This window comes from Rutidosis leptorrhynchoides, chromosome 11, assembly GCF_046630445.1.
Source record: "Rutidosis leptorrhynchoides isolate AG116_Rl617_1_P2 chromosome 11, CSIRO_AGI_Rlap_v1, whole genome shotgun sequence".
Taxonomy (NCBI): Eukaryota; Viridiplantae; Streptophyta; class Magnoliopsida; order Asterales; family Asteraceae; genus Rutidosis; species Rutidosis leptorrhynchoides.
This window is the reverse complement of record NC_092343.1, coordinates 113752691-113824779: the sequence shown is the minus strand read 5'-3', so window position 1 is coordinate 113824779 and position 72089 is coordinate 113752691. Positions and strand designations below refer to the sequence as shown.

Here is a 72089-nt window from a genome sequence, read left to right as displayed (position 1 = left end):
AAAGCCCTTTAAAAATGATTAAATACATTACTTATACGATATATGTATAAACATTATAAATCATCAGTATTTATGTCAAATAACGTTACGTAGGTTATTGTTTTGAAAACTTAAGTTAGTAGCTTCAAAATATACTTATGACTTTTTGTTATTAATACAAAATGAGATATTAAAACATCCTTAGATCATGTTAAATATGTATGTATAATTATCATATATTGTATAGTTCGTGATATCATCGGTCAAACTAGACGGTCAAACGTTGTGTAAAACTCTTTTCAAAAACATAAGTCTCAACAATTTGGATTGCTTATCATGTTGGTAAGGTTTAATTTATGTAAATATTAATCTCATAAGTATAGAACGATCGTAAAAGTGCGGGTCGTTACAGTACCTACCCGTTAAATAAATTTCGTCCCGAAATTTTAAAATTGTACCTATTTTGCGTCATCGAGAAACAAGTGTGGATACTTTTGTTTCATCTGATCCTCTCATTCCCAAGTAAACTCAGGACCTCTTCGAGCATTCCAACGAACCTTAACGATTGGTATGTTGCTCTGCTTGAGCTGTTTAACTTCACGATCCATGATTTCGATTGGTTCTTCGATGAATTGTAGTTTCTCATCGACATGGATTTCTTCAAGAGGAATGGTGAGGTCTTCCTTTGCAAGACACTTCTTAAGGTTTGAGACGTGAAAGGTATTATGTACTCCGGCGAGTTGTTGCGGTAACTCGAGTCGATAAGCTACCGGTCCAATGCGTTCGATGATCTTGAACGGGCCTACATACCTTGGGTTTAGTTTACCCCTTTTTCCAAAACGTATTACACCTTTCCAAGGTGACACCTTTAGCATAACCATGTCACCGATCTGAAACTCTAATGGTTTCCTTCGGACATCGGCGTAGCTCTTTTGGCGACTACGGGCTGTTTTCAATCTCTCCTTGATTTGTACTATCTTCTCAGTCGTTTCGTGTATGATCTCGGGACCAGTTAAATGTCGATCTCCTACTTCATTCCAACAGATAGGAGATCTACACTTCCTTCCATACAATGCTTCGAATGGTGCAGCTTTAATGCTCGCATGATAACTATTATTATACGAGAATTCTGCTAACGGTAAATACTTATCCCATCCGTTTCCAAAATCGATCACACATGCCCTGAGCATGTCTTCAAGAGTCTGAATCGTTCTTTCACTCTGCCCGTCGGTTTGCGGATGATACGCGGTACTCATATCCAAACGAGTTCCTAGGGCCTCCTGTAGTGATTGCCAGAACTTTGATGTAAATCTACTATCACGATCAGATATAATGGAAATAGGTATTCCATGCCTTGAAACAATTTCCTTTATATACAATCGTAATAGTTTCTCCATTCTATCCGTTTCCTTCATAGGCAAGAAATGTGCAGACTTGGTGAGACGATCAACAATCACCCAAATGGTGTCGTATCCCCAGGCAGTCTTTGGTAACTTCGTGATGAAATCCATGGTAATACCGTCCCATTTCCATTCCGGAATTTCTGGTTGTTGAAGTAACCCTGACGGCTTCTGGTGTTCTGCTTTGACTTTGGAACAAGTTAAACATTCCCCAACATATGTTGCAACGTCTGTCTTCAAATTAGGCCACCAATAATGCGTCTTAAGATCTTGGTACATCTTTCCAACTCCAGGATGTATCGAATATCTTGTCTTATGTGCCTCGTTCAATATCAACTTCCTTAATCCACCCAACTTCGGTACCCAAATACGATTTGCAAAATATCGAATTCCATCTTCCCGCATAACGAGTTGCTTCTCATACTTCTTCATTATTTCATTTCCTATATTTTCTTTAGTAAGTGCTTCTCGTTGAACTTCTTTGATTTGTGAGTTGAGATTCATGCGAATTTTTATGATCATCGCTCGTACTCGAATTGGTTCTCGTTCCTTTCTGCTTAAAGCATCGGCCACCACGTTCGCCTTCCCGGGATGATAACGAATTTCACAATCATAGTCGTTTATTAACTCGACCCACCTACGTTGTCTCATGTTCAGCTGTTTCTGATCAAAAATATGTTGAAGGCTTTTATGATCAGTAAACACAGTGCATTTAACCCCATACAAGTAGTGTCTCCATATCTTTAATGCAAACACGACTGCTCCCAGTTCTAGATCATGCGTCGTATAATTCCGCTCGTGAATCTTCAATTGTCGGGATGCGTATGCAATAACTTTCTTTCGTTGCATAAGAACGCAACCAAAACCTTGTCGCGAAGCGTCACAATATATTTCAAAATCATCGTTCCCTTCTGGTAACGATAAAATAGGCGCCGTAGTTAACTTCTTCTTTAGTAATTGAAATGCACTCTCTTGCTCAGAAGTCCATTCATATTTCTTCCCTTTTTGCGTTAACGCTGTCAACGGCTTAGCTATTCGGGAAAAATCTTGAATAAACCTTCTATAATAACCGGCTAAACCCAAAAATTGACGTATCTGCGTTGGTGTCTTAGGAGTCTCCCATTTTTCAATGACTTCAGTTTTTGCTGGATCAACCTGAATTCCTTTGCTACTAACAACGTGGCCAAGAAATTGAACTTCTTTCAACCAAAAAGCACACTTAGAAAATTTAGCATATAGTTGTTCTTTTCTCAACAACTCTAATATCAACCTTAAATGCTCTTCATGCTCTTGCTCACTCTTGGAATAGATAAGAATATCATCAATGAAAACGATAACAAACTTATCTAAATACGGACTACAAACTCGATTCATGAGGTCCATGAATACAGCTGGCGCATTCGTCAATCCAAACGGCATAACCAAAAATTCGTAATGACCATAACGTGTCCGAAAAGCAGTTTTCGGTATATCTTCTTCTTTGACACGTAATTGATGATAGCCCGACCTTAAGTCAATTTTTGAGTACACACATGATCCTTGGAGTTGATCAAATAAGTCGTCAATTCTCGGTAGTGGATACCGATTCTTGATAGTTAACTTATTTAATTCACGATAATCTATACACATCCTAAAAGATCCATCTTTCTTTTTAACAAATAGAATCAGAGCTCCCCACGGTGAAGTACTTGGTCGTATGAATCCATGATCCAGTAATTCTTTTAACTGACTCTGAAGTTCTTTTAACTCGGACGGTGCAAGTCTATATGGAGCACGAGCCACTGGTGCAGCTCCTGGTACTAAATCTATTTGAAATTCTACAGATCTAAATGGAGGTAATCCCGGCAACTTTTTCGGAAAGACTTCAGGAAAATCTCTTGCCACAGGCACGTCATTGATGCTCTTCACTTTTTCCTTTGTTTCGACTTTATTAACATGTGCTAAGATAGCATAGCACCCTTTCTTCAAGCACTTTTGAGCTTTCAAATAACTAATGAGTTTTAGCTTTGAGTTACCCTTCTCTCCATAAATCATTACTGGCGTTTTATCCTTACGAGGAATGCGAATTGCCTTCTTGGCGCACACAACTTCAGCTCCTATTTTGGACATCCAGTCCATGCCGACTATTACATCAAAACTTCCTAATTCTACGGGTATCAAGTCAATTTTAAATGTTTCTCCGGCTAAATTTATTTTACAATCACGGCAAATTTTATCGGCTTTAATTAGTTTACCATTAGCTAACTCAATCATGTACTTAGCATCTAGAGGTAATGATGAACAATTCAATTTAGCGTAAAAGCCTCTACTCACGTAACTTCTATCGGCACCAGTATCAAATATAATAGATGCGGATAAGTTATTAATGGTAAACGTACCCGTAACAAGCTCCGGGTCTTCACACGCCTCTCTAGCATTAATAACAAATGCTCTTCCACGTGCAGATCCATTATTCTTCTCTGGATTCGGACACTGGCTCTTATAGTGACCTTGTTTTCCACACCCATAACAAGTAATGGTAGCCAAAGCAGTTCTATTTGCATTGGTGGCAGGAGTCTTGGTACCATTTGTATTTGTAACGAGAGCCCTACAATCTTCAGCAAGATGACCCTTTCGATTACATTTGTTGCATACCACATTACAGTAGCCAGAGTGATGTTTGTGGCATCGGTTGCATAAAGGATTTTGTCCTTTGTAACCAAAGCTTGAACCACTACCCGCACCTTGCGTGATTTCTTGTTTCTTAAAAGATTGTTGTTGGTTACCTCGATCATAATTTCCATTCCACTTTCTTTTGTTACCTGATACCTTTACATCAGTATTGGATACTTTCTTATCCATGATGACCTGATCCATTAGCTCGTTTGCCATGGTTATAGCTTCATGAATTGTCTTAGGTTTCGATGCTGTAACGTTTGCCTTGACCTTTTTGGGCAAACCATCTTTGTACATTTCAATCTTCCGTTCTTCGGTTGGAACCAATTCAGGACATAGCAAAACTAATTCCATGAATCGCTGATTGTAGTTGGTGATTTCAGTACCAATAACCTTCAGACTTCGTAACTCATCTTCCAACTTCCTAACCTCGTTCCTTGGACAATATTCGTTGATTAACATTGTTTTGAATTCTTCCCACGGAGTATCATAAGCTACATCTCCTCCTACAGCCTTCACATAATTTTTCCACCACGTGAGTGCACTATCTTGTAAAGTGCACGATGCATACTTGGTCATGTCCTTTTCAACACAACCACTGATTTTAAACACAGTCTCCATCTTTTCTATCCACCGGGTTAAACCGATTGGTCCTTCTGTTCCACTGAATGATGAGGGCTTGCAAGCTTGAAAAGTTTTGTAAGTGCACCCCACACGAGGATTTGGGTTAACTGCAGCACCTCTTGCAGCCTCGACCCATAACATTCTGTCATTCACTCGTTGATTGATGAGTTCCTGGATTTCTTGTTCCGTCATTCGGTTCAATCGCGCCATATTCTTCTATAAGAATGAAAAGAAAATAATTATTCACATGGAATATTATAGATGTAGTGTATATTTACAGTACATTATAGCTTATTAATAATATGAACCAGGTATTATTATAAAAGCCTTTTCTTCTTATTAGCGTTTTATAATTATATCTAGGGTAGTACCTACCCGTTAATGTCCATACTTAATAGCTTAGTACAGAATCAATTACTACCATCTAAATAATACTTAACCATGGAAAATTATTGCATTTCACACTTCACTATTTTACATATGCTTATCTTATATCGAACATTAAGCAAACCACACTAATAATATTATACAAAACATTATATGATCCCATGGTTTAATACGGCAGCGCATCGTTTGGTCTATTTTCTAGGACGTTTAGTTCCAATGAATGGCCTAACGCTTATCCTAGCTGTCTGCCTATATTTTGGCTGTGGGGCTGAAGAACTGGATGCCGGGATAGCACGAATAGGAATAGCGGGAATAGGGGTGGTAGTGTCTAGTGGAGTTGGTGCCACATCATCCTTACTAAACTCGGGATTTGAATTTTCTAATTCATTAGCCTTTCGTTTCTTTCCTAGTTCGAACTCGTCTTTTGTAATTTCCTGTATTTCTTCCTCGGGTTCACTTTCCTCCTCGGGTTCACTTTCCTCCTCGGGTTCACTTTCCTCCTCGGGTTCACTTTCCGGGTTCTCTATAGTCGGTTCATCCGGAATTTGTGAGTCTTCCCCAAAGATATTATTTTCGTCATCGGATAGGTTAATGACTGGAACACCATCTGAAGATTCTGGTTCGGAGTCGCTGAATGTGATAACAAGTTTTGAGCCCGACATCTATCATACAACAACTAACCCATTAGTACTACATAATATTTACATATAAATTTTAACCAACAATGATAAGCAATGGTTTTTAAATCAGACCCGGTCAAAGTCCAGACTTACTAATGTATCCTAACGACTTATCGGTTAGACACACTAATGCAAACCTGGTTCGCTAAGACCACCGCTCTGATACCACATGTCATAACCCGTCCTTAACCCTAAGAACGAGTTAAATAACGTATGATTTCATTGCGAGGTATTGACCTCTATATGAGACATTTTTAAAAGAAAACTGCATATATTTTACATTACAAACCACAAATCTTATTTTTGATACAAGCTTTAGACGATAGAAAGATGATTATCGTTTAGCGATAATCTTCGACTTACAAACTTTACAAATAATGATAACAACACGATTTCTAGTATATTTTACAACACAAATCCTCGGGTATGCAGTTTTATTTTTGACACAAATATGCGTACGCAAGATCCTGCTCAAATTCAACATAATGCAGCGGAAACTTCTAATTATCACCTGAGAATAAACATGTTTAAAACGTCAACATAAAGTTGGTGAGATATAGGTTTAGTGCCGGCAGCAATATATATATAGACCACAAGATTTCATATATAAACAGTTTAATAAAAATATTCTAAGTGGTTGAGCACTTGGTAACCATACTTAACATTTAATCACGTCGCATATTCCCTTTATTATGAAATCTTACTACACCGTACCAAGTGTAGTCACGAAACGAAGTACTGTGCAACCGTTGAATACTGGTCGTCCAGTCCGGTTGGGGTTGTCAGGCCCGATAGATCTATCAACAGGATTCGCGTTTACAATACCGCTGTAAATAACAGTTACCAAGCTACAGGGAAGTATGCCAGTGGTACAACTCAACGTAGAATATATTTTTCAGTTACTTGTGTCCATATCGTAAAACATAAAATACATGTATTCTCATCCCGAAATATTTAGAGTTTAAAAGTGGGACTATATACTCACTTTCGTCTTGAAGATATGTAATTTTGACTTGGTCTCCGATTGATATCACGAACCTATCCATATATAGTTTATCAATATATTTCTATTTTAAACAATCGTCACATATATATATACTTTTTATACTTTTAATAGTTTTAATAATTTCTTAGTCCGTAGTTAGCAGTCCGATGTTAGTAATTCAATTTTAATGGTTCATTTTTAGGTGTTTAATAAACCCCCAATGAAATAAATAAAAACCCCCATCGTATATGTATTGGTCGAGATTAATCTTGACCCATGGTACCGGTGTTGTCAAATGACGTGTTGCGTACATAAAGTACCGGTGTTGTCAAATGACGTGTTGCGTACAATCATGGGATCTTATGATTAATCTTCTCGTGTTGTTTACGGGTGATCCTGAACCATATAAAATTGAATTATAAGTACATATATATAAAATATCATGTTAACTTAAAAAGATGTGATTTATTTAATTTTTTCCCAATTATTTTCGTGGCTAAACTAGTCTTGGATATCCGATTTTGTTTCGGTCATAGTTTCTTCGTTACAACTCCGTTTTCGTTGATTCAACTTGCCATCTCCTTGGATCGAGTCCCTTTTTAAGACTATGAATTGTAAATACCTTAGTTTGTATTCAAAATCACACGGCATAGGTCAAACTTTAGTGAAACTTATGAAGTTAATCATTTTCCATCATGTAAACAACCTCAAATGATTATTTTTCTAAAAATACTTATACTTTGAGTTAAATCATGAAATTTTTATGTGTTATCATATTCATAGTAAAAATCATTTTTCCAGAAAATAAACCTCCAATTCAAAGTTTAAGATGGTTTTTAATTATCCAACCCAAAACAGCCCCCGGTTGCACTCCGACGTCGTAAATTCAGTTTTTAAGGTGTTCTTTGAAAAACTAAGTTATACCTTGTTAAGTTAGCATATAATTAAGATATGTTACAGGTCTTGAAGTATTTTAAAAGTTAAGTTTGAAGGATCTATTTAGTTTGCGAACAAGTTTGAAATCATTCAAACTATGTTCTAGTTTATAAACTCTTATATATATAGCTTTAAATATATGAATTGAAAAAGAGTTGAAGTAGAGTTTTTACCTCAAGTTTAAAATGTAAAGTTGCTGGAAAGAAGTAGTAAAATAAAAGTTGAGAGAGTTCTTGCAAGTGTGTGTGAAAATTGGAAGTAAAATTTGGAAAATGAATGTGTAAAAATGAGTTAGAAATGGTGCTTATTTATAGGCTTGAAAATTTGGTTTTTAGTGAAAATATCTAAGATAAGTTAAAATTTATTATGTCATGAATGACATATTATTCCAATAATTGAAGATTTCTATTGGTATATACCAATAGTAAATACTTCTAGAAGCTGTGTATAGTACCCTAGATATACGTATAGGATTATTGAGGAAACGGAACGAGAATTCAAATATAACTATCTTTTGTAAATATACTTATATTGTTTTATGTATAAAAGCCCTTTAAAAATGATTAAATACATTACTTATACGATATATGTATAAACATTATAAATCATCAGTATTTATGTCAAATAACGTTACGTAGGTTATTGTTTTGAAAACTTAAGTTAGTAGCTTCAAAATATACTTATGACTTTTTGTTATTAATACAAAATGAGATATTAAAACATCCTTAGATCATGTTAAATATGTATGTATAATTATCATATATTGTATAGTTCGTGATATCATCGGTCAAACTAGACGGTCAAACGTTGTGTAAAACTCTTTTCAAAAACATAAGTCTCAACAATTTGGATTGCTTATCATGTTGGTAAGGTTTAATTTATGTAAATATTAATCTCATAAGTATAGAACGATCGTAAAAGTGCGGGTCGTTACATAAAGTAAAAGGAAAAGTAAAGTAAAGGTATAATTAAAGTATAGTAAAAGTATAAAAACTATGTATGTATAATACGCGTATAAATATATATAATATTAATTTAAATCGTTATATATATTTAATGAAATAAAATATAAATATCGTTATATTTATTATACTGGTTAAGTAATGAGTTGTCAAAAGTGATTCTAGATATTTATAAAAGTTATATACGTTTTAATAATAAAGTTCTTTTTAATCTGAAAACGTCTTTGTACGTTTGAAAATAGATTAATAGAATATTATGGAAACCAATTCTCCACTAACTTTTGTCTAACTTTCGTAAATGACACATTTTGTTTTTATTTATAAATAGCTTTACAAATTATTCTGAATATCGTTAAGAGGAATAGATTTTCTCAAATCATAGTGGACCTCTCAACAGAGACTTGTAATCATAATTCAATGTTTCTGATAATTCAATCATTTAATATATATATATATTTTTTTTAATTTTGTGGAAAATCATATTGAAACAAATACGTTCGTGTAAAGTATTATACGTTTAATACTTTATTAATATTCTCAAGTTATAATATATATATACATAACATATCTATTTATATATAACGGTTCGTGAATCGTCGGAATTTGGTCGAGGTTATAATGAATGTATGAACACAGTTTAAAATTCTTGAGATTTAACTTAACAAACTTTGCTTATCGTGTCGGAATAATATAAAGATTAAAGTTTAAATTTGTCGGAAATTTTCGGGTCGTCACAGTACCTACCCGTTAAAGAAATTTCGTCCCCAAAATTTGATAGAGGTCGTCATGACTAACAATGAGAATGTTATTATAACGATTATAGATTTTTATCATGTTCAAGAAGAATGGATAAAATATTTCGATTACTCGAAGCGTGTGAGTGAAGTTATCGTAAATGAATGAAATAAGATAATAGTGATTCGTTGTATCTTTTAACATCATCACGATTGATCTCCGAAAAGAAAATCTTTGTAATCTATATTGGATTTGATTATTCGGCGATTAAGGAAATTATGATCCTCTTCGAATTAATGCGATAATCTATTTTGATTTCTCTGTCGGATATTTCACTATAAATCCACCTCATTTGTTTTCTTACAACTCACACCTTCTCAACTCATATTTTAAAGTATTTGTCAATATGCTTCATCCAGTGCTGATTCTTGATATACTCCTCACTTTCATATCTGTCGCTCTTCTTTTTCATCTGCCTCCGGAAGAATCTATTTACTTCTACTATACTCTTGGTTTTATAGTGTTTTTAGTTCTCCCGTGTCTTTATATTGCTATATGCATTGATATATACGGTTTGTGATTTCTGGGTTGTTGTTGGGTTTTATATCTTCCCTTATATTTCAAAGTCCTTGCTTCTTCTATAATCATTGTCATCCACAGTTAATGCTCTCTTCTATTTGCTATGATTTATACTCCCATTTCTAGTTCGGAGCTTTGTCCTTTCGTTTCTTCTTCTTGCGATTAAGCACCGCTTGTAATGGTCCAGAATTCGTAGATATAAATTTCGGAATGAACATTGTTAATGTTCTAGGAAGGAAATTGTAATAACACGATCTTGACTTGTCAAATTACCAGAATACCTCGGAAAAGGCCGAATCATCAAGAAATATTTTCTTGATATTTAGAGATCAAAGAGAATACAAGAGTCGTGTAACATAGCACATGATGACGTTATGATCTGTGAATCATCATGTTCCATTTAGAAACTCAGCATGAATTACTGTAATATAATCACGTTGATCAAGTGTCATTATATTATACTAACTCATGCTTCAGCTCCCAACACTTCTTCAAGCATATTCCTATTTTAAACTCGAATGTTTCAGAATTTAGAAACTAAAATAGTTTCTTTTATGATATAATACAGATAGCGCGAAGAGGTAAATGATTTCAGATAAGAATAATTATAAAAATATCTTCAGAAGTATGGATGATATTTATAATGAAAGATACGATGATATCTTAGAATGTCTAATATCAGAGGATGATGAAGGATAATATCCGCAGGGATTTAGAGTCAGGAGCAAGGTATTCGTTAATGACTTCAGCAAATACTGAATCATTTGGATTCTTTGAAGGCAGGTTCAGCCTTTGTGATTTGTCCACAGCCTCCTTCATATTTTGCTCAATCCGTTTTTCAGTTCCAAAGCTTTTCTTTTTCTGAGCTTTGCCAATATACTATCCTTTATCATCCAACTTTTTACTGTTAAGGTCGTTTACAGTTTTTGCTGCTTCATCAGCATTTTTCAAAATTTCGAGAACTGGTTCGCAGTTTAGGGTGTTTTTCAGAAATTTCTCATTCAAAGAATGTAAGTCTTGGAGGTAGACGTTGTGTGTATATGTAATTGTTGATGTAGACATGCTGCTTGGTTTTAAAATACTGATTGCTGATTCTCAATAATTGGTATGGCAATTCTTGTTATAAGGTACGAATGAGTATATGATAGGGTTTCGATAATTATAATATTTTTTTTTTTTGAAAGTCAAAGATCAGTGAAGTTGTTGGTAAGTTTATTGCTAATGTGGTGAATATAAACGATTCCCCGGTAATGTTGGCGAAAGGGCAACGTATCTATTGAGGTTATAATAAGACTGTTTTGATTGAGAAGTCGAAGTTGACTTGCTGGAGATGTGACAAAACTGTCTATTTTGAAACGGAATTGAAAAGTTATTTTAGCTAGTAAATGCCAAAGGGTCTAACACGGATACGTGTCGAACTATGACTTGGGTTTTGAGAGTTTTTCAGGTGTATAACTGTGGGTAACATGTGGTTGGATCATCATCTCGATTGTTCCTTAGTTGAAGTGTCTTCAGGAATTTCGAAGGGTTTGAGCACATATTGTAATCGTTAATACATATGATGTTCTAACACAGTTTTGAAGTCAAAGTATAGCTTTGAAAGATATATGAATCTAAGAGTGATGATACTGGTTATATTTCGAATTGAATTATGCGATTTCAAAATCAGAATATGTAATTGAATTTGAATGAGTATGATTGTTTTGATTTATATGAAAGAATGGATATTGTTGTGAAAGTAGGGAGTATAGTTGATGATTGCTGAATCAATTTCAAAAAATGTAATATATTAATTGTGAATTTATATATCTCTCGGGTATTACCTACCCGTTAAAAATTTTTCACAATTAATATTTTGTACAAAAGAAGTTTATTACAGTCTTTATGAAAATATATGTGTATATTTTCTTTAGATGTAATATAGATTTAATGAGTTAATATTAAACTAAACTCATTTGTTTTATGGTTGGAACTAGAATTGAGTAATCCCTAAAACTTTATAAATTGCATAAGTATTTCTTCAATAATATTGAAATTATGAATCATTACTTTGTTATTTATTGGTTTTCGTGAAATTCTTGTGAACTTCGCAAGGTACGAATGATGTTATTTGAAAAGTTTCGAGTACATCGATGATGAAAGTGTAAAATCAAATATATATTCGAATAATACACTTGATTTATTATGAATTGGATTTTTATTGAATTGAGACAGAGATTGTAATTAACGATGGTTAAGTTGCGAACGAAGGACGTACATCATTGCATATTTGTAATATGAATTAACTGAGTAGTTAAGATTCACACATAATAGCTTAGTACGGGAAGATTTATTATGGTTTAAAAATTTATACATATAAAATATACATATAAATCTTTCAATTGGAAATGAGTTAATACTTCATAACTCGTTGATACAATATATTTGTTGTTGATTCGTAATGATGTCCATAATGATTCTTGAACTGACAGAGTTTGTGATGTTACAGGTGCTGTTGATTCTGACGATACTGACGGCACTGACTGTGTTGATGATGCTACGGTCCTGTTGATGCTGTTGGTAAAACAATTCTAGCTTGTAAATCGTACACCATTTTCGATCAAAGTTTCTACTCTACCATCTCTGTTCACTCATCCGATTTACGGTCAGAATTAAATAATCTCTAAGATTTTGGAGATTACATAACTGCCGCAGAGATATCTCTTCAATGAAGTTTATGAATTAATACTTCATCATTTGTTGTTGTTGATATTCCTGGATATTTACTGGGCGTATGACGTTGATGTTTAAGATACATATTGTGATGTTGCGGTGTGGGATGTGGATGTTGTTGTTGGTGGTGGTGATGGTACTGTTGGTGTTGCTGATGGTGGTACTGTTTATGCTGCTGGTGCTGCTGCTGGTGTTTGTAACCTTTGCACCATATTCTCCAAAGCCACTACCCGAGCGCGAAGCTCGTTGACTTCTTCTATTACACCGGGGTGATTGTCGGTTCGGACGAGCGGATAAATAAAATCTAGAATTTGGTGTAGTATGTAATCGTGACGAGATACTCTAGAAATAAGAGAGAAAATGGTGTTTCGGATAGGTTCGCCGGTAAGTGCTTCAGGTTCTTCGCCAAGAGGGCAATGTGGTGGATGGAAGGGATCACCTTCTTCTTGTCTCCAATGATTAAGGAGGCTACGAACCCATCCCCAATTCATCCAGAATAGATGATGACTAATTGGTTGATCCATTCCGGTCACACTGCTTTCGGAACTTGAGTGGGATTCCATTTCGGAATCCGAGGGACTTGAACTAATGACGAATTCCATTTCGTACGATTGAATAAAGAATTTTTTGATATGAAATGATTTTCTGGCTATCGGATGGTATTCTAATTATATAGAGCAAAAGGTTTCGTAGATTAAGGAGGAATTTACGGAATATGTCAGGCAAAGTTTACAGTAATAGATACGCTAAGATATGAATTAGCAGATACGCTAAGATATGAATTTTGTCTATATACTATTCATGCAATCAATGCAATAAGATGTGTTTAGACTAAGAATGATAAGCAGGTAATTTTCGACAAGAATGATGAGCAAAACTTTTGAAATGCAGACACGGTCGAAGTCCAGACTCACTAATGCATCCTAACGACTATCAGTTAGACACACTAATGCAGACCTAGTTCGCTAAGACCACCGCTCTGATACCAACTGAAAGGACCCGTTCATATACATTATAAATGATTCACAATAGTTGATTACATCGCGAGGTATTTGACCTCTATATGATACATTTTACAAACATTGCATTCGTTTTTAAAAGACAAACTTTCTTTACAACGAAAGTTGACGGCATGCACACCATTTCATAATACATCCAACTATAATTGGCTTAATAATAATCTTGATGAATTCAATAACTCGAATGCAACGTCTTTCAAAATATGCCATGAATGACTCCAAGTAATATCCTTAAAATGAGCTAATGCACAACGGAAGATTTCTTTAATACCTGAGAATAAACATGCTTTAAAGTGTCAACCAAAAGGTTGGTGAGTTCACAGGTTTATCATAACAATCATTTCAATATATTAATAGACCACAAGATTTCCGTTTATAAATATATGTACACTCGCAAGTGTATAAAAGTATTCTATAAGTTGTAGGCACCCGGTAACAAGCCTTAACGTTCATGTTTTACCCTCTGAAGTACACCAGATCAGGTGTGTTTAAAATAACCTCGAAGTACTAAAGCATCCCATAGTCAGGATGGGGTTTGTCAGGCCCAATAGATCTATCTTTAGGATTCGCGCCTACCGTACATAGACAAGTAGTTTAATGTTACCAAGCTAAGGGTATATTTCTGGTTTAAACCCACGTAGAATTAGTTTTAGTACTTGTGCCTATTTCGTAAAACATTTATAAAACAGCGCATGTATTCTCAGCCCAAAAATATATATTGCAAAAGCAATTAAAAAGGGAGCAAATGAAACTCACAATACTGTATTTCGTAGTAAAAATACATATAACGTCATTTAATAAGTGCAAGGTTGGACTCGGATTCACGAACGTATCAATATTGAGATTCAATATTGCAGGAAAGTACGTAGACGCAACAGAGATGATAAACACTAGATTGACCTCACGAGCATACCCAAGAACCATACCCATCACCTCCATAGCTATAACCCATAATTTCCTTAGCTTCGACTCATTCAAAAAAATATTTTGAAATCACTTGGACAGCACTCCGTCGTAATATTTTATGTATACTAATAATATCTTGAAATAATACAGAGCAAATATATATATATATATATATATATATATATATATATATATATATATATATATATATATATATATATATATATATATATATATATATATATATATATATATATATATATATATATACATAAATCGATTGATAGAGTTTAGAGAAATATATTTTCAAGTTTCTATGAAATAATGAAACCTATTGAATTCTATTTATAATAGATTTTTGAATTATAAAAGTGAATTATTAAAGTATGAATTATTAAAGTGAATTATTAAAGTATGAATTATTAAAGTGAATTATTAAAGTATGAATTATTAAAGTGAATTATTAAAGTATGAATTATTAAAGTGAATTATTAAAGTATGAATTATTAAAGTGAATTATTAAAGTGAATTATTAAAGTATGAATTATTAAAGTTAAAGTAAAGTAAAAGTAAAAGTAAAGTAAAGGTATAGTTAAAGTATAGTAAAAGTATAAAAACTATGTATGTATAATACGCGTATAAATATATATAATATTAATTTAAATCGTTATATATATTTAATGAAATAAAATATAAATATCGTTATATTTATTATACTGGTTAAGTAATGAGTTGTCAAAAGTGATTCTAGATATTTATAAAAGTTATGTACGTTTTAATAATAAAGTTCTTTTTAAACTGAAAACGTCTTTGTACGTTTGAAAATAGATTAATAGAATATTATGGAAACCAATTCTCCACTAACTTTTGTCTAACTTTCGTAAATGACACTTTTTGTTTTTATTTATAAATAGCTTTACAAATTATTCTGAATATCGTTAAGAGGAATAGATTTTCTTAAATCATAGTGGACCTCTCAACAGAGACTTGTAATCATAATTCAATGTTTCTGATAATTCAATCATTTAATTTATATATTTTTTTTATTTCGTGGAAAATTATATTGAAACAAATACGTTTGTGTAAAGTATTATACGTTTAATACTTTATTAATATTCTCAAGTTATAATATATATATACATAACATATCTATTTATATATAACGGTTCGTGAATCGTCGGAATTTTGTCGAGGTTATAATGAATGTATGAACACAGTTTAAAATTCTTGAGATTTAACTTAACAAACTTTGCTTATCGTGTCGGAATAATATAAAGATTAAAGTTTAAATTTGTCAGAAATTTCCGGGTCGTCACATAACGGTGCCATCGAAACGGTACCGCTTCTTTAGCGGGGTGGAGGGTGGCTGTACAGGTGCATCATCAAGGTCCTCCTTGTCGGAGTCATCGTCACTAGAGTCGTCTGTAGATGAGTCGTCGGATAATGAATCATCGAAAACAACTGGAGGTGGCGGCGCTCTGCGACCGATAGTCATGATCTGGTATCTGAAAGGTGGGATCGGTATGACACGTCCATCAGGAAGGCGTCGGCACCAATAGTTATGCTCATTACGGAACAGAATGTCCCCGTATTCCCCGGGAATCACAACACCACCGGAGCGCGGCTGTGGCTCCGAGGGTCCTGGGGTGTAGTGACCCGAAATTTTCCATGTTTATATATATTAATTGAGATTGATATTTACATGACTAAATATTTCCAACGTGTTAAGCAATCAAACTTGTTAAGACTTGATTAAATGAAATAAGTTTCATATAGACAATTGATCACCCATGTTGACCGGCGATTCACGAACGTTACAAAATTGTAAAAATTACATGTTGTGGTATATATATATATAGACATATATATATGGTTGACATAAGATTATGATGAGTAAGTATCACACTAATTATATTAACAATGTGTGATATACATAAGAAATGAGATTACTAAGTTAAGAAACTCGAAATGATATATATAACGATTATCGTTATGATAACGTCTACTAAATACATATGTATCATATTAAGATATTGATACACTATATTTAACATGATAAAATGATATTTAAATATATCATTAAGTGTGTTAACAATGAACTACATATGTAAAAACAAGACTACTAACCCAAGAATTACGAAATGAGACTTATATGTAACGATTATCGTTGTAACGATATTTTAATGTATATATCATATTAAGAGATATTCATACATCATAATATCATGATAATATAATAATTTAACATCTCATTTGATATAATAAACATTGCGTTAACAACATTAATTGAGATCGTTAACTTAAAGGTTTCAAAACAACACTTACATGTAACGACTAACGAAGACTTAACGACTCCATTAGAATGTATATACATGTTGTGTTTTGATATGTATTCTTACACTTTTGAAAGACTTCAAGACACATATCAAAATACTTCTACTTAACAAAAATGCTTACAATTACATCCTCGTTCAGTTTCATCAACAATTCTACTCGTATGCACCCGTATTCGTACTTGTACAATACACAGCTTTTAGTTGTATATACTATTAGTATATACACTCTAATGATCAGATATTAGCAGCCCATGTGAGTCACCTAACACATGTGGGAACCGTCATTTGGCAACTAGCATGAAATATCTCATAAAATTACAAAAATATGAGTAATCATTCATGACTTATTTACATGAAAACAAAATTACACATCCTTTATATCTAATCTATATACCAACGAACAAAAACACCTAAAAACACTTTCATTCTTCAATTTTCTTCATCTAAGTGATCTCTCTCAAGTTCTATCTTCAAGTTCTAAGCGTTCTTCATAAATTCCATAAGTATAGTTTCATAAAAATCAAGAATACTTCCAAGTTTGCAAGTCTACTTCCAAGCTTTCTAATCCATTCCAAGTAATCATCTAAGATCAAGGAACCTTTGTTATTTACAGTAGGTTATCTTTCTAATTCAAGGTAATATTCATATTCAAACTTTGATTCAATTTCTACAACTATAACAATCTTATTTCGAGTGAAAATCTTACTTGAACTATTTTCGTGTCATGATTCTGCTTCAAGAACTTTCAAGCCATCCAAGGATCCTTTGAAGCTAGATCCATTTTTCTCATTTCTAGTAGTTTTATCCAGAAAACTTGAGGTAGTAATGATGTTCATAACATCATTCGATTCATACATATAAAGCTATCTTATTCAAAGGTTTAAACTTGTAATCACTAGAACATAGTTTAGTTAATTCTAAACTTGTTCGCAAACAAAAGTTAATCCTTCTAACTTGACTTTTAAAATCAACTAAACACATCTTATATATCTATATGATATGCTAACTTAATGATTTAAAACCTGGAAACACGATGAACACCATAAAATCGGATATACGCCGTCGTAGTGAAACCAGGGGCTGTTTTGGTTTGGATAATTAAAAACTATGATAAACTTTGATTTAAAAGTTTTTCTTCTGGGAAAAATGATTTTTCATATGAACATGAAACTATATCCAAAAATCTTGGTTAAACTCAAAGTGAAAGTATGTTTTTCAAAATGGTCATCAAGATGTCGTTCTTTCAACGGAAATGACTACCTCTTTAGTAATTGACATGTAACTTAAATTTTTGACTATAAACCTATACTTTTTCTATTTGGATTCTCAAATTAGAGTTCAATATGAAACCATAGCAATTTGATTCACTCAAAACGGATTTAAAATGAAGAAGTTATGCGTAAAACAAGATTGGATATTTTTGATCTTTTTAGCTACGGGAAATGTTTAACAAATCTATACAAATCATATCCTAGCTAGCTTATATTGTATTATACATGTATTCTAATATATTATGTAATCTTTTGATACCATAGACACGTATGCAAATGTTTTGACATATCATATCGACCCATGTATATATATTATTTGGAACAACCATAGACACTCTATATGCAGTAATGTTGGAGTTAGCTATACAGGATTGAGGTTGATTCCAAAAATATATATACTTTGAGTTGTGATCTAGCCTGAGACGTGTATACACTGGGTCGTGGATTGATTCAAGATAATATATATCGATTTATTTCTGTACATCTAATTGTGGACAACTACTTGTAGGTTATTAACGAGGACAGCTGACTTAATACACTCAAATATTTAAAACATAATAAAAATGGTTGTAATTATATTTTGATCATACTTTGATATATATGTACATATTTGTATAGGTTCGTGAATCGATCCATGGCCAAGTCTTATTTCCGAGGAAGGAAATATCTGTGAAAGTGAGTTATAGTCCCACTTTTAAAATCTAATATTTTTGGGATGAGAATACATGCAGGTTTTATAAATGATTTACAAAATAGACACAAGTACGTGAAACTACATTCTATGGTTGAATTATCGAAATCGAATATGCACCTTTTTATTAAGTCTGGTAATCTATGAATTAGGGAACAGACACCCTAATTGACGCGAATCTTAAAGATAGATCTATTGGGCCTAACAAACCCCATCCAAAGTACCGGATGCTTTAGTACTTCGAAATTTATATCATATCCGAAGGGTGTCCCGGAATGATGGGGTTATTCTTATATATGCATCTTGTTAATGTCGGTTACCAGGTATTCACCATATGAATGATTTTTATCTCTATGTATGTGATGTATATTGAAATATGAAATCTTGTGGTCTATTATTATGATTTGATAATATATAGGTTAAACCTATAACTCACCAACATTTTTGTTGATGTTTTAGGCATGTTTATTCTCAGGTGATTATTAAGAGCTTCCGTTGTTGCATACTAAAATAAGGACAAGATTTGGAGTCCATGCTTGTATGATATTATGTAAAAACTGCATTCAAGAAATTTATTTTTGATGTAATATATTCTTATTGTAAACCATTATGTAATGGTCGTGTGTAAACGGTATATTTTAGATTATCATTATTTGATAATCTATGTAATGCTTTTAAACCTTTATCGATAAAATAAAGGTTATGGTTGTTTTAAAAATGAATGCAGTCTTTGAAAAACGTCTCATATAGAGGTCAAAACCTCGCGACGAAATCAATTAATATGGAACATTTATAATCAATATGAACGGGACATTTCAGTTGGTATCCGAGCGTTGGTCTTAGAGAACCAGAAAATTTGCATTAGTATGTCTTATCGAGTTTGTTAGGATGCATTAGTGAGTCTGGACTTCGACCGTGTTTTCTTTAAAAATGATTGCTTAACATTTTTGTTGGAAACTATATACTATTAACATGTAAATATTATGTGATATATTAATCTCTTAACATGTTTGATATTGTGTGATAGATGTCTACCTCTAGCACAAATCCCATTGACTCACCTAATAATAACGAAGAGTCGAATATATATTGGCAAGATTCACAGTTCCCGAAGAACCGGAAGAAGAGGAAACGGAACCGGAAGAAGAGGAACCGGAAGAAGAAGAACCAGAAGAAGAGGAACCGAAAGAAGAAGAGGTTCCGGAGGGGGGAATAGTAGGAACCACAGAAAACCGGTCAAATAAAATAAAATCCTCAACCAATGGACCAAAGTTAATAATGGTCAATGGTGTTTCCGCTAAGGAAGCAAAATATTGGGAAAATTACCAATTTTCTGATAAATCGGATCCTGATGAGGATTCTGATGATGTTATAGAAATTACCCCGACCCAATTTAATGAGGCAAAAGAAAATAATAAGGGAAAAGGCATCAAAATAGAGAAATCTGATTCCGACCCCGATGAACTTTATATGTACCGTCAACACCCGTATTTTAAATATCGTGACAATAACCTGGGAACCTCTAAACCACCAGGTTTTTCTAAACCAATGTGGAAAACGACGGCTCATATTAGAGGAACATCATATATCCCTAGAAAATTAGGAAAAAGAACCAAGTCCGAAGAAGAAGAAACCAGTGATTCAGATTAGAGGGGTGTGAGCATGTTGTGTAATAAATGTATTGTAGTGTGCTTGTACTTTTATGTTCTATGTAAAAATTGCTTGTATTATTTGTTATTACGAATCTAATCCTTGTCTATTTTACAGTATAAAAATAAAATGGACGTTAAGGGTAGACAACCGAATATTTTAGAAGACCTACCAGAGGATATGATTGAGGAAATCTTGTCTAGAGTCGGTCAGAATTCATCAGCACATTTAGTTATGGCGAAATTAACTTGTCAAACATTTGAAAGACTTTCCAGAAATGCCTTAGTTTATAAAAGGCTTTCCTTTGATAGGTGGGGTATATCACATTGGGGAGACTTTAAGTTACGCCGTGTTTTCTTTAAAGCGTTAAATGCGGGGAACCCAAATGCAATTTTACGCTACGGGTTAAGAACCTATTTTGACTCAACATATCCCAACATAGGATTTCGTGAATTAGAAAGAGCTTCTAACATACAACATAAAGAAGCATGTTATGCTTACGGGTTAGTGATGTTCGCTTCTTACCAAAGTGAGAAAAAGAACATCGGATTGCAGCTTTTAAATAAAACTTTCCCACAAGTGACGGATTCAGTAGTTGGGGTGAGAAACAAGGTTTTTAGATTATTACGGGGCTGTTGGACATTACGAAACCCTCGTCCTTTTGACGATATTACAACATGCTGCCTAACCAATGGTCATAACGGTTATTTTCCACAAGACCAAGGATGGGAAGTCGTCTTAGTAAAACCAGAATGCATGACTTGTTTCTGGACTTATGAATTACGTGTCTTTATTTCCTTTGCTGAACAACTTGCGTATTAACTAGATTTATCTTCAAAACTGTCCTGTATCATAGTGTACTATATTTCATGTTATATGTAATATAGCAAAGTTGTAAGTTTGAAGAATATTTGTATGTGATATATTTTTATAATCAGTTTTTTCATATGGAATTGTAGTAGTTGAATTGTATATTAGCTACTAAGTATGAACTTAACGGGTAGGTAGTACCCGAATTTAAACTTATAAAACGCTAATATGAAGAAAAAGCTTTTATAAATGAGTTCATATTATGCTACGAGATACTATTGACTACTCTTAATATTCTGTATGATTAAATTGTTTCATTTGACTATTTTGAAGGAAATGGCACCGACTACTCGACACACCTTGAATATGAGCGAAGAGGAATTTCGTGCCTTTCTTGCTTCAAACATAGCTGCAGTACAGGCCACGCTACATACCAACAATAACTCTGAATCTAGCAATGCAGCTAACGGCGCAAGAAATCGTGTAGGATGCTCCTATAAAGAATTCACTGCTTGCAAACCTTTGGAATTTGATGGAACCGAAGGACCAATTGGATTGAAACGGTGGACCGAGAAAGTCGAATCGGTGTTTGCCATAAGTAAGTGTACTGAAGGAGACAAAGTGAAGTACGCTACGCATACCTTCATAGGTATTGCGTTAACATGGTGGAATACCTATCTAGAGCAAGTGGGACAAGATGCTGCTTACGCGCTACCGTGGTCAGCATTCAAGCACTTGATGAACGAGAAGTACCCTCCCAGAACCGAGGTCAATAAGCTCAAGTCAGAACTTAGAGGGTTACGAATACAGGGATTCGATATTACTTCGTACGAAAGACGATTCACAGAATTGTGCCTATTGTGTTAAACAGAAATAACATGTAAAAGCAGATAGTAATCATGCAATAACGGAAATAAGCATACAACAAGTTCGCATGGTAGTGAAGATAAGCAATAGCTTGCAGTAAGATCATACAGCTGAAAATGTAGACAAAAGCATGCAGTAAGTTTCGCAGAAACAAGCAAATTGGCAAGTTGTAGATTAGTCCTATTAGTGAATCCTACTTGGTACGGTCTAGACTCACTAATGCAACCTAATTCCCTACAACTAATGCTCTGATACCAAATGCGACGCCCCGTACAAAACCATCGTGTACGATTCGTCAACAACAGGATCTTCACACGGTCAAACACTATATGCTGTTTGAAAACCAGTTTGCATTCATAAAAAGATAGCATTTTACAAAAGATAACGTGCATCCTACGAATAGGAGCATAAACATAAGTATTTGACCCTAAGGTCGTTACAAAGCCATTGTTTGAAATTAACATAAACTACGAATGCAACAGAAAAGTTCCATGAATGAGACATCTCTAGTAATGCAGAGGATAACTAATACAGTAGGTCCTTAACAGCAAGACAGCAAATCTAACAGCGGAAGCAAGAAACCTCTAGGCACCTGAGAAATACACGCTTAAAAGTTAACACGAATGTTGGTGAGCTATAGTTTAAATTGTAACAGTAACGTAAGGTAGGCCACGAGATTTCAGTGTAACAAAACAGTATGAAAAGTATATGTATAACCGTGGGCACCCGGTAACTAGACTGAACGTTTATAACCCCCTGAAAGTACACTAGGCGAGTGTGTATGTTCACGAAGTATTAAACACCCGTTAAATACTAGCGCGACTAGCCCGAGTGGGGATGTCAAACCCTATGGATCCATATCTAAGATTCGCGTTCACTGGTTCAAAAACCAATGACTAAACGTTACCATGCTAAGGGGAATGTTTCTGCCGTTGTATAACCCACACACATATAAAGTTTAAGTACTAGTGCCTAGTATGTAAAACGTAAAAAGCGCATGCATTCTCAGTCCCAAAATAATTAAAGTAAAAAGGGATGCTATAACTCACAGTGATAAAAGCGGTATAGTCGGTAATGAAAGTACGCAAGTAGTAAGTTGGTCCGAAAGGTCGTCAACCTAAATCAAGGGTTACTAGGTCAGTAGATTGTCTTTATAAATTCTAATAGTGCATAAAATAAGTTTAAGTATCATCATCATCATCGTTCATCATCCTAAAAGCTAAGTAAGTTTGACAAGAATAGAGATCGAAACAATAGGCTGACTTCGGTCAGCTGCTACGACCTCTACGTAAATAGAAAAGATGCATATCAGTGGCTATGGCTCCGTATATGAGTCCCCTAACCGCTGACCAATTTTTAGATCCTAACTCGTCTTCGTTTGACCGTGGCGACGGTTTAAGTGCGAGTAGGTCAGAAATTTCAGCACAACGTTAATAGGGTGTAGTGACTCTCAGAGGGCCATAAATCCTAAACCGTAACTCGGATTAAGACGAGGCCTAAATGGAAAATCATCTAATCGAACCGAACTAACTGAAAATCAACTTTCCAGTAGCCCAGGTGGCTTGATCAGATACGAAAATCAGTGGACAAGTGCTCCGGTGGGGTTCTTAGTGCTTGATGCTCATCACGGTTCTCATCCTTGATGCTTGTAGCTTTAAGTGTACAACTCGTTGATGGTTTAGCATCACTTTTGACCAAGATTCTACCATCAATACACAATATGTTAAGACCAAGTGGTAACTCAACTCATTTAAGAATCTTAGATGGATGATGAACCATGGTTACATCATATCCTTAGTCTTAACACAAATACAAGTCCTATTTACAAACAAAGTTACAAACTTTACATCAATCAAACAAGTATGAGCACAATCTAAGTCAAATGAGGTGATGGAACCCTAAGCTAGAGAGCTTGGATCCTATCCACACAAGTTACAAGGTTGCAAAGCTAGAAAGCTTGAACCTTTATTGTTCTTGAAGATCTTGAAGCATAAAGCTTGGATCTTTAAGTTACATGAAGATTACAAACACAATTTTGAATCTTTTTAACAAAATAACAAGATCATAAGTTAGAAAACTTAGATCCAACAATAAGATATGAAGATTCAAGCTAGAAAGCTTGCATCTTGGTTGTTCTTGAAGATCTTGAAGCATAAAGCTTGGATCTTTAAGATACATGAAGATTACAAACACAAGTTTGAATCTTTATAACAAAATAACAAGATTAAAGTAAGAAAAATATAGATCTACAAAGTTGGTGAATATTCAAAGCTAGAAAGCTTGAATCTTCCATGTTCTTGAAGGATTCATGCTTGAATCTACAAGACCTAATCAAGATCAAAGCTAAAAAGCAAGACCTTCAATGATGATGATGACCACGAATTTGAAAGGAGAAGAAGAAGAAGAAAAAGCAAAACTTACAAGTTTTTAGAGTGAGAAAGACTAGAAAGGAAATAAGAGAGCAAGTGTGTGTGAAATTCAAATGAGAGCAAGTGTTAAATGAATGAAATGAAGCTAGTATTTATAGGTAAATTTTGACAAGGATTGGTGAGGTGGATGGCCTCATGGCCGTAGGTCATTAGGGGGGAGGGGGGACACAATCTTGCTTTTTGGTTAGTGGTTGTCTAAAGTAGGTACTTATGCTAGGATCCCATGTAACATTAGGGATAATCCTTATCCAAATGCTAGTATGACTCATCTAATTAAATGGGCATTTATTTTATTTATTATGGGTCACTAGTAAATAATACTTGGGCTAATTAATTGGGCCACTAGCTAGAGTAGGGTGAGTTTAAGTCCAATAAGGTAGAAAGTCCAACAAAACTAACTATTAAGCTTAATTAAATTTCTACGCGTAATTAAGCATCCAAAAACCCAGGTAATTATTATTATAAAATAATAATTAATATTTCGCAGTCATAATATTCCAGTTACGACAAAAGTCAAACGTGCGCGCAGTTCGCGGTTTATTCGAAACGTCAAGTAACACTAACGGTTATAAAGGCTTCCGGTGAACAAGTTAAGTATCCTACGTACTCTAAGGCACGTTTTAACATATAATTAGAATTAAACCATGTATATCAACTTTCCAGAGTATAAAGTAGCACAGTGCACACAAATACGCAGTTTCGCAAAAATACAAGGCACGAAAGCAAGTCGAAAAAAGTCGGGTCATTACAATATCAATTGTGAGTTTATATATCTCTCAGGTATTACCTACCCGTTAAAATTTTAGCAAGTAATATTTTGTACAAGAGAATTTGCATTACAGTCTTTATGAAAATATATGTATATTCTCTTCAGATGTAATACAGATTTAATAAGTTAATATTTCATTAAACTCATTTGATTTATGGTTGGAATTATAATTGAGAAATCCTTAAAACTTCAGAAGTTAGGTAATCTTCACTGAGTATTTCTTCTATTTGAATGAAATTATGAATTACCACTTCATTATTCATCTATTGATATTTATTCGATGAATGATGTTGGTGTTTATGGAAATTCTTGTGAACTTCGCAAGACACGAATGATGATTCTTAGAAATTTTCGAGTATATCGAAAATCAAAGTGTAAAATCAAACTTATAATTGAATAATACACTTGGTTTATTATGAAATGGAATTCGTCGAGTTGAAACGGATATTGTAGCTAATGATGGTTAAGTTATTAACGAAGGATGTACATCATAGCATATTAGTAACATGAATTATCCGAGTATCTACTCTTTAAAATTCACGCGTAATAGCGTAGTACGAAAAGATTTATTGTGGTTTCAAAACTCTATATATGTAAGATATACATATAAATTCTTCAGTGGAAGTGAGTTAATACTTCGTAATTCGTTGATACAATATACTCATTGTTAATTAGTGATGATGTTTGCGGTGATTATGGATCTGGTTGAATTTGTGATGTTGCAGATGTTGTTGGTGCTGGTGGTGCTGACGGTACTGCTAGTGCTGGTGCTGCTTGTATATTTTGTAACGCACGCATCATTGCTGTCAGGGTTTCTATTCTCCCCTGTATCATCTCTATCCATCCATTTATCTTGATTTACAGTTATGATTAGAATAAATAATCTCTAAGACTTTAGAGATTACATAATCACCGTAAAATATTTCTTCGATGAAGTTATAAATCAATACTTCATCGTTTGTTGTTGTTGGTATTACTTGGTATCTATGGTGCGTATGACATTGATGCTCGAGGTACAGATTGTGATGTTGAGGTGTGGGATGCGGATGTTGTTGGTGGTGGTGGTAATGGTACTGTTGATGTTGATGATGGTGGTACTGTTGATGCCGGTGATGCTGCTGGTGCTTGTAACCTTTGCACCATATTCTCTAAAGCCACTACTCGAGCGCGAAGCTCGTTGACTTCTTCTATTACACTGGGATGATTGTCGGTTCGGACAAGTGGGTGAATAAGATCTAAAATATGGGATAGTATATAATCTTGACGAGATACTCTGGAAATGAGAGAGAAAATGATGTCTCGAACAGGTTAGCCGGTAAGTGCTTCATGTTCTTCGCCAAGAGGGCAATATGGTGGATGGAAGGGATCACCTCCTTCTTGTCTCCAATGATTGAGTAAGCTACGAACTCATCCTCAATTCATCCAGAATAGATGATGGCTAATTGGTTGATCCATTCCAGTCACACTGCTTTCGGAGCTCGAGTGAAACTCCATATCGGAATCCGAGGGACTTGAACTAGTGGCAAATTCCATTTTGTACGATTGAACAAAGGATTTTTCGATATGAAATGATTTTTGGCTATCGGATGGTATTCTAATTACATAGAATATCTATATATATATATATATATATATATATATATATATATATATATATATATATATATATATATATATATATATATATATATATATATATATATATAGAACAAAAGATTTCGTAGATTATGGAGGGATTTACGGAATATGCCAGACAAAGTTTACAGTAATAGATACACTAAGATATGAATTAGCAGATACGCTAAGATATGAATTTTTGTCTATACACTATTCATGCAATCAATGCAGTAAGACGTGTCTAGACTAAGAATGATAAGCATGTAATTTCCAATAAGAAATGATAAGCAAAACTTTTTGACATGCAGCTAGGTCGAAGTCCAGACTCACTAATGCATCCTAACAACTTTCAGTCAGACACACTAATGCAAGACCTGGTTCGCTAAGACCACCGCTCTGATACCACATGATACGACCCGTCCTAATCCATAAGGACGAATACAATAACATATGATTACATTGCGAGGTATTTGACCTCTAAATGATACATTTTACAAACATTGCATTCATTTTTAAAAGACAAACTTTCATTATATCGAAAGTTGATAGGCATGCATACCATTTCATAATTTCCAAACTATAAATGACCTAATCTGTCATTTATTTAATAATAATCTTTATTGAACTCAACGACTTGAATGCAATGTCTTTTGAAATATGCCATGAATGACTCCAAGTAATATCTTTAAAATGAGCAAATGCACAGCGGAAGATTTCTTTAATACCTGAGAATAAACATGCTTACAAGTGTCAACCAAAAGGTTGGTGAGTTCATTAGTTTATTATAAATAATCATTTCATAATTTTAATAGACCACAAGATTTCATTTTCAAATAATATGCCGGTCTGCTCACGGCTAAAAATCATTCATATGAAGAACACTTGATGGAAATACGGAAAGTGCAAAACAATCTCACCGGCGGTAGCTAATGCAATGCAAAAATTTCTCACCGACGGTAGCTAATGCAATGCAAAAATTTCTCACCGACGGTAGCTAATGCAATGCAAAAATTTCTCACCGATGGTAGCTAATGCAATCTGTATAGAAATGGAACCACGGAATTCAAATAATTCTATCATAGAATGTAGTTCATGTACTTGTGTCTATTTCGTAAAGCATTTATAAAAACAACGCATGTATTCTCAGTCCCAAAAATATATATTGTGAAAGCATTTAAAAAGGGAGCAAATGAAACTCACAATACTGTATTTCGTAGTAAAAATACATATGATGGCATTGAACAAGTGCAAGGTTGGCCTCGGATTCACGAACCTATATTAAGTATATATATTTATATATTGGTCAATATCTGTCTAACAATTTAGGTCAAGTCGTAGTGTATCACAATCCTAATGCTCGTGATCGATATGCAAAAGTCAACAAAAGTCAATTTGACCAAAATGACTATAAAAATCAAGACATGTTTATTATATAACATAAATAGTCGTTTTATATATTTAAATATATTTATCAAATTTTATTAAAGTAAACAAAGTAATATAGTTTATATAGTTCACTTAATATCATAAAAATATAGTAGTATGTATTATTATATTACGTGTGGTAAAAATATCTTTGTATCACATATTTATTTGATAAGATAATATTGATAATAAATAAAAGTTGTATTATTTTGTAATAATAATAATAATTATTATTCTACTAATAATAATAACAATATTTATATTTACTAATGATGATAACAATTATGATAAAATGATAGTTCTAATTATGATAATTTTAATAATAACGATACTTTTTAATAATAATATTTTTTATATAACAATAATAATAATGATAATTTTTAATAATAATACTAAAATGATAATAATAATGATATTTTATAATAAAAATAATAATTTTAATGAAAATGATGGTTTTTAGTATTAATGATACTTTTAATAATAATCCTTTATCCTTTATATACATTAAAAGAAAGTCATAATTTAGGTACTTGATTTAGATTAATTAAATCTTAACCATTGGATTAACTAAATGACATCTCCTTGCCCCTAATCTCAACCATCCATTTAGTTATCACCTTATAACCTCTTCTCAATCTCACAAAATGACAATAGTACCCCTCTATTAATTACACGGGCTCATTAAAAAGACATTTATTAACTCAATTTTGGAAACCCCATTTGTTTAATCTCTTTCTAACTTTATCATCGTTAGAAAGAATTGCATCTTCTTCAAACGCCATTTACGCACTTCAACCCATTCTCAACAACTCTAATTTCCAGTCTGAGTTCTCTCTTCAAGAACATACAACCCTAATTTCTTCAAGATTAGAACCTTAAAAAAATCATTCTGTCGACACACACAAACTAAGAATTAGGGTAAGACTCTCTCTATCAAGGTTTCGCCTACGTTGAATCTTCAACTGCTAATCAATTCACGTCAATGAAACAATGATTGCGGGTTGATTTCGAATGAACAATGTATTGTCAATTCATCAATGACTAAATCAGAATCAAAGTTTTGTTTATCTCGGATTTTACGATTAAATTTTTCATCTAGGGTTCAATTGAATTGTCTATATCTAACTTTTAAAATCTGATATTTTAGGATCGTTTTTTGTGTAATTATTCAATTGAACGGTTCAATACACGTCTTGATTGAACCTTATTTTTATTAAACCTCAATTGAACGATATTTACATATACTGGATTATATATGTATCGATTGGGTATGAGAAATATTGCTTGAACTAGACGAATTTAGGAGTGGTCGAATTTAGTGCAACTGTTTTGAGTAACTCAAAATTACAAGATTTCAGAATATTCAAACCTGAATTTGGAAAATCAATTGCTAAAAGATGCTTATAAATTTAATGTTCTCATTTTTTTTTAATCATTGTCATTTTTCAGGTGTTTGGATTAGTTAGTTTCTTTAAATCAGTGATAACCCTAATCTATTTCCTGCAATCGCCCTCCTACAATCGCCTCATCTGACAATCACCTTCAATCATCTTCAATCACCTCTCTACAGTCAGACGTACAGAAGACGTGCAGGAAAAGCACGATTGCAAAATATCATAAATTAATTGCAGGAATCAGATTTCATTAACCGCGGGTGAGTATTTCTAATTTAGGGGCTTCTATCAATCGGTTTTACATATATCATCTCTGATGATCAGCGTTTTAGAATCTTCCTAATTTTATTCAATTTATGCTTGAAAGCCTAATTTGATGGTTCGAAGGTATGGTATATTTTATAATGTTGTGGGTATCGTATAATGTATATCAATCGGATTAAGGTTGCTGACCTAATATCAATTATCAATCGTGATGCGAAGGTCACAATATGAGCAGACATATGTTTTTGTTTATGACACAATATGAATATGATTCATGAAAGGGTTTGTCATTACACATTTTTAAATTTATATGATTGTGGATATGAATATGAATAAGAATTAAACATTAGTTTTGTGACTAACATGTTTCTGTTATGCTTTCACAATAATCAATCTAAGTATATCAAATTTTCTAATAAGGATCTATATGCTTCAATATTGTTTCTACATGATTCATACGCATATTCATATACTGTACTATATCGATAACCAATTATCAGTTATTGGTTACTTTACATTTATCTCTATCGAAATAATGTTTCAGACCTAATATCAATTCAGGCTCTTCCGTGCATATGTCAGATTATGATTCTTACAAAGGTTTGTTCATACACAAATTTTAAATTCAAATATATAATACTCGATCTGAATATTTATTTTTTCTCAGTTATGTTTGAACATGTTTCTGGTATGCTTTACTAATACTCAATCTCAGAATATCTATATCTCTTTAATCGTTCAATAAGGTTTCATATTTTTTGTACATGTTATTAAGATGAATAATAATTAATTACACTTATTACCATAATTGAAAACTAGACATTCATTCACATGTTATCGATAGTTATTGTATATTTGAATATGTTCATGTTATATATGTTCAGTCTTATTTTTGAATATGTTCATCTTACATATACTGTATGTTTGTGGAATTTAATTGATTTAGTTTATTTCAGGAATGGATACTAATATGGAGTAATTAGAGTATGGTCAACGATTTTCCCAATCACAAAACGCGTGATTGTTTCATAGTTTTGATCCATAACACAAAGTCAACTACAATTTCATATTTATGGTAAAGATTGTGATTCGTTATATTCAATATGAATTAATCCCAGAATTCATTCCACAAATATAGAGGTTAAGCTACCTATATAAGCTACTCGCCTCTATGTTCAATATCATTATTCTTCCATACTCATATTTCACTTCTCACAAAAAACTAAAATCAATGTCTGCTAACTAGGAAATCACTCCTCTCAATCTCTGAATAAAAGAAACAATCAATTAAAAGATCAAGGTTAAGGTCCACACCATGTGGAAAAAGTACTTTTTCAAGAATCTCAAAGTTGCTTCCACACTATAAATGGTTTTGTTGGACCAGGAGGTATGTATTGACTCATATTTTAATGATACAATATTCATTTCTATGTATATATATTTTAATTTTTCAGTTCCATATGATTTTTTTTATTACAATAACTTTTCTTTATTTTTGAATAAAATTTAAAAATATTCTTTTTTATTGCTTGAACAGGGTAACAAAAGTGAGCCACAATGGAAAGGGATGTAATCCCTTACTATGATGCAACATTTAAAGAAGGTCATTTTTTCTAGCTTACTAAGTTCAAGGTGTGTGATGCATATATGATAAGGTTCCTTTCATAGTGCATGATCACAAGATCATGATCTACAAATCTACTAAAGTGGAAAAGTTCCATGAATTTACTGTCGATAATGATGTCATTATCGAATAGTTGATTATGATGATGTGAATCAGATGATGGTAGCTCCAGATGAAGTTTTTGGTAAGTGAATATCTTATCTCACATGTATTTGAATATACTTTTAATATTCTTAGTTAAAGAATTATCTATTATGATTTATGTTTTCATATTTCTTAGATGTTGTGGGCAGTGTCATTAACATCATCAGGTTTAACACAATCAAAGAAAAATCTGGTGTAAGGAAGTCCATCGAATCAGGTACTCATAATTCGCATTTGTTATTCATTATACAATTACTTCAACTCAATCAAATTTACAATTACTTCATAATCTAGAGGGTCATTTTTCTTAACATTCCATTGTTTTTAAATGAGGAACTCCTTTTAGTCTTTTTATAACATGGGTCTACTTGCTTCTTAATGACCAAAATAATCTGCATCATTGAGTGTAAGAACTTACTTATCTTGAGAATTGGTTATATTCAGATTCCAGCACTTACAAAGATACTTTAGTTGAGGTATCATATTTTCTGATATCGTCCAAGTCATATTTTTCCCATTAGTATGTAAGTGGGTTGAAATTGCTACCTCCACTAAAACTTCATATATTATTTGAAACAAGCTTTTATAACATGTATTGTTAGTTTCTTATAATTTATTTGTTAATCAGATGCAACGTCCATTTTTTTATGACATAACTTATATGTTTGCATCTGTATGTGGAAGTATTTCATCACTAATGGCTTTTTTCTATAGGATATAAACCATGCTGGTGCAGGCAGTTTGTGGGGAGAGTTAGTAAGCAACAAAGGTAATTCTAATAATTGTTTTTGACGTCATATGAAAACTGCAAATGAAAATTGAATATATAACTATATTTAGAACTTTTTCATTTATTAGTTAACTATTTCTTAATACAGAGTATCATCATTTTACATAAACTAATTGTGATATTTTTAACTAAGGTTTTGAAGGCGGTGGATGACATACTCCTGCCCATATTGACCCTTGGTAATCGGCTAATCTATTTATAGTTAAGTTCTCTAAGGATTATTACTTTTTTAAGAAGGGCATGTACCATTTGATGTTCATGTTTATGTTTTTTTCCATATTGATGAAGGGGTTGTAAATGCAGAATCTTCATATTTAGAGGTTAAAACTGAGTCTGCAGGGGTGAATTCACCAGATATGGAAATTAAACTTTCTGATACTGAAATTGTTAAAGATGAAGACCATGAAGAATCTGAATGAGTCGAAAATAGTTCAAATGGGCCAGAAACTGGTAATGAACATTTTGATGGGCCAAGACGAAGAGGTAAGACACTGTGATAAATGGACTTGTGTATAGGTGTTGACTAAAAGGTCATAACAGGGGTTGACCCAACACTGTTAATATATTGTATGGGTCAAAATGGGTCTTGTCGGTTGGGTTAACTAGAAAATGATATTTTGTGCATCTTTGATTTTTTTTTCTATGAATAATATGTTACTATTTGAATTATATTATCATAATGGGAAATTTAGATTCATTTTGTTGAAGTAAAACATAAAAAAAATTGATTTATAAGGTTCTGTGCATTCTAAAATTGCACGCTATACAATCCACTTGTCATCTCTACTTCTCTAGCATAAGAAATTATTGCATCTTATTGGGATAACACCAAATAAAAAACTTTACAATGTCACTTGAATCTATAATGTCAATGATGATAATTCATAATGGTAGTTATTTATAGTTACTCTAATGTAATCGATATTTCAGGTTTCGAGTTATCTCTTTGTGGCAACTTACTTCGACCAGACATTGGATTAAGAACAGCTGCTAACACGTTCAACGCACACCGCATACACGAGGAAGAATTTCAAAACGCTGCATCATCAATCATCAAAAACGACAACTTAATAGTCAGAATCGAAGATAAATACTTTACGTGGGAAAAGGCTGCTCATATTGTCCTTGGATCGGCTGCATATGGTTTAGAATTGCCCGTTGAGACCCATGATACGATTCCCGTGGAGTGTAGTGGGCCCAGTAATGATACTGGGCTCCCTTCAACTCCATCACGAGGATAGAGATTATGGCCTTTTAGATGGGTCAATACACTTGACCATAATTCAAGTAACCTTTCGGGTGAAGACATTTTTCTCAATTCTGGATCGATGCTCGACTTTATGATTGATTTGTTATTGTTATGTTCTACTGCGGCTTCCTAATTATTTTATGTGAATAATGTTACATGTAGGTGGATGCTCATATTTACTTGTGGAAATGGAATGCAAGAATTGTGATTTCGGTTGTTGATGGGACGATCACAAAGTAAGATCAATTTTAAGGGTGTTTTAGATTTTTTTTGTTAATGTTTAAAAAATTAGATATTAATTTTTTTGTGTTTCATTTTTCATATATACGGTTGTAGGTCTGATATTCTTGGTCAATTCATGCCGTTAGTTGGGAAGGATTGGAGTCAATCTGGGGTAGCTACACTCTTCTCTGCTATAAAGGTATTTATTATGACCACTCGAAAATTCTTATATTTATATTTATCTATATGTGCTTATTACATACGTTTTGTACACTTGGCATATTAAGTTATTTACGCTACTAATGTGCAGGAAAATGGATATCGACTATTGTTTCTAAGTGCTCGTGCAATTGTACAAGCGTATTTGACTAGGAGTTATCTCCTTAATCTCAAGCAGGTACTCATTGAAAACTTTTTAAACCTAATCTATCTAATCTAAACTAATCATTGTTTGCTATGGACTAGACTATTGTATCATGTTTTTTTACTTGATATTGTCTTTTTTGCAAGAACATAACGTGACTCAAAAGGTGAACCAATGTAGGAGAGACTCAATTAGAAATCATGAAAAAGAAGATATAATTTAGAGAAAATCAAGTTAATTGATTGATTGCATAATGATAAAAAAAAAAATAATAACATCTCAAATTGTGAACTTAATAGAATTAACGAGAGATAGATAACATCACCAATTGTATTTTTTACTACCGTATTAAAAACATGGTAATAAAGTTTGCGCTTCTATGATATTGTTATACTCTTTCTTTGGAGTTGATTATGTAACTAACATAGTGATCATTGTATAATGTTAATCATTTTAAGAACTATGAAACGTTGAAAGAGGAAATGATTATGTCGTAAAAATATTGTAGTCTTTTGGGGCAAACAATGATATGGTGCATTTTTTTTTTTTAAATTGTTGTTTTCTCATTATCTTTACTTTCTTTATGTTCTTGAGTGTGGATTTGGACAGGATTGAGTGTTAGTTCCAATAATTCAGAACGAAATTGCTAAATCCACCTATAAATTAATGATGAGCTCGTGAAGGTGGACATTACCAAGAGCATAAAATCGCAAGGTGAGCATTCATATTAAGTTGATCTAATTATTTGCTATTCAGTACTACTAAAGATCTAAGCAACATGGTGTGGCCACTGCAATAAACTTGCTCCAATCGAGGCCATCTCATTTGAACATGATCCTGGTGTCATGATTGCAAATCTGGTAAGTTCTCTCCTTTTTATAAAAGTGAAGATGGACAAATGAGGTGGAGTTGTAGTAGTGAAGATGGACAGGTCAAGTGGGTTGGTAATGGGTCAAAATTGAAACATGGTTAGTAAGGTGTCATTTTGTAATAATAAACCAAATGCACCTAGAGGCTAGATGTAGTGACCCGAACTTTTCCATGTTTATATATATTAACTGAGATTGATATTTACATGATTAAATGTTTCCAACATGTTAAGCAATCAAACTTGTTAAGACTTCATTAATTGAAATAGGTTTCATATAGACAATTGACCACCCAAGTTGACCGGTGATTCACGAACGTTAAAACTTTTAAAAACTATATGATGACATATATATGGTTATATATATAGTTAACATGATATTATGATAAGTAAACATATCATTAATTATATTAACAATGAACTACATATGTAAAAACAAGACTACTAACTTAATGATTTTGAAACGAGACATATATGTAACGATTATCGTTGTAACGACATTTAATGTATATATATCATATTAAGAGATATTCGTACATCATAATATCATGATAATATAATAATTTAAAATCTCTTTTGATATTATAAACATTGGGTTAACAACATTTAACAAGATCGTTAACCTAAAGGTTTCAAAACAACATTTACATGTAACGACTAACGATGACTTAACGACTCAGTTAAAATGTATATACATGTAGTGTTTTAATATGTATTCATACACTTTTGAAAGACTTCAAGACACTTATCAAAATACTTCTACTTAACAAAAATGCTTACAATTACATCCTCGTTCAGTTTCATCAACAATTCTACTCGTATGCACCCGTATTCGTACTCGTACAATACACAGCTTTTAGATGTATGTACTATTGGTATACACACTCCAATGGTCAGCTATTAGCAGCCCATGTGTGTCACCTAACACATGTGGGAACCATCATTTGGTAACTAGCATGAAATATCTCATAAAATTACAAAAATATGAGTAATCATTCATGACTTATTTACATGAAAACAAAATTACATATCCTTTATATCTAATCCATACACCAACGACCAAAAACACCTACAAACACTTTCATTCTTCAATTTTCTTCATCTAATTGATCTTTCTCAAGTTCTATCTTCAAGTTCTAAGTGTTCTTCATAAATTCCAAAAGTTCTAGTTTCATAAAATCAAGAATACTTTCAAGTTTGCTAGCTCACTTCCAATCTTGTAAGGTGATCATCCAACCTCAAGAAATCTTTGTTTCTTACAGTAGGTTATAATTCTAATACAAGGTAATAATCATATTCAAACTTTGGTTCAATTTCTATAACTATAACAATCTTATTTCAAGTGATGATCTTACTTGAACTTGTTTTCGTGTCATGATTCTGCTTCAAGAACTTCGAGCTATCCAAGGATCCATTGAAGCTAGATCCATTTTTCTCTTTTCCAGTAGGTTTATCCAAGGAACTTAAGGTAGTAATGATGTTCATAACATCATTCGATTCATACATATAAAGCTATCTTATTCGAAGGTTTAAACTTGTAATCACTAGAACATAGTTTAGTTAATTCTAAACTTGTTCGCAAACAAAAGTTAATCCTACTAACTTGACTTTTAAAATCAACTAAACACATGTTCTATATCTATATGATATGCTAACTTAATGATTTAAAACCTGAAAACACGAAAAACACCGTAAAACCGGATTTACGCCGTCGTAGTAACACCGCGGGCTGTTTTGGGCTAGTTAATTAAAAACTATGATAAACTTTGATTTAAAAGTTGTTATTCTGAGAAAATTATTTTTATTATGAACATGAAACTATATCCAAAAATTACGGTTAAACTCAAAGTGGAAGTATGTTTTCTAAAATGGTCATATAGACGTCGTTCTTTCGACTGAAATGACTACCTTTACAAAAACGACTTGTAACTTATTTTTCCGACTATAAACCTATACTTTTTCTGTTTAGATTCATAAAATAGAGTTCAATATGAAACCATAGCAATTTGATTCACTCAAAACGGATTTAAAATGAAGAAGTTATGGGTAAAACAAGATTGGATAATTTTTCTCATTTTAGCTACGTGAAAATTGGTAACAAATCTATTCCAACCATAACTTAATCAACTTGTATTGTATATTATGTAATCTTGAGATACCATAGACACGTATACAATGTTTCGACCTATCATGTCGACACATCTATATATATTTCGGAACAACCATAGACACTCTATATGTGAATGTTGGAGTTAGCTATACAGGGTTGAGGTTGATTCCAAAATATATATAGTTTGAGTTGTGATCAATACTGAGATACGTATACACTGGGTCGTGGATTGATTCAAGATAATATTTATCGATTTATTTCTGTACATCTAACTGTGGACAACTAGTTGTAGGTTACTAACGAGGACAGCTGACTTAATAAACTTAAAACATCAAAATATATTAAAAGTGTTGTAAATATATTTTGAACATACTTTGATATATATGTATATATTGTTATAGGTTCGTGAATCAACCAGTGGCCAAGTCTTACTTCCCGACGAAGTAAAAATCTGTGAAAGTGAGTTATAGTCCCACTTTTAAAATCTAATATTTTTGGGATGAGAATACATGCAGGTTTTATAAATGATTTACAAAATAGACACAAGTACGTGAAACTACATTCTATGGTTGAATTATCGAAATCGAATATGCCCCTTGTTATTAAGTCTGGTAATCTAAGAATTAGGGAACAGACACCCTAATTGACGCGAATCCTAAAGATAGATCTATTGGGCTTAACAAACCCCATCCAAAGTACCGGATGCTTTAGTACTTCGAAATTTATATCATATCCGAAGGGTGTCCCTGAATGATGGGGATATTCTTATATATGCATCTTGTTAATGTCGGTTACCAGGTGTTCACCATATGAATGATTTTTATCTCTATGTATGGGATGTGTATTGAAATATGAAATCTTGTGGTCTATTATTATGATTTGATATATATAGGTTAAACCTATAACTCACCAACATTTTTGTTGACGTTTTAAGCATGTTTATTCTCAGGTGATTATTAAGAGCTTCCGCTGTCGCATACTTAAATAAGGACGAGATTTGGAGTCCTTGCTTGTATGATATTGTGTAAAAACTGCATTCAAGAAACTTATTTTGTTGTAACATATTTGTATTGTAAACCATTATGTAATGGTCGTGTGTAAACAGGATATTTTAGATTATCATTATTTGATAATCTACGTAAAGCTTTTTAAACCTTTATTGATGAAATAAAGGTTATGGTTTGTTTTAAAATGAATGCAGTCTTTGAAAAACGTCTCATATAGAGGTCAAAACCTCGCAACGAAATCAATTAATATGGAACGTTTTTAATCAATAAGAACGGGACATTTCACTAGAGCTGACCTGCAAACACTTTTGTGTATAATTTTACAATCTCTTATGAGAAGATAATAATAATATATACGAGTACTATATACTACGGAGTATAAATTATGATAACAAATTCGGTACATAACATTACTGTAACGACCCGGATTTTTCCGATCATTTTATACATATGAGATTAATATTTACATAAATTAAACATTACCAACATGATAAGCAATCCAAATGGTTGAGTCTTCTGTTTTTGAAAAGAGTTTTACACAACGTTTGACCGTCCAATTTGACCGATGATATCACGAACTATATAACATACGATAATTATACGATTGTGTACATATACGTATTTATACATATTTAACATGATCTAAGGATGGTTTAACATATCATTGTGTACTAATAACAATGAGTTATAAGTATACTTTGAGACTACTAACTTAAGTTTTCAAAACGATAACTATACGTAACGTTCTTTGACATATATACCTATAACGTATAATGCTTATACAAGTATCGTATAAATATGTATTTAATCACTTTTAAAGGGCTTATATACATAAAACAATATAAGTATATTTACAAAAGATAGCTATATTTGAATCCTCGTTCCATTTCCTCAAGATTTCTACAAGTATATCTAGGGTATATGTAACCGTATCATACCCAGCTTCTATACGTACTTACTATTGGTAAATACACATCAAATCAACATCCTAATCAACCTAAAATCTGCCCTAGATATGAGGTAAACTCAAATTGGAAGTTAGCTTGACTAATTACACAAAATTACAACATGAAAATTTGTTTGTGACTCCCCATTTTCACGCCATTTAATGGCTAGTAGGTACCTCATTTTGATTCAATTTTCTACTTCCATTTCCTAGCTAAACACACACACTTTCATAAGCCTTAAATATCTTAAACATCTCAGCAAATAACCATGAAGATCTAGCCTCAAAAACAAGCTTTAATCATCATAAGAAAAACCAATCAAGAACACTACAAGTTACTACTTCCATTTTAAGTTTATACTTCAAGAATTCCAAGCTATCAAGAAGACCTTCAACCTTAAGTTTCTCTTCTTATTTTTCCAGTAGCTTTATCCAAGTAACTTGAGGTAGTAAACTCATTCATGTTCTTATTCGATTCATATTCATATAGCTATCTTATTTTGAGTTATAAATTATAACAACAAGAACATAGTTTGAATGATTTCAAACTTGTTTGCAAACTAAATAGATCCTTCTAACTTGACTTTTAAACACTTCAAGACCTGTAACATATCATAATTATATTCTAACTTAACAAGATACAACTTGTTTTTACAAAGAACACCTTAAAACTGAATCTACGTCGTCGGAGTGCAACCGGGGGGTGTTTTGGATTGGATAATTAAAAACTATCTTAAACTTTGAATTGGAAGTTTATATTCTGGAAAAATGATATTTCTTATTAATATGTTAATATATAAAAATCTTATGGTATAACTCAAAGTGTAAGTATTTTTATAAAAATGATCATCTAGATGTTGTTTTTATGACGAAAATGATCACTTTCATAAGATTCACCCAAGTTTGACCTATAACCTGTGATTTCGAATGCAAACTAAGGTAATTACAATTCATATTCATAAATAATGGCTCGATCCAAGGAAGTGGCAAGTTGAACCAACAAAAACGGAGTTGTATTGAAGAAACTACGGCTAAAACAAAATCGGGTATCCGAAGCTAGTTTAGCTAAGAAAATATTTTGACTAAAACCAAACTAATCATATCTTGGCTAATTAACATGATATTTTATATATATTTACTCATGATTTGATTTTACATATTTCAGGACCACCCGTAAACAACACGAGAAGATTAATTATAAGACCTCATGATTGTACGCAACACGTCATTTGACAACACGGTACTTTATGTATGCAACACGTCATTTGACAACACGGTACCATGGGTCGAGATTAATTCCGATCAATACGAATACGATGGGGTATTTATTTATTTTATTGAGCAATTAATTGTGGACCACTAACATCGGACTGCTAACTACGGACTAATAGATATTATAAGTATTATAAGTACATATGTAACGATTATTTGAAAAGAAAATATGTTGATATATATTATATATGGTTAGGTTCGTGATATCTATCGGAGACCAAGTCGTGTTAAATATCTTCAAGGCAAAAGTGAGTATATAGTCCCACTTTTAAACTCTAAATATTTCGGGATGAGAATACATGCATTTTATGATTTACGTTATGGACACAAGTGATTAAAAATATATATTCTACGTTGAGTTGTACCACTGGCATATTTCCCTGTAACTTGGTAACTACTATTTACATGCGGTATTGTAAACGCGAATCCTGTTGATAGATCTATCGGGCCTGACAACCCCAACCGGACTGGACGACCAGTATTCAACGGTTGCACAGTACTTCATTTCAGTGACTACACTTGGTACGGTGTAGTAAGATTTCATAATAAAGGGAATATAGGACGTTGATTAAATGTTAAGTATGGTTATCAAGTGCTCAACCACTTAGAATATTTTTATTAAAACGTTTATGTATATTAAATCTTGTGGTCTATATTTATAACGCTGCTAGCATTAAACCTATATCTCACCAACTTTATGTTGATGTTTTAAGCATGTTTATTCTCAGGTGATAAATAAAAGCTTCTGCCGCATTATGCCGAATTTAAGCAGGATTTGGAGTATGCATATTTGTGTCAAAAATAAAACTGCATATCGGAATATTTGTAATGTGAAATATGTTGGAAATTGTATTGTTATTATCAAATGTAAAGTTTGTAAAACTAAGATTATAGCTAAACGGTAATCATTATTATGCTGTTTGAACCTTTGATTATAATAAAGGTTATGGTTTGTATTATAAAAACGAATGCAGATTTTGAAAAATGTCACATATAGAGGTCAATACCTCGCAATGACACCAATAAGTACGTGACGTTTATAATCGATATGAACGGGACACTACAATTACTATTATGAATACTATATTAAAATGATTTTGAATAGTCGTATCTACTAATAATTTGTTTCCAAGAATTATTAACCCTTGTGAAAATCTTATGTAGTAATTCTGACCCATAACCTATGTTATTGGACTTTCCTTGAAACCATATACTCTGTATTCATTTAATGTTTTTAGAATTTAACAAAAATGAAGTAACAAGTATTTTCTTTTCTTATTATGTTGTAAGGTGTAACATCCCGCGTTTTTTCGTTAAATTTATTTTTAACACCGTCTTTTTTTTTTTAAATAATATCTTTCGCTATTTAAATTCCCAATTTCCGTTGACTAACGTTTATAATCTTCTCGTTATTTAATTATAACATCACTCGTCTACTCGAGCGTTTTTAAAATATTCGTTTGGCTAAATCCCGCACCCGCTTCTAAACTCGAGGGACTAAAATTGACACGGGGCAAACTAGTTGACTAGGTCAACTAGTCCACCCCAATCACCACCATTTCCATCATCTCCCTCTCTCTCTCTTTCTTTCTTTTTTTCTCTCAAGAACACAAACATAATTCATCATCTAAATTCGGATCGGGAAGCAAACTTCAAAACAAATTACATATTCGTGATCCTCTCATCATCCTCTTCGATTTGGTACCAATTTCATCCATTTTGGGTAACATTTCTAAAACACTAAATTTCTCTAAATTCGTTTTATATACTTGAAATTGTGTTAGTTAGTGTCTATGGCTCGTGTGTAACATGAATATATGTTTTGTTTGCTCGATTTGTGGTTTGGAGTAACTAGTTTGAGTTTTTGAAATGGGTTTGCTTAATCCTTGATTTTGGATGAGTTAATGTTGTTAGATTGTTAAAGTGCATGTTATAATTGTGTTACTAGTATCATTAGCCACATTTGGATGTGTAGGTTGATTAAGAAAACTTCAAAAACCCGATTAATGATTTTGTGATGTTTGACTAGGGTTTGATAGTTCTTGACATGAACTTTTGGATGCTTAAATGCCATGGAATGTTAATTGTTAGTGTTTAGTTGTAATGTATGCCTCATTACCTTCAAAACGGCATATCATATGTGAGAATTGGATTCCCGAAACTCAAAATGCATTGATGAACTTGAAACTTTGAAAATGGACTTTTAAACGATCACTTGACGAGAAATCGGTTATGGAAAATGTTGTTTTTGTTTGATGAAACATGTTTAGTTGTGTTCCTTGTCAAAAGAGCTTTCCAACGGTATAAGATACGCTTCCTAATTGTTTACGGTTTGAGTTTTGCGTTTGTTTGAAATTTTACCAAGCCTTGAACAAGTGAAACAGGCCAGGGACCAGGCCACGGCCATTGTCGCGCCGCGGAGCAATTTGTCGCGCCGTGGCCCAAAGGGTGATTTTAGAACATGTTTTTCAGGCTTTCTGACCTTCAACATAGGCATTTGTCGCGCCGCGGAGCAATTTGTCGCGCCGTGACAATTGCCTGTTTCATCCGAACTTCAGCAAACTTGTTTTGGCCATAACTTTTTGACCGTAACTCCGTTTTCGATGAATCAAATATCGTTGGAAACGTAATAAGATTTCCTTTCTAATGGTAAGGTTTTGAAATGTCAACTCAAACTTTATTACAATCGTTCTAACATGCTTTTATACTTGATTCTTGCATGAAACTTGACAACGTGATTCACATGCTATACTATTCGAGTCGTAACGAGCCATAGGACTAATTGAACACATTTCACCCGACCTTGTGTCGTAACCGGTTAATTGATACAATTTACTTGTTTAGGTCAAGACTAAGCAACTTTCATGCACACGTTTACTTTGTGAAGTACTTTTATACTCGTGCACTCGAGGTGAGATCATAGTCCCACCTTTTCAACAACTTTTTATACTTTTAAATTGTGGGTTGAGAAACATATACTTTGTTACATTTTGTACTACTTACTTTTATACTTTGAACACAAGTACAAGGAAAACAAACATTCTACAGCGAGTTTAGAACAAAAATCCTCAATTCGATTATCATTAGTTACACTTGCCGGGTGTAAGCGAGAACTTATGTTATATGGCCATATGGGTTGACAACCCTCATCTTTGACGGTTCGCTACCGTCTACGGATGAAATATATTTTCGAGAATCAGTGTTTGTTCTAGCACTAAGTGATGGGGTATACAATGGAAGGAATGTTAAGCTTTGATAATTGGGTGCTCGCGAACCAACTTTTGGAATGCAACTTTTGGATGATCAATTTATGGAAATACTAAATCTTGTGGTTCAAAATATAACATTTACTAATACACCTATGATTTCACCAACGTTTTTCGTTGACAGTTTTCTATATGTTTCTCAGGTTCATACATGGCTATTTGATACATGCTTCCGCGTACATACATACTTGCTTGGGGTCAAGAATACATGCATACACTCTGATTTCTTGCTTGGAGTCAAGCATACATACATGCATACGCTAGTGATAGCACTTTTGGATTCAAACATATTGTTTACATACTTACGCTATTTATAGCAATTGTGGTTTCAAACTAATTATGTCGCAAGTTATTTCATTCATACTTTATAACTTTGTAAACTTAAACTTATTGTCGATCCGTTTGTTAAACTAAACTTTGTACCTTTCAAATGAACGCGTAATTTTGGTCAAACGAGTCTCATATAGGGACTATGACCACGCAACGGGACCTAAGTAGCGGCGCCGTCAATGACGATTTGGCCGGGTCGTTACAGATGGTATCAGAGCGTTGGTTGTAGGGAACTAGGATGTGCATTAGTGTGTCTGACAGAGTCGTTAGGACGCATTAGTGAATCTAGACTACAACCGGATAGTTAGCCATTGCATTCTGACATACATTTGCTATAGATAGCACTTACTTGACTACTTGTGCATTATACTTGAATCATTCTTAATCAAACTTTTTAATGGTACCCAACCTTCATCATACGAACTCGTATTCCGCCACTTTTTGGTAACACACGTGAATTCAAGGTTCATACGCGTACGGATGACCACGACTTCGTTAGTCACTCTAGTTCGGGAATTCTGACTCCTTGGTTGTTATCCACCCCGTCTCAGCTTACTATCCACAAGTGTTGTAAAGTTACCACCACCACTCTAGATGAGTATCGTCATCACTGTTTATCACTACGGTTGCGTACTACTTGTTATCATGACTCGTTACTCTTTTCATATCTAAATACATTATTGTCTGACTCGAACCGCATTGACGTGAACAATCATTTATACACTTCCCTCGGGGAACGCTTCCTTAGAGTTGCAGAAATTCTTTCGATTTAATACGGGTCACGTTTGAGACGTCGTTACATTTTGTTCATTTTAGATTTTCGCGATGACACGAACTTGAATCTATGGAGTGATGTGGGAATGGAGGTATGAGTTAGCATAATATAACTACACTCGATCAACGTAGTTATATTACGGTAAGACATACCAAAGTTCTAGTGACGCGTGATGGTGGCTAGACTCGATCAACCTAAACACCACCATGTGCCATGTACATGACTTCATCCTTTCATGTTTGGACATCCGAAAACTCCGAGAATATTGATAACAGCCATACCGGGGACACCCCTTCGACTTTTGTCGAACTATACTTATGCTTCCAAATGAATTACCGATTCCTCTCGACTTCAACCGTATGTTACACGTGTATACTATCTCGTCCTCGCACAGTCTTATTGATTAACTACAATTTACTCGTTATGCTTACATCGGGGCGGAAACTTCTCTTGCATCACCCTCGTACTTCCGGTTCAGGAGGTCCTTATTCTAAATTCGCAATGGAGAGCGACTCTTCACGTCGTACAAATATTCGCCGCGAGGGTGGATAGTCCTAACAATCGTTTTCAAAACCCGATAAGAACTTGCCCCGACGAACATTTTTGGAAAACGATAAATCTTCCGCGACGCGAATTTTCTTGAGAAACTTGTCCTAACAAACTTGTTCAAATATACCTTGCGGAATGTACTTTGTTTCGAATCGAGATCCTCGTTTCACTTCTAGATTTTGGAGTACCTTACAAAAAGCCTCGGGACCGCGTTTAGACATGAGTACCGCGTACCATCCACAACCCGACGGACCGAACAAACATGCGATTTAAACCTTGGAAACCATAATACAAGTTTGTATTACCAACTTCAAATTTACTTGAGAAAAGTATTTTCCTTAAACCGAATCCTCGTACTACAATGATTTTCATTCGAGTTTTAACGTCACTCCTTTTGAAACCACATGTGACCGGAAACGTCATTCTCCTTTGTCGAACCAAGTAAACGATGATCAATTCACCGGGGCCGAGGTTATTCATGAGCAACCGAGAAAATTTATTCATATTCAGGTAAAACCCTACGCGACTCGTAATCACCAAGAACTACGCCGATGTTAGACGTAAACATTTCAAATTCCGCGTGGGAAACCGCGTCACGTTAAGAGTCGCACCTTGGAAAGGTGCAATCCGTTTCGGGAAACGTAGGAAGCTAAATCCACTATATTTCGATCCTTTAAATTCTTGGGGTGTTTTGGACCCGTCGCTAGCCGTTTAGACTTTTCCGACTCATTTTGAGTCTCCGTTTATCCTACATTCGATGTATCAACTCAAAGACGTGTTTTGCGAAACGAGAACTTGTTATCTCCTTTGATGAACTCACTATCGACGATAACCCTCACTTCCTAGGCGGACCGGTTGAAACCATAAATCGTGAAGCCAAACCTTAAAACAACATATGATCCCGATAGTCAAAATTCGTTGAAATACCCTAGAACGTACTTCTCCCTCATTCGTAGAATTGGCAACACAAAATCTCGAGGAAGATTCAACAACTACTACTTCCAACTAAATTTCGGGACGAAATTTCTTTTGAGGTGTGGATAATGTAACATCCCGCGTTTTTCCGTTAAATTTATTTTTAACACCGTCTTTTTTTTTTTAAATAATATCTTTCGCTATTTAAATTCCCAATTTCCGTTGACTAACGTTTATAATCTTCTCGTTATTTAATTATAACATCACTCGTCTACTCGAGCGTTTTTAAAATATTCGTTTGGTTAAATCCCGCACCCGCTTCTAAACTCGAGGGACTAAAATTGACACGGGGCAAACTAGTTGACTAGGTCAACTAGTCCACCCCAATCACCACCATTTCCATCATCTCCCTCTCTCTCTCTCTCTTTCTTTTTTTCTCTCAAGAACACAAACATAATTCATCATCTAAATTCGGATCGGGAAGCAAACTTCAAAACAAATTACATATTCGTGATCCTCTCATCATCCTCTTCGATTTGGTACCAATTTCATCCATTTTGGGTAACATTTCTAAAACACTAAATTTCTCTAAATTCGTTTTATATACTTGAAATTGTGTTAGTTAGTGTCTATGGCTCGTGTGTAACATGAATATATGTTTTGTTTGCTCGATTTGTGGTTTGGAGTAACTAGTTTGAGTTTTTGAAATGGGTTTGCTTAATCCTTGATTTTGGATGAGTTAATGTTGTTAGATTGTTAAAGTGCATGTTATAATTGTGTTACTAGTATCATTAGCCACATTTGGATGTGTAGGTTGATTAAGAAAACTTCAAAAACCCGATTAATGATTTTGTGATGTTTGACTAGGGTTTGATAGTTCTTGACATGAACTTTTGGATGCTTAAATGCCATGGAATGTTAATTGTTAGTGTTTAGTTGTAATGTATGCCTCATTACCTTCAAAACGGCATATCATATGTGAGAATTGGATTCCCGAAACTCAAAATGCATTGATGAACTTGAAACTTTGAAAATGGACTTTTAAACGATCACTTGACGAGAAATCGGTTATGGAAAATGTTGTTTTTGTTTGATGAAACATGTTTAGTTGTGTTCCTTGTCAAAAGAGCTTTCCAACGGTATAAGATACGCTTCCTAATTGTTTACGGTTTGAGTTTTGCGTTTGTTTGAAATTTTACCAAGCCTTGAACAACTGAAACAGGCCAGGGACCAGGCCACGGCCATTGTCGCGCCGCGGAGCAATTTGTCGCGCCGTGGCCCAAAGGGTGATTTTAGAACATGTTTTTCAGGCTTTCTGACCTTCAACATAGGCATTTGTCGCGCCGCGGAGCAATTTGTCGCGCCGTGACAATTGCCTGTTTCATCCGAACTTCAGCAAACTTGTTTTGGCTATAACTTTTTGACCGTAACTCCGTTTTCGATGAATCAAATATCGTTGGAAATGTAATAAGATTTCCTTTCTAATGGTAAGGTTTTGAAATGTCAACTCAAACTTTATTACAATCGTTCTAACATGCTTTTATACTTGATTCTTGCATGAAACTTGACAACGTGATTCACATGCTATACTATTCGAGTCGTAACGAGCCATAGGACTAATTGAACACATTTCACCCGACCTTGTGTCGTAACCGGTTAATTGATACAATTTACTTGTTTAGGTCAAGACTAAGCAACTTTCATGCACACGTTTACTTTGTGAAGTACTTTTATACTCGTGCACTCGAGGTGAGATCATAGTCCCACCTTTTCAACAACTTTTTATACTTTTAAATTGTGGGTTGAGAAACATATACTTTGTTACATTTTGTACTACTTACTTTTATACTTTGAACACAAGTACAAGGAAAACAAACATTCTACAGCGAGTTTAGAACAAAAATCCTCAATTCGATTATCATTAGTTACACTTGCCGGGTGTAAGCGAGAACTTATGTTATATGGCCATATGGGTTGACAACCCTCATCTTTGACGGTTCGCTACCGTCTACGGATGAAATATATTTTCGAGAATCAGTGTTTGTTCTAGCACTAAGTGATGGGGTATACAATGGAAGGAATGTTAAGCTTTGATAATTGGGTGCTCGCGAACCAACTTTTGGAATGCAACTTTTGGATGATCAATTTATGGAAATACTAAATCTTGTGGTTCAAAATATAACATTTACTAATACACCTATGATTTCACCAACGTTTTTCGTTGACAGTTTTCTATATGTTTCTCAGGTTCATACATGGCTATTTGATACATGCTTCCGCGTACATACATACTTGCTTGGGGTCAAGCATACATGCATACACTCTGATTTCTTGCTTGGAGTCAAGCATACATACATGCATACGCTAGTGATAGCACTTTTGGATTCAAACATATTGTTTACATACTTACGCTATTTATAGCAATTGTGGTTTCAAACTAATTATGTCGCAAGTTATTTCATTCATACTTTATAACTTTGTAAACTTAAACTTATTGTCGATCCGTTTGTTAAACTAAACTTTGTACCTTTCAAATGAACGCGACATAATTTTGGTCAAACGAGTCTCATATAGGGACTATGACCACGCAACGGGACCTAAGTAGCGGCGCCGTCAATGACGATTTGGCCGGGTCGTTACATAAGGTTTAGTGTTAGTTACTGGGAGGTACTTGGGAGAGGAGATTGCTCGCCAATGGGAACAAAAGTAATATAGTTGGCCAACTGATGGCTTGACCCGTCAAAGATCGTTTGTAAGTTTCATGTACTTTCTATTTATGTTTCTTCATTGTAGTTTTCTTTGTAAAAGTGTAACGATTCAAGTGGGTTGTAAGTTTCCCAAAATCTTTCAACTCTAACGGGTCAAGTCTGTAGCGTTAGGGTTTTCTGATGTAATTCCAGGACTTCCAGTGTTGACGAAAGTGGTTACCCTAACACAAAATACATGATATCACTAAATGCTGAGACCGAAGTCAAAACATTTGAAAAGCTTACAAAGCCCAGAAGTATATGTTGTCGACAATCTTAATCATTTAAAGGGTAAGTTGCTTATTATTTTTTGATACAACTCTATAAAGATGCACCTTTTCAAAAAACACACACAATTGTAAAAATTAGCTGAACATCACTTACATATTTATTTAAATAATTAAAACATTCACATCACACATACGTGAACACGATTCCTGAAAACAAATCTACTCACGTGTATATTTAAATTGACACACAGACGGGTAACTTTGTGGTTCGTGGAAATGTCAGTAGAATTTGTGATAAAGATGGTTGGTTCCAACATAGCTGGAAAAATTGTTAGAAAAAGGTAGTAGAGATGTACTATGTGGAAAAGGGGGAAGTTGTTTAAAGTATCCCACTGAAGTTGAAATATCTCCCAAGTGAGTGTCATTACTCATGAATTTTGAAATCCGTTTTATTTTTTTTAGTCACAATATTTATATCAAAATTTATGCATGAATTACGTTTTCTATTAAACATGTTCGTATTGCATTTGTTAACCGGGCAGGACTCTATTAACAGGATTCGTGTTACCATTCGCATTCGTGATACAACTGGATTCTGTAAATTTATTGTGTTTGACATTGAGCTATCAAAATACACTGCTAAAAAGTACCACCTTGATAAACGTGAGATAGATCTTGACACCACCCTTTGCGCCCACTATGTAATGCTCATGTTGAAACCGCATAACATATTCTGATCAATTGTGATCCAAGTACCAACATTTGGAATCTTATCAAGAAATGGTGGGACATAACCAACTCTATTTCGAGTATGGCAGAGGCTTTTTCAAACGACCAAAACATCTCAAACCACTTGCTAGGCAAACCATATCGCAAGTAATGAAATGGATTTGTGGTTATATGAAATCAGTTTATGGGTTTATTTGTTATGATTTGCTCAATAACTATATAGCAATATTATTTGATCGTTCTCCGTTACTGAAAACCACCCAAATAATATAATGTTTCACATTAAGTACTTTCTAATTAATACTTACTTAGTCCCATAAAATAGCCCCGCAAATTCGCGGGCACTAAGCTAGTAATGATAATAAAATAATGAAAACGATATTTTTATCTAAATCAATATCATACAATATTTTAATTTCATTATGATACTTATACTCGTTATTTCCTAATCGATTTGTTTAATAGCTTTTAGTCCTCTTTTAAATCGCATTCATAATAATAATAATAATAATAATAATAATAATAATAATAATAATAATAATAATAATAATAATAATAATAATAATAATAAATATTATAATAATATTAATGATAATACTAATAATAATAATAATAATAATAATAATAATAATAATAATAATAATAATAATAATAATAATAACAACAATAATAACAATAATAATAATAATAATAACGATGGTATTAATAATAACAATAACAATTTTAATTATAATACTTATATTGATAACGATAATGATAATAATAATAATAATAATTAATAGATAATAATAATGTAACACCGTACTTTTTTTTTTTAAATAACACAGCGGAAGTCTTATTTACAAAATAAGCCCTTACGTACAAACATAAACATAATTATTACAACTTCATTCATAAATACATTATTATCAAAAACCGGTGTTACGTTAATATTCGATTTCATATAGACAACATCAGAGTTCTAGATTTGTCGAACACAACCTCACACGACCATCTTCTCCCATGACCACAAAAGCAAAAATCTACAACCTGCAAGGGGGAAGGTGGAGGGGTTAGCACGAAGCTAAGTGAATCACTAGAACATGCATCATCAAATTAATCGGACAGTTAATCACATAACCACTAGAACATGCAGAAGCAGAGCAATCTACCATTAGCATATAACATAAAAAGCATTATCATACAATAGTCAACAATCAACTAAATCCAAAGACCACCAAAGCAATAAAACATCTACAACAACGGTCAATTCAAAGCAACTGTCTGGGTAATCTGAAGCAACCCCTTGAGAGACTCGGCGGCCTGGCCAGGCCAACGACCCCAGTTGATTGGACTAGAGTCTACCGAAAACTCATAACTCTGTATCACTAGTATAAGTCTTCCACACGCGACGAACACGTGATTCTGACTTATACTGATCATACAACATCAATGAGTCCAACCTCATCAGAAGCAAGGTTGATCTCTCCCGACCTGATCAGAAGCAAGGTCAGTCAAACAAACGCGCGAGGACACAGTTCATAACACATAACAACATAGGTTCGAAGCATAGAAACTAGGTCAACGGTCTAGGTCATGTCACTATATGTCTTAACGGCTAGATTAACCCACTCACCGAAAACCAGCACAAGAAGTACTCAGAGGTCTTATATTTCTGAGTCTTCACTTCTCCTGATCACCTGGAAACATCATAAACAAAGTCAGTATAGTGTTTTAATCAATAATATAATTGATAAATACTATAAACTAGGTCATATTATCATATATTCATCATATTATAAGTCTACAACATAAACTCAATCAATAACGACCCTAAACGAGTACAAAACAAGACATACACAACAAAATCCATTCTTTCGACCAAAATAAATTTTGATCTAGCTTTTTAAAACCATATCATTGTAAATTAAACTTCAAGACGAGTCCAAAGATAGTTTATTCATCGAAAACGGAGTTACGGTTTGAAAGTTATGACTAAAACAAGTTTCCCACAAAGCTGACTGGTGCTCACACGTGTGACTGAGACCTCACTCGTACGAGTGAGTCCTCACATGTGTGGTTGACCCTCAAAAGTGTGGTCACTCGTACGAGTGACCTGTCACTCGTGTGGGAGCTGAAGAACAGCTCCAGCACGCTGTTTTCGCGTTTTTTGACTCAAAAACTCGATTTTTGCAAGTTCTAACACCAAAACCACTTCAAATACATCATATAAACTATATAAAACATATTTCTAACATCAATTGAACATATCAAACACATTAAGATCAAGAATTAAGTAAAATCTAGCCAAAACCCATAAGAACACATAAACCCAATTTGCAACAAGATTAATACATGAATCTGTGAATTACTTACCTTGTGTTGATCATGAAATCACTAGGAATCTGAATCTACAACTTGTTTAAATTAATTTTAACAAGATCAAAAGCTAAGGTTTATGAGCTCAAGTGTGTGTTAATTCCCAAAAAAGAAATGGGAAGCTTCCAGGCTTCCCTAGACATATATGGGTTTTAAAACCCACTCCCCATATCACACGGGTATTTAACTGTAAACTAAAACCTTTCGCACCACGTTTGGCGGTCTTAACGAAGTCCAAATAAAATAAACAAACTTGTTCTGTGACCCTTGTCACGAACTGGTCTTAACCAAATAGTCAAATGACTATAAATATTCAACTAATAAAATAACAATATAAACGCACACAAGGGCAAAATTGCCATTTCATCTAGGCCCAATTATCGGGTGTTACAAATCTACCCTCCTTAAATAGATTCCGTCCTCAGAATCTGGTCAAAGTCAAAAGTCACGGTAACAAAATCTCATCAACTATTCATCAAGCAACACATATTAACAACAATTTAAGCAGTCAACTATCCTACTTCTCTTCTTAACTTACTGAAACTTCCGCATGATCTACCAAAATGTGCTTACGTTGGCCAGACATAATACATTATCATAGATCACGTCTCCATTTCAGTTAAGAAAATCCGAGAAACCTAAATCCAAGTCATCTCTATCACTACAGCTAACACTGCCTCAAAGCACCTATCACTAAACAGATTACATCATCTACATAACATACTAAACACGCATTCCTGAAATCAAAAGCAACAACAAAGTTAGTCTGAACATACCAGTGTTTAAGTCTTCTGACACAACATCAGTATCTGCTACCATCTGATAAGCTCTAGCTATAGTCGTGGGAGGACCTTTTCTCTTCTGTCCTACTGATGCGGTAGATCCACCAACAGACGCCGACTGCACCCCGGACCCTGCCCCGGAACCCCCTCTACCCGTTGGCGGACACTGTGCTGACCTATGACCTTCCTTATGACAATTCCAACATACATTGCTTTCGAAAGAACATTGTTGAACATCATGTCCCACTATACCACACCTTAGACACCTTTTCGTACCTGGAGAACACTGTCCACTGTGGTAAGATCTGCAAGAGTTACACCACTCTTTCTGTACGAAACCTGACCCACTCGTACTCGAAACTTCCCTCGTACTGGATCCGGTTGACTTTCTTGATTTCAGACTGGACTGATAACTGGATTGACCTTTCGACCTCTTCCCATAAGAACCACTCCCCACTCCCGTACTCCTTGCGGCTTTAACATCACCCTTTATCGCTTTAGCCATCTCAAAAGCTTGTGATAAAGAAGAAGAAAATCTAACCATTGACCGATACTCCAGCTTAATAACTTTAATAAAATGCTAAATTTTATATTTCTCATGCGGTACCCACCGTTGGCAAAACCTTAAATTAGAGGTGAAGTCCAAAATAACATCATCAATTGTCATATCATCAGCCATTCTCATCCCCAAGAACTCAGTTTTCAATTTCTACAGATCATATTCTGAACAATACTGCTCACGAACCTTGGCATGAAACTGCTCCCATGACACTTGACTTAGTTGTTCCTTTGATAAAGGACCTGTGATGAAGTCCCACCAGTCCATAGCTCGCCCCTTGAACAATGACTGGCATATAACACTCTCAACTCTGGCTCGCACTGACAAGAGTCTAATGCTCTTTCCACTTCCCTGAGCCAATTTAGAGTCTCAGTCGGGTCGGTTTTACCAGTATACTCTGAAGGTTGACAATTAAGAAAGTCCTTATACGAGCACTTCTTCTTTTCAAACATCAGTGGTTGGAAGAATGGTGTCTGAAACGGGTACATCACTTGATTCGGAAGTAGTGGATTGAACTAAGATGGTATCTGGTACTGAGGTGGCACATACTGTTGTTGAGAACTGTTTCCAAACTGTGGGTAAATACTTGGAGGAAAGCTTTGATTTATTGCTGTGGTGTTAGAATGCGATATCACTTGTTGTTCAAGCTCTTTGATCCTATCTTGAGCATCTTTCAACTGACTCTGAAGCTCTAACACTTCTTCTGATACTTCTTCTTCTAATACATGACCGTCTTCATCAGGAGCTCCAAAGGTTCCGGAGGCATTGGGGGCAGCGTCTTGATTACCTGACATATCTGCACTACCACAACATCTCACACAAACTCTTAGTAGATAACCGGTTAGTGCCTATCAACTAACACATAAAAGTTCCTACATTCACTTAACCCGTCCCCCTTGTGTTATGTTCGACAAGATCCTCTCAAGGTTTAGGAACATGACATTCAAGTACAATGTCGATGCGGCCAAACCTATGCTCTGATATCAAGTTGTACCACCGTACTTTTTTTTTAAATAATACAGCGGAAGTCTTATTTACAAAATAAGCCCTTACGTACAAACATAAACATAATTATTACAACTTCATTCATAAATACATTATTATCAAAAACCGGTGTTACGTTAATATTCGATTTCATATAGACAACATCAGAGTTCTAGATTTGTCGAACACAACCCCACACGACCATCTTCTCCCATGACCACAAAAGCAAAAACCTACAACCTGCAAGGGGGAAGGTGGAGGGGTTAGTACGAAGCTAAGTGAATGGACTAATCTAACAGCTAAAGCATACAGGTACAATCACTAGAACATGCATCATCAAATTAATCGGACAGTTAATCACATAACCACTAGAACATGCAGAAGCAGAGCAATCTACCATTAGCATATAACATAAAAAGCATTATCATACAATAGTCAACAATCAACTAAATCCAAAGACCACCAAAGCAATAAAACATCTACAACAACGGTCAATCCAAAGCAACCGTCTGGGTAATCCGAAGCAACCCCTTGAGAGACTCGGCGGCCTGGCCGGGCCAACGACCCCAGTTGATCGGACTAGAGTCAACCAAAAACTCATAACTCTATATCACTAGTATAAGTCTTCCACACGCGACGAACGCGTGATTCTGACTTATACTGATCATACAACATCAATGAGCCCAACCTGATCAGAAGCAAGGTTGATCTCTCCCGACCTGATCAGAAGCAAGGTCGGTCAAACAAACGCGCGAGGACACAGTTCATAACACATAACAACATAGGTTCGAAGCATAGAAACTAGGTCAACGGTCTAGGTCATGTCACTATATGTCTTAACGGCTAGATTAACCCACTCACCGAAAACCAGCACAAGAAGTACTCAGAGGTCTTATATTTCTGAGTCTTCACCTCTCCTGATCACCTGGAAACATCATAAACAAAGTCAGTATAGTGTTTTAATCAATAATATAATTGATAAATACTATAAACTAGGTCATATTATCATATATTCATCATATTATAAGTCTACAACATAAACCCAATCAATAACGACCCTAAACGAGTACAAAACAAGACATACACAACAAAATCTCTTCTTCTTACAAAGATAAAATTTGATCTAGATTTTTAAAACCTTATCATTGTAAAGTAAACTTCAAGATGAGTCCAACGATAGTTTATTCATCGAAAACGGAGTTACGGTTTGAAAGTTATGACTAAAACAAGTTTCCCACAAAGCTGACTGATGCTCACACGTGTGACTGAGACCTCACTCGTACGAGTGAGTCCTCACATGTGTGGTTGACCCTCAAAAGTGTGGTCACTCATACAAGTGACCTGTTACTCGTGTAGGAGCTGAAGAACAGTTCCAACACGCTGTTTTCGCGTTTTTTGACCCAAAAACTCGATTTTTGCAAGTTCTAACACCAAAACCACTTCAAATACATCATATAAACTATATAAAACATATTTCTAACATCAATTGAACATATCAAACACATTAAGATCAAGAATTAAGTAAAATCTAATCAAAACCCATACGAACACATAAACCCAATTTGCAACAAGATTAATACATAAATCTGTGAATTACTTACCTTGTGTTGATCAAGAAATCACTAGGAATCTGAATCTACAACTTGTTTAAATTAATTTTAACAAGATCAAAAGCTAGGGTTTATGAGCTCAAGTGTGTGTTAATTCCCAAAGAAGAAATGGGAATCTTCCAGGCTTCCCTAGACATATATGGGTTTTAAAACCCACTCCCCATATCACACGGGTATTTAACTGTAAACTAAAACCTTTCGCACCACGTTAGGCAGTCTTAACGAAGTCCAAATAAAATAAACAAACTTGTTTTGTGATCCTTGTCACGAACTGGTCTTAACCAAATAGTCAAATGACTATAAATATTCAACTAATAAAATAACAATATAAATGCACACAAGGGCAAAATTTCCATTTCATCTAGGCCTAATTATTGGGTGTTACAAATAATAATAACGATAACAATAACGACGATAGTAATAATAATAATAATAATAATAATAATAATAATAATATTAATAATAATAATAATAATATTAGAATTAATAATAATTCAGTTGACCATATCTTTTAATCCGTTCATCTAAACCACGCGATTTCTAAATGAAAAGTTATTAATTTTTCGCCAGCTTTCCAACAACATGCATATCATATACCTTATCTCAATAGCATATGTATTAAATTCATGATTTATCATAAACTATTTAATGACAAAAATAAGCATACAAGCATGCATAATCATATATACTCGAGCACTAGTCAGGGATACACTATTAATATATAAAAGATAAGATATGAATGCTCACGTATCAATATTGTGATTCAATATTGCAGGAAAGTACGTAGACGCAACGGAGATGATAAACACTAGTTTGACCTCATGAACAATACCCTCGAATAATACCCATAACCTCCATAGCTATAACCCATAATTTCCTTAGCTCTATCCTGCTCAAAAAACCCGTTTTGAAATAACTCGCTCATAACCTCGTCGTAGTATTTTATGTATAATAATAATAATAATAATACTATTACTACTAATAATAATAAGATTAATAATAATATTAATCTTAATAATAATAATAATAATATAAATAATAATTATAATATATATATATATATATATATATATATATATATATATATATATATATATATATATATATATATATATTTGAGAGATCGAGAGGTGGATTGAATTGTGAATTGAATCAGCAACTCGATCGAGCTTTATAGGAATTTTTGTATCCCACTGCTCCGCAATCGTGGAGTATTTGTGTGTAGGAGCACCGCGATTGTGGAGTTCCCCATTCCAGCACATTTCCCATTTTTCACATGGGCTACCGACGATTTTAATATATATATTATATATATATATATATTTAATTTATATAATTAATTATATATTATATTATATTCACGTGCATAGTTAGCCTGTAAATTTAGTTCCAATGACTTGTACGTTGACTCTCGACTTATGTCCCAGTTCCGGTTTTTTGAACGTCGTTTCGTACGCTTAGAAAACTAGTACTTTATGTTTCGCGATATGTACCTTTATCAATAGTTAGACTTATTCGCCAATAAATTATATTATTTGAAATGTAACTTGTACATTCGAGTGTTTTGGTCATTTGCTTCTTTAAATCAACATCTCGTTATTTATTAATAGTATTATTTCGAATCAAAATGTTTTATATCTACTTAATATTATATTTTATCACTTTGTAATATATATATATATATATATATATATATATCTTCATTTAAAAAAATAAATTTGTACATATAATATAATTGAAATATTTATTTAATAATATAATATTTAGTTTTTCAAAACTAATTATATTTCAAAGTTCATTCATAATCGTTTAAATAATAGAAAATATTATATCATATCACGTTTACATTTTTTTAAACAATATATATATATATATATATATATATATATATATATATATATATATATATATATATATATATATATATATATATATATATATATATATATATATATATATATATATATATGTATTTGTAAATTATAATACAAAGCTTTAATTAAGTTCTTCAAAATTCATAAACCAATTATCTTATAAAACATTTTTAGTAATAAAATTCTTTTTAAACTGAAAACGTTTTTGTACGTTTGAAAATAAATCAAATAAATATGAAAATTTGTATTCCAAAACTAAATATATTTAAGAATCATTTTGTTAAAAGATTAAAATAATGGAAATCGTCATATCATAAAACATTTTAGAAAAGTAAAATTATATATACTCATAATAGGTTTCAAGTTTTTAAATTACAGTTTGTTGGTGAAGCGTGGGATAAAGTCCAAAGGTTAAATAAACGTACGAAATTATCTTAATGTAAAATATCGATTTACTTAACTTGATGGTATCCAACATCTAAGTTATTTACACTCCACGTTCTTACTTTCACATTAAATAAAATGAAAGTTAAAATAGTTATCTTTATCAATGTCACGAGGAAAATATTGTAAAGCATGAACAGAAGATCAAATAGGAATCTCCACTAACCTTTATCTAGTTACCGTTATTTGACACATTTGTTCTTACTTGTAAATCACTTTATCATTTTCTGAATATTGTTAAAAAGGAATGATTTCTCAAATCAATGTGGACCTCGTAACAGAGACCCGTAACAATATAATAATGTATCTGATAATTCAATCATTTGACATTATCTTTTAATTCCGTCGATAAACTTATATTGAACAAATACGTTCATGTAAAATATTAAAAATATAATACTTGGTTAACATTTTAGTTGGTATAACTATATTTTATATATACATATCTATTTACACATAATTGTTCTTGAATCGTCAAGAGCAGTCAAAGGGTAATTGATTACATGAATGTATTTCCAAAATTTTGAGATTCAACATTACAAACTTTTCTTATCGTGTCGGAAACATATAAAGATCAAGTTTAAATTTGGTCAGAAATTTCCGGGTTGTCACAGGGTATGGGATTGATTTTCAAAAAATATTTGGGTTCGGGTTTGGGTCTGGGTTTAAATAAAGACCCGTCTACCCGGCCCGTATACCCGCATAATAATAATAATAACAATAATAATAATTATAAATGAATAATAACAAAAATTAAATTAAAAAAAAATGTTGATTACAAGGTCAATATGAATTTATATATTTATTTATCATCTATCAACTTCACATTTTTATCTGCATTCAAATCAAGAATCTGATTTATAAAAATATTTAAAAATTGATAGTGATAATAATTGGAAATAGGAAATAATATATACTGTACAAATATACACATATAAATAAAGCATATAATTTACAGAGTTATAGATCGTATATGCTTTTGGTAATGTATTTATTTGCTAAAAAAAATAAACGGGTACCCATTTACCCGCGGGTAAACCCGTTTACCCGTCGGGTATTTGGTCCGGGTTTGGGACTAGTTTTCCTTATCGGGTCCGGTTCCGGGATTAACAGTTTCGGCCAGCCTTCATGTGGTTAGTATTGAGAACTATTGGTTGTTTTATACACCAATGGTGAGGTCATGAGGACCATGTTGTGTGATTAGTGATGCAATAGCAGTGTTTCGCTCACATGTTGTTACGGGTGTCACAATTATCGATTTTATACACCTTGGGATTAGTGTTGCCATAGTCGTTTTGGGCGCTATCGGTTTTAGCCGTTTGCTTATGATGTTACGATAGTTGCGTATTGGTCGTATTGCGCACTACGAGGGATGTTTAGTGGTAAGTGTTATCCGTAAGGATTCGTTTGGTTCGGTCATCATCGTTCGAGTTGTTGACCTTAGGTTGAGACTTGGTTGCTATTAGCGTTGTACTTGGTAAGGGTACGCTAAGGAGTTGATATCTCGGTACGAGATTGGTTGAGTTTTCCCGATGAGAGGGATTGAGCAAGTTTTAGTGCTTGGATTTGTGAATTTTAATAAATCGCGGATGACGATTTAGTGTTAAAGGCGATTCATTGAGAAGGATTGCCTAGAGAAGTTGGAAAGAAACATGACGTTTCCGCGTATGTTAAGCAATTGTGGTAGATTTCGGAAGTTGTGTGCATTGCATGTTCCGGAATGCATGCATGTGTGTAACGGGTAAATGGAATAATCTTCTAGTTTATGATAAAAGCGGTGGAAGTCGGATTTGGAGCGTATGTTTGAGGACTATTAAGTGTGGGTCCGGTTGGTTAAGTGACGAGGATCACGAGGACGTGATCGATTCTAAGTGGGGGAGAGTTGTAAGACCCAAATATTTACGGTACATAGAGTTAAAATGATGTACGTATAGTGGGTGAGGCTTGGTATAAATTATAAACTGACAGACTGTTTTAAGCCTTGTGCGCACCGCGCAGGATAGAGGGTGCGCGCCGCGCACACTGCCTGGCGACAGTTTTCTGTCTTTTTCTATTTTGAGTTAAATGAAGGGCATTTTGGTCTTTTCACTTGAGGACGGATCTGTGGACATATTGGCAGATTTGGATCCAACTTTGGATCATTTTCACATCCACAAACACTCTCATATATCTTAGAGAGAGAGAGATTCCTAGAGAGAGATTTGAGGTTTTGGAGAAGAAGAAGCTTAAATCGATCAAAAGCTCGAGTGTTAAAGTTGTTCACCTCATTTCTAGCTACGTTTTGGTTATTGTGGTAAGTTCTAACTCCGAATTTCAACGTTTGATTTGATATTCAAAGTTAGGGTTTGAACTTGAATTGTGGAGAAACCCATTTAAACTCTTGAAGTGAGTTCATTGATGCTTGTAATCGGGTTTATTGTTGTTGTTGTTGGTGGGTTTTGGGTTGAAAACCGACTTGGCCACGATTAGGACTTGTAATTGGGTTTAATCACTAGGTTTAGTGATTATGGAAGTGTTGGAACCCACTTTAGTGTATTTGAAAGACTAATTTTGAAATAAGTCAAAATTAGGGCTTATGGGGGATTTTGAGAAGGATAAGTGTTTAACACTTATGATTGGTTTAAATTGGCATATTAGGACCATTGTCACTAGTGTTAGTGATTATTGGTTAGTTTGGGCGCTGTTTGTGCTTGGAAATGCAATGGGTCGAAATTGCACTAAGTGTCGATTTGTGTTGGTTTGTAAATCCACTCTAAGTGTGTTGTTTGTATTGTGATAATGGAATAAGTACTTTCCATTGGCGAGTTGCGGATTATTCGGTAGCACTCTTCAAGACGACAAGGTAAGTGTTAATATCCTATGTGCATATGTATGTGTAGGATGGGTGCGGGTCGGGTGAAGTGGTTCTCGGTTATAGAGCTCACTTCACATATAGGTGGATTTGATGGACTTGCGTATAGGTCCAATTGGCACGGTTGTACGTTTTGGTTGACCATCTTTGGTGAGATGCACACTTCGTGTGTACGTTATCACATGTGCTTGTGATGTGAATTATATAACCCCAAAGGCGAAGGGTTGGTATTGAGTTGTAATTGGATAACCCCGATGATGTGGATTTGTATAATCCCGAGACCGTGGGTTTTGATTTGGGAAGTGAATCACGTGTGGATGCGGATTCACGATGACGCGTGTAGTTCGGTCATCTTATTGAGGTAGTGATCTCGTGTGGTTGCGGATTTACTAAGGCTCGTGTAGTTAGGCTAACCTCGACGTTGTTGTGTTATTGAAGATAGTAGTCTCGTGTGGATGCGGATTTACTAAGGCTCATGTAGTTCAACCAATCTTCATTTCGTATTGGGTTAACGGGTTAACCTTGGGCGGTATTATGCTTTGTTATACATATGGATATTGTTGTATTGTAGCTAACCCTCCGGGTGTAGCTTATTGGCGTGGTACATATCGTCGTTGGTGTACTCACATTGTTGATATCGTTAGCTTGTTGTATAGCGATTGTACGGTATGCTTAGATTAGCTTGCCTTTATGCATGGACCCCGGTATGTGTTATTTGATTATTATTGTGTGGCGTGTCTATTTTATGCATATATATGTATGTAGTATATTCTCACTCACTAAGCGTTAGTTTACCCTCTCGTTGTCTACATTTTTTTATAAATTCGCATGGAGGCGGTGGCTCGGGTAAGCGTGGGGACTAGTGGGCTTGCGTAGTTTCTTAGAAGACGTGCTTTTGGATTGATTAGGATTGGGTAGCGTATCCCCAATCGCCATGCTCAGTCTTTATTTTGTGTTAAAATCATGTGGTCGAAACTTGTATTTTGTACGAAAGTCGTAAAACGGCCGATGTGGGCTCGGTGTCATAAAACTCGTTTTATTATTGGAACGTGTTAGTTTTATCTAGTATTATATGTTGTGAATAGCGTTTCGTCTAAAAGTGTCGGGAAGTGGGAGATCTTTAAATGAAAATTGGAAAATTTGGACAGCAAGCTGTCAGGCCTTGTGCGCGCCGCGCACATATAGGGCTGCGCGCCGCGCACCCCTTCTTTATAAAAAAAAAATTCTTTTATTTTCGGTTGGATAACGGGTTGGGTCGTTACACGGGAATGTGATGGTAGCATCTTTCCAGGAACTTTGCGGAGTAAACTCGTCCTTCTGGATGTTGATCATGTTAATGACAACTTTATCTTTTTCCTTCTCACGCTTCTTGCCGTGTTCCTTTTACCAACTGAATGTTTTGCTGGGGTCAGCCTTTTTGAACTTCAGACCTGACAACAAGTGATTAAGTTCGTCTGCCTTGATTTTGGCAATGATTTCTCGTATAAGTGCTTTGCATTCATCGGTGTCATGACCATTGTCTTCGTGGAATTCACAGTATTTGTCTGACTTTTGACCATCCCGTTTTTCTAATGGTGCCGGAGGGGTGAACTTTGCCTTTACGGGCTCCGTTAACAGTATCTCCCTTGGAGTTTTGGAAAGGCTGTCAATTAGGGATCCCTTATCGTATGGTCTTCGGGTGTTCTTATCATGCCTATGGTTGTCATGGCTTTTGCCGTGGCTGTTGTGGCTTTTGTGATGGCTTTCACTGCGTCTGCTGCTGTCATGACGGTGCCTGCCGTCGCTTCTCCTTTCCTCTTCTCTTTTCTTTTCGTCCCGGTGATACCCAGCCTGTCTTTCCCTTCCAGAGTGTTGGTATTGCCTTGCTACCATCATGGCATCTGCAAATGTACTTGGGATGTTCCACCGGAGTTCAGAAACGAGCGATGGGTCTGCATCTTTGTCCAGGCATGTTATGAATCCGAAAATTTGCTGTGTTTTCTGGAGCCCTGGGATTTTTTTACACTCCAGCATATACCTTGTGATGAAGCTTTCAATTTTCTCTCCCCGGTACATTGGGATTTCGTGAGCATACAGGTGTGTATACGTGTGTCGGCGGAGGTTCTGATATTGCATGAGAAACTTTTCCCGCAAGTCTGCGAAGCATGTGATTCCATTAGGTGGTAACTTTGTGAACTACCCCCTGGCAGCCGACTGTAGTACAGTCGAAAAGAGATGACATGCCACCTCATCACTCCAATGTTGGGTTTTCATGGCGCCCTCAAAGATTTGCAGAAAATCGTCCGGGTTAGTGGTGCCATTGTACACCCCAAAGTGATCGGTATGACGATGTTAGCAGGGAGTATACAGCCGGCGATCCGTTCGCATAGCTTTTGGCTAGTAGCCGACATCTCAACCGGTCTCTTTGCTTTGTTACCGGTGATTAGGGCGAACAGATTCTCAAGTGCAGTTCCCTGGACGGCGGGTTGCGACAGGGAGTGTTTATATGCCGGAGGTGCAGCCTGCACAAGGAGCTCGGTTAGCCATGCATTTGCGGTGGCCTTAGTGACACCCTAGCTCCCCGCCCCAATGTTTAACAGTGGGTTGGTCTTCAGAACATCCAGAGTTTGTGATTGCTGCCTCCCTGCTAGACCGTTGTCGTTTAGCATGGCCTTTAGCTTGTCGATTACTTGTTTTTCGACGTCGGCTGAGATCATTTTGGTGATCATGTTGGTGTCATTGTGAGACGATCCGATTGCGCTCGAACCGCCGGTTTTGAGACCAAGGGTGCCGAGCTTCAACCTCTCCCCACCGTGTGGTGATCCCTCGTGTGTGTCCTCGTCGTCGTCGGAGACATTCATCTCGTCTCCCGACGCTTCACCGGAGTGGATGTGAGCGATTGATTATTTTTGAGGTTGAGGTGGCTCCACCGTTGGTGAGCTTCCTTTGTTCCAAGGTGGTTGAACGTCATCGCTCGTGCCTTTCTTGCTTGTCGTTTCGCTATTTGGTTTCACTGTCTTTTTCGTACCGTTAGGTGGCACCATTTGCTCAAACCAAAATCGTCTTTTATGAATAGATTTCGGTTTTGAGTGCTTGATTTGGGAAAAAGAGTAAGTCGAATGTTTTAATTCCAATAATTGTACGAACCCCGATTTGGAATCTGGATTCCAAGGGCGTAAAATAATCGATCAGATTAACCTTATTCGATTGTTATCGAATAAGTTAATATCTAAGAGCGAGAATTAATTTCGACGATGATCGGAGCATTGATCAGAATAGAGTTAACGACTGGAGTAATGCTACCGTAGTTGATTTGGGCAGAGTAACATTAATGCATCCAGTGTTGTGGAATGAATGATCATGTTCGCGTATTTATAGATGTTATGAGGGAATGATGATGTGGCACATGTCCCTTTCATGGTTGTAACAAACTTTGCCAATCTCGAGGGGTGACGTGACACCTGTCCCTTTCATGAAAATAATCGAGCAGATCCTAACAAACTTTCCTAGATTCGTGGGCTGACGTGGCATGCAACTTGCTTGCATGCTTGTTCCGGGATGAAGTGTCTGTTCCTGGACAATGCACTTTCTCCGGGACAACGTGTTTGACCAGGGAAGGTGTCTTTATGTCGGTTTGGAATACCGAACCGGGAAGTGGTGACGGTACCGGTGGCATGTTGGTTCCGACTAAGGCATCACGGTGCTCTCAGTCTAGCCGGGAAAGTTTTGCTTTCTACTTATTCCAAGTGTTTTTTCACGGTTATAATCATCATGACTGGCTACATGATGTCGGTTACGTGTATGCCATCCGGGCTGGGTTTTTGTATGACGTTCCCGACTAGCCGTTCGTCCGTCGTGGTAAAGTTGCTGAGATGATGCCGGATGATTGTTGGGAAAAGGGCCCTTCTTCCGGGACGGACGGTGCCGGGTAAGATCCTAGCCGGGATGCTTATTTGTTTTGAGACAGATCATTATGCGTATCATTATCCTCTAAGTCGCTTCGATTTAACAATCTTACTCATAGAGTTCTTGACGCTATTTAAATTGCTAGATCCAATTTTCCAACCCATAATCTTATCTAATCTATCTAACAATTGTTACACGATATGTACACAACCACTTTTTATACATACACAACCAAGATATAGGTTGTGACGTTTGATTTTTATTTTTTTTTACACATATTCTTTTCTTTAATAGTTATCCTCCATTATTTTCGAGTTGGTGATATATCATTCAATAATTCAACCTTATCATTCGATCAAAATTAGATGTATCAAACCAGTGTTAATTGTTAACCTTATCATTGGATCCAAAATGTATCAAAGAACAGAATTAACTTGTATTTACATTAACTTGTTCATTAATCAAAGACTATAATATTATGCTTGAATACGATATTATCGTTACGATTAACGATTTTAAGATAAACTAGAGCTACTTGACTCGAATTTCTTGCTCTGCCCTGTGTGTACTACTGTACTAGTGATTGATGTTAACACCTACAAATAGATATTCTATGCAAAGATTTATTATATTTATATGTTAAGGTTAAAATAGATATTGATGTTAACATCTATAGACAAGGTTGCAAAATTCGCTATTCGGGGATTAATCGGTCGAAACTTTAAAAGGATTAATCAGTAATTCGGAGATTAATCGGGAATTAATCGGATTGTACTTTATACATTTAAATATTAAATTTTAAAAATTATATGTGTAAATATATAAAAAAACATAAATATAAAAATAAACTTGAACATAATTGTCTAAAATTACTCATTTTGCTCAAAAACTATAAAGTTCTAGTTTAAATTAATTTTAAAATGTTAACCATTTTTGACTTTGACCGACTTTGATTACCAAATTCGATTTTGACTCATCAATTGACGTTAACCGTTTAATTAAACGGATTTTTGGAAATCGAAACGGATTGCTCTTAAAAATGATTAATTGAAGATTAATCGGCGAGTTATCGGGTTTTTTACAACAGTGCCTATAGATATAGATATCACTCCGTATATGTCATGAGTGATGGAATAATTCATTGGAGACACTCTTACGAGTTCTCATTTTTAAACCTCAATAACAATATATCATGAGGTGGTTCGAAAAAATGATAAATTTAAACAGCTGTCTACAAAAAAGTAAAATAAAAAATTCTAATTTTCACCAGTTAGCTTGAATAGAATTTCTTTTTACCTCTTTTAAACTTTTAGAAACGTTTATGATCTATCAATAGCTGTTACCATCAACATCTATTTTATCCTTAACATATACATATAATTAATATAATTAGTGTGGTAAAAACCTCGATTACTCCCTGATTAACCCCGATTACTCGTTATTAAGAATAGTCCATTTCGATTTTTCATTTTCCGTTTTAATTAATTGGTCAACGTTGGTTAATATGTCAAAATCGAATTATTTGATCAAAAGTCTTCAAAGTTAAAAGGGAAATTGGCCAAGATACACGCTTTAGAAAGTTTTCAAACAATACACATTTAAAAAAAAAAATGTCAACATACACCATTGGGCCGACCATCATTTTGGTAGACCACTTCATAATGATAGTTGACTACATAGTCTACCAAACATTAAAAGTAAGTTGGTCGACCACTTTAATAGGATGATCGACTACATAGTCTACCATCATATTGAAGTGATCGACCAAATCCTCTTTTATGTTTGGTAGACTATGTAGTTAACCATCCTATTGAAGTGGTCGACCAACTCCTTAGTAGACTATGTAGTCGATGGTCAACCAACTCCTCTTTAATATTTAATATTTGGTAGACTATGTAGTCTACCATCATATTGAAGTTGTCGACCAACATTTGGTCGACTACTGTAAAAAAAAGTGTAGTCGAGCACTCTATACATGTGGTCTACCAAAATGATGGTCGAACCAATGGTGTATATTAACAATTTATTTCGAAAAAAAAGTATATATATTATTTGAAGACTTTGATAAGAAATGTATTTTCGCCAATTTTTAAATTATTCAACATTTTATAGTGAATTTAAACTAAAATTTTAGTTTTTATTTATTTATTTATTAAAATGAATGATTGTAAGTATTATGTTAAAATTTATATTCATGGTTTTCTTCTATATTTACACACAAAAATTTAAAATTTATTACTATTAAAATTTATAAAAACTACAATGCAATTAATCCCCGCATTTCAAAATCCTAACAGATATATCACCAAATAACTAATTTTGCAACCTTGCATATAATTATGTATATTTGAACAAATAATCCAGTCTTTTTTTGTGTGCTAAATTAACGTTTTTTATAGCTTATCGATCAATTTCAATTCTAAATATTTAAAGTAGAACAACAGTCCTACGTCTCTAAATCGTTATTCATAACTTCAAATAACTATTTCTAATTGCTTCAAAAATAATACCGCACCTCACTCCCCTCTCTCCCCTCACAAATTATTCATTCATTATAATCTTCAATAATGGCGTCCGCTTCACCAAAGGTAAATCAACATCAAATCATTTAGCTATTTTGTCCGTTTAACTAAATGAATTGTAACTGATTATTATTAGTTAAAATTAACAACATACAGGTGCTTGTTCCGATTGCTAACGGAACGGAACCTATGGAAGCTGTGCTTACTATCGATTTGTTACGTAGAGCTGGTGCTGATGTCACCGTTGCGTCTGTTGAAAAGCAACTTACTGTTGATGCTTGTTATGGTGTTAAAATTGTTGCTGATGCTTTCATTTCTGATTGTGTTGATACTGTTTTTGATCTCATTTCCCTTCCGGTATATATACATATACATATACATATTATATATGCAGTTTTTTTTTTTTTTTTTTTTTTTTTTGGGCGTGATCTCTTCGAAGGTTCAAATACAACTGCAGTTTGATCTCTATTTTGACATTTGCTGCTTAGTAGATTTTTTAAAAATCCTTGTAATTAATCGGTCAACACAGGTCAAAATCAAATTTAGTTGGTCAAAGTCAGACTTAGTATGTTAAAATTAGTCAAAGTTAGTTATCATTTTTGAATTTTTCTAAAGACAGGTTATCGTTACGGTGCATAAAAGTTTGTACAATTCCATAACCACCACTTTGAATTATATAAATAACCGCTAGGTACAATACTTTTATGCACCTAAACGGCAACTCTTAAGGCTGACGTTAAAACAAAACCAACATTTTAATATGAATTTAAACCACAATTTGGATTAGTTGAGCAATTGAACGATTATGTTTATGTTTCTGGGCAATAATTTTAAAATTTATGTTTATGTTATTTTTTTGAACTACAATGAATTACGTAGTATATAATGTTCACCATAGGGAGGGACGCAAGGTGCAGCAACTTTCAAAGACAATAACGTGTTAGAAGCGATAGTCAAAAGGCAAGCGTCAGAAGGTCGATTGTATGCTGCAATATGTGCAGCTCCCGCCGTTACACTTGGGCCGTGGGGCCTATTAAACGGCTTAAAAGTAATAAATTCTTGATTATTAAGTGCTGCTGTAAATCTGATATGACACTTAGCTATGAACCTTTGGTTTGTAGGCAACCTGTTATCCATCCATCATGGAACAATTATCGTCCTGTGCAATCATTGTAGATTCGCGAGTGCAGCAGGATGGAAATGCTATCACTAGTCGAGGTCCAGGAACTGCAATCGATTACTCCGTTGCGTTGATGGAGCAACTGTTTGGTAAAGAAAAAGCTGATGAATGGTCGGTTCAGTTGACGCCTTCCAAGATTAATGATCAGTTCCTTGATGCCGAGCTGAATAAGCTGCAATGGACGAGTAGGTCTGTACCTAAGGTGAGGTTGCACACTGTTATGATTATTTGTTTAATTCTTAATCATATCTCTTAACATTTCAGATGGGTAAAATCAGAAGAATCAACTCTTAAATAAGGATCAAATGTCGTCCAATGTGTAATTTTAATGCATAAAAACCTTCTAAACTGTTGAATTTTAGAGATTATAACATTATAAAATAATGTAAATTTCTTAATTTTATTTGACACACTAAAGATGTACATAATTGATAATTTAGGACTAAAGTGACTAACTACACTCACCATTTTGACACATTACCCAAACCACACATGTTGACACTTCTACATTTCTTTCTTTGGTGAAAAAACTTAATAACACTAACAGATTCGATGATCAACAAGTACAACCAATTCAAAAGGTAACCAAACAACGAGCCCTAATCAACTAATGCGTAAACAAACAAATTCACCAATAGGGTGAAAATTAATTTACAAGGATCTAAAAGTGACTAAAGCTATAACCACAAGGAACCCAAGAATCGGCGCTACTCTAAACCATTCCGCAACCTTGAATAGTTACATTATAAGTTACATTATTCTACATTTCTTATGGGATGTTTTCCCAGTTGGTCGCGCTACCTTCAGGGTGCGGGTCCCGTGGTTTCCTCCCGACATGTGGAATGAATATGATCGGGTGAGTGGCTCCACTTCTAGTGGGCCTCGTCAGTGACTCCCTACCCTAACCGTTGTTAAAAATAAAAATCTACATTTCTTATAGCTGTGTTTTTTTTTTTTTTTTTTGGTAATTACTAAAAACTACTTTCAGATTCTAGTACCTATTGCGGATGGATCGGAAGAAATGGAAGCTATTATGGTCATTGATGTTCTTCGACGTGCTAAAGCGGAAGTTGTGGTGGCATCAGTCGGAGATAAGCTTGAAATTGTGGCTTCTTGTAAAGTAAAGCTAATTGCAGACATGCTCCTTGATGAGGCTGCTAAACTTTCGTACGATCTGATTATACTGCCAGTAAGTCCTTTTTTTTTTTTTTTAATTAGTTCATAATTTGTTAGTAACCTACATGGTTCAGTTATATCATATCTTGTATGTGTTCAGGGTGGATATGATGGTGCCCAAGCATTTTCGAGGTCTGAAAAACTTGTAAATTTGCTGAAGCAGCAGAGCGAGTCTGACCGATATTATGGTGCTATATGTGGGTCCCCGGCTCTTGTGTTGGAGCCCCTTGGATTACTCAAGGTATATATGTTTTCCTGCTACATCTTTATGCCGTTGTACTTTTACAACTCTGAATATAGCTTCATAAAAGAATCATGTGTAAAATAATTACTGTAATTATTTGTAAAATTAGTGGTAAAGTAATGTGCGAAGTAAGAAGCTTAAACACACTTTAGTAAATGTTTAAATTAATTAATCCCTTTTAGTAAGCATGCCGATTAGATTTTCAAAATCCGTTTAATTAATCATGTCAATGTGTGAAAACCAGATTTATTTGGTCAAAGTAGGATTTAGTCGGTCAAAATTGTTCAAGTCAAAGTTGGTCAACATTTTAATACTGTATTATTTTAATTAGAATTTTGGCGTTTATGAACAAAGGAATGATGCTTATGTATATAGACAATTATGTTAAAGTTTATATCTTTAGTGTTTAAACTTATCGTTTTCTTCTATATTTATATTTAGATATATAATATTGAAAACTATTATCCAAATGTATAAAAAATCCAACTCGATTAATTTTGGTAGGGCATCCCTAAAGATGAACCTTTTGAATTTATTTTACAGAAAAAATATTTAATGATTAACATGACCGCAGGCTTCTTCAAATTTGAGCAATATGTGTCATCTGTTGTTATCTCATTCTGTAAAAATCCAATTGTAGTTTGTGTAAAGCATTATTTCATTTGAATTCACACTTGCTTTATCTACGTAATTAGGGAAAAAAGGCGACAACTTACCCTGCAAGGTGTAAGCATCTTTCAGACCAAAGTTATGCTGAATATAGAGTTGTGGTAGATGGTCGTCTTATCACCTGCAGGGGCCCGGAGACGACTTTGGAATTTGGGTTGGCCGTTGTAGAGAAATTAATGGGTCGTCATAAAGCATTAGAGATTGCCAAGGAAATGCTGGTTGTGTGAGTCTTTGTAGTCTTGGCTTTATGTTCAGTTGCTAAAATTAGTCAAATATAAGTTTATATTTGATATGTCTATATTTATTTATTTCATAAGGTCTGAACTTAAATACACAAAACAGAAGGTTTCGAAGATAGATGCATACGATAATAAAATGTGTAAAGTTCAATACAAACTATAAACCTTGTTTTACTTATAAACTTGAAGTCTGTTGTTCATAATTGCATAGGCCATTGCCCATGTATCCCCTTGAACATGCTTGGCCCTGGCTTTAGGCCTGTGGATAGAAGTGGCAAAACCGGATGGTTGACTATGAAGTCCAAATGGCGTGGGGTTCATTTACGTTTTATAGCTTTGGGTCAGAAGGACTCGTTCAGGTTGAGCTATGAAGATTATTACTTTTGGCTCATTCTTAAGTGTGTTATATTACGGGTAATCTTTAAAATCTTCAGGAAAACGAAGCCAAAATTACCAATGTCCAGTTAACCAATGTCTAGATACATGAAGTAAT

The 72089-nt window shown here is 34.1% G+C and overlaps 2 protein-coding genes across 2 annotated transcripts; both read left to right on the top strand.

Annotated features, from left to right (window-relative positions):
* The first annotated feature begins 68023 nt into the window (after nt 1-68023).
* Nucleotides 68024-69161, top strand: LOC139876973 (protein DJ-1 homolog B-like). Its single transcript, XM_071864380.1, has 3 exons — nt 68024-68154; nt 68245-68445; nt 68987-69161. Exons 1-3 carry the CDS (start codon nt 68134-68136, stop codon nt 69149-69151), a joined length of 387 nt encoding a protein of 128 aa, XP_071720481.1. The 5' UTR covers nt 68024-68133; the 3' UTR covers nt 69152-69161.
* A 69-nt stretch (nt 69162-69230) lies between these two features.
* On the top strand, nt 69231-71584 carry LOC139874881 (protein DJ-1 homolog B-like). Its single transcript, XM_071862274.1, has 6 exons — nt 69231-69470; nt 69533-69536; nt 70057-70124; nt 70257-70457; nt 70545-70685; nt 71384-71584. Exons 1-6 carry the CDS (start codon nt 69231-69233, stop codon nt 71582-71584), a joined length of 855 nt encoding a protein of 284 aa, XP_071718375.1.
* The last annotated feature ends 505 nt before the right edge of the window (nt 71585-72089 follow it).

Excerpts from the sequence above, each read along its gene's own strand:
- LOC139874881 (XM_071862274.1), top strand. The coding sequence starts at position 69,231 with ATGGAACAATTATCGTCCTGTGCAATCATTGTAGATTCGCGAGTGCAG. Across the intron at positions 70,125-70,256 it reads TGTGGAATGAATATGATCGG|ATTCTAGTACCTATTGCGGA; the intron begins GTGAGTGGCTCC and ends AACTACTTTCAG. Across the intron at positions 70,458-70,544 it reads ACGATCTGATTATACTGCCA|GGTGGATATGATGGTGCCCA; the intron begins GTAAGTCCTTTT and ends GTATGTGTTCAG.
- LOC139876973 (XM_071864380.1), top strand. The coding sequence starts at position 68,134 with ATGGCGTCCGCTTCACCAAAG. Across the intron at positions 68,155-68,244 it reads TGGCGTCCGCTTCACCAAAG|GTGCTTGTTCCGATTGCTAA; the intron begins GTAAATCAACAT and ends AACAACATACAG. Across the intron at positions 68,446-68,986 it reads TTGATCTCATTTCCCTTCCG|GGAGGGACGCAAGGTGCAGC; the intron begins GTATATATACAT and ends TGTTCACCATAG.